The 61,478-nt window shown below is 41.0% G+C and overlaps 5 protein-coding genes and 1 long non-coding RNA gene across 11 annotated transcripts; 2 read left to right on the forward strand and 4 right to left on the reverse strand.

Annotated features, from left to right (window-relative positions):
- Positions 1 to 7,278: 7,278 nt before the first annotated feature.
- On the reverse strand, positions 7,279 to 9,162 carry LOC128734960 (RNA-binding protein 28). The gene is made up of 2 exons (XM_053829378.1): positions 8,989 to 9,162; positions 7,279 to 8,915 (listed from the first exon to the last, which is right to left on the reverse strand). The coding sequence occupies exons 1-2, from the start codon at positions 9,055 to 9,057 to the stop codon at positions 7,308 to 7,310; spliced, it is 1,677 nt and encodes a 558-aa protein (XP_053685353.1). The 5' UTR covers positions 9,058 to 9,162; the 3' UTR covers positions 7,279 to 7,307.
- A 3,555-nt stretch (positions 9,163 to 12,717) lies between these two features.
- On the reverse strand, positions 12,718 to 18,561 carry LOC128735753 (uncharacterized). The gene has a single exon (XM_053830242.1). It carries the CDS (start codon positions 18,559 to 18,561, stop codon positions 12,718 to 12,720), a length of 5,844 nt encoding a protein of 1,947 aa, XP_053686217.1.
- Positions 18,562 to 24,914: 6,353 nt separating this feature from the next.
- Positions 24,915 to 25,744, reverse strand: LOC128738077 (uncharacterized). The gene is made up of 3 exons (XR_008412070.1): positions 25,555 to 25,744; positions 25,224 to 25,491; positions 24,915 to 25,103 (listed from the first exon to the last, which is right to left on the reverse strand). It is a non-coding gene; the product is annotated as an uncharacterized LOC128738077 (long non-coding RNA).
- A 721-nt stretch (positions 25,745 to 26,465) lies between these two features.
- Positions 26,466 to 27,595, forward strand: LOC128737313 (28S ribosomal protein S2, mitochondrial). The gene is made up of 4 exons (XM_053831929.1): positions 26,466 to 26,537; positions 26,601 to 26,720; positions 26,778 to 26,840; positions 26,896 to 27,595. Exons 2-4 carry the CDS (start codon positions 26,684 to 26,686, stop codon positions 27,522 to 27,524), a joined length of 729 nt encoding a protein of 242 aa, XP_053687904.1. The 5' UTR covers positions 26,466 to 26,537; positions 26,601 to 26,683; the 3' UTR covers positions 27,525 to 27,595.
- A 538-nt stretch (positions 27,596 to 28,133) lies between these two features.
- Positions 28,134 to 29,236, reverse strand: LOC128737674 (tRNA-splicing endonuclease subunit Sen34). The gene is made up of 4 exons (XM_053832365.1): positions 29,122 to 29,236; positions 28,706 to 29,053; positions 28,534 to 28,641; positions 28,134 to 28,475 (listed from the first exon to the last, which is right to left on the reverse strand). Exons 1-4 carry the CDS (start codon positions 29,177 to 29,179, stop codon positions 28,144 to 28,146), a joined length of 846 nt encoding a protein of 281 aa, XP_053688340.1. The 5' UTR covers positions 29,180 to 29,236; the 3' UTR covers positions 28,134 to 28,143.
- Positions 29,237 to 45,997: 16,761 nt separating this feature from the next.
- On the forward strand, positions 45,998 to 53,888 carry LOC128738827 (probable peroxisomal acyl-coenzyme A oxidase 1). Of its 6 annotated transcripts, none has more exons than XM_053834237.1 (10): positions 45,998 to 46,059; positions 46,670 to 46,896; positions 51,389 to 51,548; positions 51,615 to 51,907; positions 51,972 to 52,377; positions 52,443 to 52,796; positions 52,863 to 53,018; positions 53,079 to 53,337; positions 53,398 to 53,598; positions 53,656 to 53,888. In XM_053834237.1, the coding sequence occupies exons 2-10, from the start codon at positions 46,773 to 46,775 to the stop codon at positions 53,713 to 53,715; spliced, it is 2,013 nt and encodes a 670-aa protein (XP_053690212.1). In that variant the 5' UTR covers positions 45,998 to 46,059; positions 46,670 to 46,772; the 3' UTR covers positions 53,716 to 53,888. The 6 variants fall into 6 exon arrangements, with proteins under 6 accessions (XP_053690212.1, XP_053690210.1, XP_053690211.1 ...); XM_053834235.1 differs by having other exon boundaries at positions 46,012 to 46,229; XM_053834236.1 differs by having other exon boundaries at positions 46,012 to 46,224.
- Positions 53,889 to 61,478: the final 7,590 nt, after the last annotated feature.

The following is a 61,478-nucleotide window of genomic DNA, read 5'->3' on the forward strand; positions in this document are numbered from 1 at the left end:
TTTTTGCTTAGATCCAACCTAGGTTCGCCCTAGTTCCAATCGAACGGCTGTCAATACATTTGTTTCTCAGTCAGGTTGAACTTGGTTTCGCCCTGATTTGAACTTTTTAGACGGCGGGTTCGCTCTGAGTTTTTTCACAGTTTTAACCCCGCTTTTAGTAATACATGGACAACCCGAAAACGTTAGTTTATCCTCCCGAAAATGTTTATTTTTGCAGTGGTGGGGTTGGAACTAATCCAGGTTAAAAAACAAAAACGCTATAAGTTAACGAGGAAAACCTGATAGAGAACCATCTTGAAACAATCAACTGGGTTCTGTCGCAATTGAAACGTAGAGATAAAATTGTTTTGAGTCATTTCAACTTTAGCGCGATCTCTTGGCAGCGTAATTCCCACGGTTCTCTATTCCCGATTGCCCTTCGGACTCTCGATCTTCCATCGGCCAAGCCCCGAGAAAACTACTTGATAGAGGTGGTAGGGGCAATATGGGCCACCTAAGCAAAACGCGTCATAAAACATGTAGCGCGTAATCAAAATTCTAGTAATTGCCATAAACTTACGATTTGATATGTCTTTGATAAATTAACAATGTTAGAATATTGATTAACTATGAACAGCCATCAAATTTGAATGTTTCAAAAATGATACTTTTTGCTTCGTTCAAAAATCATACGGGGCAATATGGGCACTTTAGTTGAAGTTACCATTTTAGCCAGTTTTTACTAGAAAATAACATAAAAGATTATGTCAATACAAATAAAAGAGAAATGGTGACTATTTTCATTTCATTTAGTGGTTGTTTTATGATTGTTTTTATTTACCGATTTTTTTTTTCAGTTGAACAACATAGGCAACATGGCGGTTCAAGTGGCAGATAGATGAAAGGCACCACTTTTGCTCTGTAACCGCTATTTTCGGGTTGATTGTTGCGTGCAATCACGCAGCATTATACTTGACTGTGTCATTTTAATGTTTATATTACTTTCCAGGGTTTATTGGTTATGTACAAATACATTGCCAGGTATGCTCATTATGCCCCTTACAGCTATGCTAATCAAAAATAATTATAATGCGATAAAACAAAAAAATATCTCAATTATACAAAGCGATTGTTCATATATGGTAATAGTTACCATATATGGAGTGGAGAAGTCCAGAGCACGCAACAAATAGCTATAGAGCTTATTTTGTGGGTTGCAATTCTTATAGTATTTTTACAATCCTGAGTCGGCTAGTTTTTTCTCAATATCTCAGACATGTCAACGAATTTGGATGCAGTTTGTGTTATGATGCTTATTAAGAACATTATCAACAAGTTCATTAATCAAATTAGCGAAATAGATTCTCTAATATGCCCAAACGAACGGTGGCCCATTTCCCCCCGTATGCTCATTATGCCCCTATTACCCCTACATATAGCACCGCTGGACTTAGGCAGATGAATGAAATTGAAAACGAGAATTATCAGATCTGTGCTTCGTTAGCGACGAGTTGTGCGTAGACAGTACGGTTACAGAAGCCCCGGTATCACTCGTAAGGCTCAGGCATCATTCTCCCTTACTAATGCAATTAAAGATCAGGCCACAGCAACGCTTCCGGGATACTTCCGAAAGCTTCTCATATTACTTCAGTAAGACCAATATCAAGGATAGCCTTTCGAAGAGGGGCACAGCGAGCGAGGTGGCAAGACCAGGTGGAGCGAGATCTGACGAGCACTGGGTGCCCGCGGAACTGGGGGCCAGCTGCCATGGACCGAAATATATGGAGAAATTATACTTCGCAGGCCTTGTCGTAAGACGTTAGGCCTATAAAGTAAGTAAGTAAGACCAATTTCAACGATATGAACGATTTTCTGGCCCGCGTTGATTGGGAGGAAGCTCTCCGCGATTATTTAATGATGCTAGGCTAGTTTCGATAAAAGATTATGCACCCTGTTGCAAACTTGTAAGGCTCCTTGACCATGAGCGCATTTTTGAATAGGCGCAGTCTAAGCGTACCTCCTAAACCAGCCTGAGCAAACACTAATCTCAAGCACCTTAAAACAATGAAACATGCAGCTTTCACGGTAATTACCGCACTGGTGCCGCGATAATAAGATACGTAGAAACAAATACTATAAGCAACTCAATGATCGCCTGTATCACGCTACTGGCATTTTTCCAAGCTGCTGGAAACAGTCATGTTTTTCCTGTTTTTAGAAAAGGTTGCAAACGAGTAGTCTCGAACTATCGGGGTATAGCTGCATTAAATGCCTATGTAGTCGAAGCATGTCTGTGAAAATTGGTGATCACATTTCTTCGCCGTTTCCAGTATGTTCTGGAGTTCCACAAGGAAGCCACCTAGGACCGTTTTTATTCCTGCTGTATATGAACGAGAGCAAGTTAGATGACCTCTCCGAGAGCTCCCAGGTAGCAGATCTCACAGTGAATGTAGCAAAAACTAAGTCTATGGTAGTATACACTGACAATTCCACCAATTTCACAGTAGCGGGACAAGTTGAGCAGGTAGACACCTTTCAATATCTTGGTAGCTAGACAACGCCCGATGGTGGTACCAAGACTGATATAGCCACGCGGATCTGGGGTAGCTTTGCAGGTCTGCGAAACATTTGGTGCTCAAACCAGATCACTCTACGTACGAAAACCCGAAACTTATATTCAAACGTTTAATCCGTACTGCTGTATGCCTGCGAAACGTAGTGCGTCTCAGCGGATACAACACAAAAACTGCAGGTATCCATTAACCGGTGCCTGCGATATATCATTCGTGCCTGGTGGCCTGGCAACTGGATATCCAATGAGGAACTCAATCAACGGCTGATAGCTACAGAAATTCATGAACGTAGGTGGAAGTGGACGGACACACCTTGAGGAAAGGAGCGAACGAGGTCTGCAGAGAAGCACTCGACTGGAATTCACAAGGACAGCGTAGAAGAGGCAGACCCAGAGACTCATGGCGACGCAGTTTAGCCAACGACATCCGGGTTGTAGACCAGACTCTGTCCTGGCGACAAGTAAAAGCTAAGGCGGGTAATCATCAGCAGTGATCTGATTTCATCCCTTCGTTCTGCCGGACCGGCGGACATGGACACATAAGTGCATATGAACGACGTTAATTCCATTTTGAATTGCATGTAACTCTCATACGCTGACGATTTAAAACTACACCATACAATAAAGCAACCACAGCATGACTTTTCTGCAGGAACAGCTGGAAGTCTTCGCTAAATAGCGTCTAATTAACCGATTATCGCTGAATCTGTAATCTTATTCGGACGAAAACAAATCACTATTCAACTATGACAATGCTTTGGCAGGTGTGCGTTTATTGCGTGAATCCACAGTTAAGCATTTGGGAGTTTAAATCGGTGCAAAATTAACATTCAAGGATCACATTTCATACGTGGTGGCAAAAGCTTCTTCACAGCTGGTCTTTTTATTTCGTTTTGCGAAAAACTAAGGATATCTACTGCTTGAAAACTCTATTGTTCAATTGTACGACCTGTGTTGGAATACGCGTCAGCCGTCTGGTCTCCTTATTACCAGAACAAAATTCAACGTGTCGAGGCTGTTCAGTGAAAATTCATCCGCTTCCTATTACGTCATCTCAGATCATGGACGGATCAGAACTTACCCAGCCGTTGCATACTAATCGGTCTGGAATTACTAGAGGAGAGACACAATGGGTTTCGTGTTTTATGTTAATATCTATTGTTATATCTGTACAACCGAGAAATATAAATACGTTAGTTAATTCTGCCATTGGGGTGATATATTACCTGATGACGTTAATAATACAATTAAAATTCGTCATGTCGATACGTGTTGATACTCTGGAGCATCACAAAACGCAGTGGAGGTGTCCATCCAAAGACTGTAATGTCACTTGGAATGATTCGAAGAATGAAGATGCGACTTGAGCGAAAGCCACGACGAAGTACCAACCAAATGACTGCAGAACTGAAAATATCCTATCGAAGCCTCCGACGCATATTGAAAAACGCGCTCATGGTCAAGGAGCCTTACAAGTTTGCAACAAGGTGCATAATCTTTTATCGAAGCAGCAACAAGTTAGATTTGAGAGAGTGAAGGAATTGCTTCGTTTGACCGACAGCTGCCAATTTTCGAACATCGTGTTTCTGACAAGAACAACTTCCCAATTGAGCGTGGATATGAAATGGGGAAGGCAAATGAGGAAGCGTCCAATATAGTTCCAGCCATCCCAAGCCCCTACCAAGCGCCTCCACGTGGCCTTACCCGGTAATGCTCTATTGAGTAACCAAGCTAGGAGGTGCGTTGATGGGTGGTTCCCGGCTGCCTGATCTCAAAACTGCGGGTTTGGATGACGGCTGAGCCACACGACCTTGTTAGTAGGTAAGCTTAACATAAGTTATTTCAATGATTTGTTTCATTTTAGCTCATGAAGCAAGCACCTCCTACTGTACAGAAAGTTTAAATAATGCTCATGGATACCAGAAGAAAAAATTAAATTAATAATGGAAGCACTCGTGTAAACTCAAATGATGCAACTCTATTCCATTCGAAGGACTGCTGGTGCGATTGTTCTGTTTTTGTCTATATATCTTCATATAATGTATATTCATATAACACATATTTTATTACATTGCCATAGGGGTAATAGGGGCATAATGAGCATACGGGGCAAAATGGGCCACCGTTCGTTTGGGCATATTAGACAATCTATTTCGCTAATTTGATTAATGAACTTGTTGATAATGTTCTTAATAAGCATCCTAACACAAACTGCATCCAAATTCGTTGATATGTCTGAGATATTGAGAAAAAACTAGCCGACTCAGGATTGTAAAAATACTATAAGAATTGCAACCCACAAAATAAGCTCTATAGCTATTTGTTGCGTGCTCTGGACTTCTCCACTCCATATATGGTAACTATTACCATATATGAACAATCGCTGTGTATAATTGAGATATTTTTTTGTTTTATCGCATTATTATAATTATTTTTGATTAGCATAGCTGTAAGGGGCATAATGAGCATACCTGGTTATGTACAAAACCAATAAACGCTGGAAAGTAATATAAACATTAAAATGACACATGTCGTGAACCGAAGTGACTGGCTTGCGTTCATCCACTGCTGCTGCTAAGCCGTAAGCCGAAAGGTCCGCGCTGGTGGGTATCAGCCACCTTTTGCTGCGGCACTTTCGGACCAGCTATTGCTGTTGCAGTTGAAAACTGTAATAATCGACTCGCGACGTTCGGTTTCATTCTTGTTCTGTGTGTCGCAACTACGTCGCACGTGGTGCGCTGTATAGCGCATCAACGTGCGATCACAGCGCACCACGTGCGACGTAGTTGCGACACACAGAACAAGAATAAAAGCGAATGTCGCGAGTCGATTATTACGGTTTTCAACTGCAACAGCAATATCAGTATTGCCACTGATTGTCCTGCCTGCTGCTGCTGCTCCAGTGGATGTCCGTCCTGCTGCTGCTGTTGCTTCTCCAACGTTCGTCACAAGAATGAGGGTCCGTGCGGGTGGCGTCCGTTTATATAGTATCGCTCGGCAGCTGACGCGCCGTTGCCATATTGGACTATAATACGTTGCATTGACAGTGTTGTCAGAGGAGACCGATGTGAATCGCTTTATTATTTTTTTTGTTCATGATGTTTATTCATCATTAATTATTATTATTATTCTTATCTCCCACAACACAGTCAAGTATAATGCTGCGTGATTGCACGCAACAATCAACCCGAAAATAGCGGTTACAGAGCAAAAGTGGTGTGCCCATATTGCCCCGTATAGTGGCCCATTATGCCCCGTATGATTTTTGAACGAAGCAAAAAGTATCATTTTTTAAACATTCAAATTTGATGGCTGTTCATAGTTAATCAATATTCTAACATTGTTAATTTATCAAAGACATATCAAATCGTAAGTTTATGGCAATTACTAGAACTTTGATTACGCGCTACATGTTTTATGACGCGTTTTGCTTAGATGGCCCATATTGTCCCTACCACCCATATATCATTATTATCGTAAAGGGAAGGAGCATCAGGGTATCGAATGAATCGAAGACTGGATGAGGGATGTGATAACCAGCCCAAGTCATATAAGGTCGGAGAGCATTTTTTAGATTTTAGATTTTTAGAAGATAAGTTTGCACGGCGAAGTTATGTATCTAGAAACCGGAAGTCTATGCTGGAAGGAGTGTTTTATATTCCCGTGGAATCATATAAGTGACATTGCTTATAGATCCACCCAACCCCTTTTGATCCTTCACGAACAGCATTGACATGAAAGTTACTAGGTAGATAAATTCGATTCTGCAGTAATTCTACTTGTATACAATGGGAAACCCTTGAGGTGATGGTGGCTACCCCCATACATTTACAGAACAACTACCCAATTGAGCGTAATTCGTAAAATCTCAAAATGATTGAGTTTACTAGACCGAATTATGTTACGTGAATTTAAGTCATCGGATGGTCACTAAGAAGCAGCACTCGCCACAAATAACAGTTTGGGTCGCTGTAACCGCGGATGGACGTTCTCTAATCGGATTCATTGAGCCCGACATCAGGTAAATGCGACATATTGACGTATAAGTAAGACTCGGCACCGCCTCGTAGTGAACCATGAATGGTTGAAAAACAACGTGCTAAACTGTATGTTGACAACAATGGCACAATGTGGCAAATTAACCAAATGCAAATCCAATGAAGCCGTTCGAGCTAGTCTACATCGGCCTCGAGATGCTGAAGCAAGCCATTGGCCGTAAGTGGGCCAAAATACCGGCAAGTCACATTCGGGAAGATTGCGATTCCTTTTTGGATTGCCTCAAGGCAAAATGGGGCCTTATCGAGCGAAAGTGAATTGATTCTGAATTGTTGATTATTTCTTATACCCTGTATTCTGAAATAAAAAAATCGTTTCTCAAACCGAATTTATATCCTTTTTGAATTTATAGCCCTGACAGCCCAGTTAGCTTCGAGGTACGATGCTGGTCTATCAAGCCAGTTGTCGTATGTTAACTTCGATGCACGTGCACACAATTAGGCGCCCAAATATTATGCCCGTCACGGCATAATATTCAAAAGTAAATTAAAATGCAGCGTTCAGAAAGTAAAGTCCTTAAATTTTACTATCATATTTCGATAATCCTATGATAATTATAAAAATGTACATTTTTAATATTTAAAATTAAAGAAAAGATTCCTTTAGAACTCACACACTTATGGCTATTTCACAATGTTCCAGTTTAGAGTAAACAAAATAATTTCAGTACATATATATATTTGATTATAAACAGGCAAAACTATCCATTATACCATTTGCTGCGTTCGTTTTTAGCCATTGCTTGGTGAATCATGTCCTTGTATTTTCCTACAGTTTGCTGGAAGTATTGATTTTCTCTTTTGACCTCAGCTGAAACAACCTGTTTTGGTTTGGTTCGACGCGCCGCTTTCACTTGCCTGTTGCGCTCGTGCTCCCGTTTAATTCGTTTCTTACGAGCTTCCTTTCTTTCAACCTTTATCCTCTCCATGTGCGCTTCTGCTTGCGTGTTGATTTTCCGATTGGATCGAATGCCAATTTTACCTTGACGTGAAATCTCACCAGTAAAAGATTCGGTAGTTTTAAGAAGTGATCGTTTGCGTTCTTTCTTCACAGTTTCTTTGTTGCCACTTTTGCTGGGTTTATTGGCTAGGTATACGTTTGCGTTGGGTATGATCGCTAATTGTTCAGCAGATGTTTTCTTTTGCTGTTTTTTCATTTGCAATCTTTCTTTTCTCTTAGACTGAATTTTTTTCAGTTTCTCCTGATACGTGGGATTATTAAGTCGCGACTTCAGTAAACGCTGCTGCTTGATGTTGTGAACTTTTCGGTCTTCAATACTAAATGCAACAATTGGTCTGTTGCTCTTTCCAAACACCAACGGATTGTTATTAAGTTTTCGCAAAACTTCCAATGCGGTTTCATGTTTTTTGAACGACAAGAATCCATACCCACGTGACTTTCCCGAGGGATTTCCAAAGGATGGGTTATTTTCTCGCATTACTCGACATTCCTGTGGATTTATCCCAGCATGCTGTTGAACTATTGCGCGCAGAGCGGTGCTCGTACAGTTTTCTGGTAAATTGTGCACTGTTAGACGTTCACGTGAAACAAAACGATTTAAGTTTTTTAACATCTGTGCACAACGCTGTTCCAATCTAAGCCGTTGCGCCATATCCGTTTTTGATACATTTTGCGCTGCCGGTGATCCGGCCATGATTACTCCTTCCTTTAGCAGATAAAGATTTCTCGAATCTTTTCCAGATTTTTCGCTCCCTTGCTTTTCTTTGTCTTTAATTTCTTTCTTCTTGAGAGCATCAACAATTTCGATAAACTGGCTATTAATTTGCACTTTAAAACTTTGTTTTTTGCACATATTGGCCGACTCTTTCAAATTGAAAATGACAAAAGCTGTGCCTTTAGAATGGCCAGAAATGCGTTCTTTGTTGATTAAGACTTTCTCTATGGCTCCAAAATGTTTCAATGCATCTTTAACTGCGTTTTCGTTTGCATCGTAAGGTACATTTTTTACGAAAACTGTACGACCTTCCTCAATTTCTGTATGATAATTTTTTCGTTTAAATTTCAGTAGCTTGGTTTCTTCATTTACAGAGTTTGAGTGGCAGTTATCTTCTTCTTTATATTCTAGGTTTGGCTTTTCTTCTTTATATTCAATTTCATCGCTAACATCCGCCTCTTGAACAGTTACATCACTTTCATGTTTTACTTCCTCTTGCTTGATTCCTATTTCTGTTTTCATCTTATTGTATGCTTCCTTGGGTAGAGCATAGCCAACTTCTAATTTCCTTCCCATCAAAACTATACCATTCATATTCTCCACAGCCTGGCAGGATTGATCCTTTTTAGCATACTGTAAAAATGCACATCCGACGAGTTTTCCATCTGAGCGTTTCAGTATGTTGATATCTTCAACAGTGCCATACTTGCCAAATTGCTCTGCAAGCTTCTCCTGAGTAACTTTGTAGGGAAGGTTCCTGACTATGATACGGCATTGCCGATGAGCAAAGTCCCGACTTCGTTTACGAACGGCTGTTTTGCTAAACTTTATTCGGTCTCCTTCGTTGTTCGAGATCTCTGATGTTCTTGATTTGGACTTACATTCCATTTCGTTTGATTTCCGGGAATAAATAATTATGATCGTTTTTTGTACAGCTCGTAAATAGAGCAAAAGTTCATTTCAAATATTTTAAACTTGTAAACACTTTTGGAAGTGATTATTAAATTTTATTTAAATATACGAATTGATCTCACACGCGGTATTCACGTTGACGGTATTGTTGTGAGTTGTGATTGTTGAAGGGTTTGATCAGGCGGATCAGGCACAGTATGGTATATACAGGTGTGGCAATGTTGGTAAATTGATGTTAGTTAGAAATACTCATAGTAAGAGATACGCTGAAACTAAAGCCAACGATTTGGCATCAGTGTACAAAAACTGCTAGCACTTGCTGCAATTAGAGTGACTATATACAGAGTGGCGACAAGTCATCCCAAATGTATGCAATGCGGTTTTTCAAAGGTTTTTCTTTCTCTTTCCTGCATACGCGTTGGATAGGTCGTCTGCTCCAGGGGGGATCTATCGGTAAGGAATTGTGAAACTCACATGTGAAGGGGCAGACAGGTAACCATAATTTTCAATTCCGCTCTTGCTACTTTTTTTCTTACCGATTTGCTGCTCTTACCTGTATATGTAGCTTCCGAAAAGTTTATTAGTTTGTTTTATTTACGCTAAAAAGCAGATAAATCCATTATCGGGATCAAAACAATACAAACGACAAATGCGCTGCGTGTTTGGGTTTGAGTTTCTGTCAACTGCAGCAGACAAAAATAGAGTTGCGAGTCCCTTGGCTCGAAATCAATCACACGCCGTTTGGTCCATGACAGTACAAACGTCACCATCTGCGGTAACGCACACATGTATGGAATTTGACAGCAATAGATCCCCCCTGGTCTGCTCGATTGGAATGACACTGACAGATAATTATCATTCCAATTTTGACATTGTCGCCACTCTGTATATAGTCACTCTAGCTGCAATGTGATATATACAGGTGTGGCAATGTTGGTAAAGTGGTGTTAGTGCAATGTAGAAATTTCATCATTGTGTGGGTGGAATCGTAAATAGACCATCACGATGAAGCGTGACGTCAAACTCCAAAAACACACCCCATTGTCCGACGCGGTTTGTTTTGGTAGTTTGACATCGTTTTCTGATTTTTCGCTACTAATACTATCAAATGACTTTATCTGTCACACCTTTTTAAACCTCATTGCACTTGCTGCGGTGCAAAATGCTGTAGCAGTGTGACTTGATAGTTTTCAACCAAGGGGTTTCCAACAGCAATGATTACTACGCACCTTCGAAAAAAGTTACTTTTGACTTTATTGATTACCTCTGATTACCAGTAATCAATCTCTTGTGATTACTATAAATTATTCATGATTACCAATGATTACTTAAGATTATCATTGATTACTCTACTGATTACCATTGATTACATTCCTTTAGTTTTACCGTGAACGTGCGGAAAGAAAACGTGCGATGTATCCAGCTTTTTACGCGCTTTTTGGAGCAATAATGTTCCATTATTGATTATCCAGCTTTTTACGCACTATAATAGCGGACGCTATAAATTGTGTTCGTAATATGTGATCAATCTTTTTGACAACTCTGCATCCATCAAAACTGGGTACTCTTCTCCTGTACGGCAGTGTTGCTCTTTCTTTCGTTTACGCAAAAGAAGGAAGGCAATAGTTTTGTTTACATTTCGCACAGTTTTGCTTTCCTTCTTTGACGTAAACGAAAGAAAGAGAACGGTAGTGTTGCAAGAGAAAAGTGCCAGATTTGATGTATGCAGAGTTGTCAAAAAGATTGTTCGCATTTTACGAACACAATTTATAGCGGCCACCAAGGCGGCCACCATTATAGCGCGTAAAAAGCTGGATAGCGCGTAAAAAGCTGGATTGGGGAAATGCCAAAAATGCTGTTCAAATATTACGAACACGTCCGCCATTATGGCTCGCAAAAAGCTGGATAGAGCAATAGAGTGGACCCCCGTTCGTTTGAACGATTCCTCATGCAAACTAACGGAATTTGAACAACTAGCAACCCTAAATATACTGAAACTTATATGAACTGGCCGCCCTGCTCTTTGTTATTGTTTTGGTGGTTTGATTTAATCTCGTTTAGTTGGTAGTTGTAAGCAGCGAATATGTTATTCTCCGATCGGATTTCTATCGTAATCGTTGGGAAACGAAATGTGAAACTGATTAAACTAGGATTAAACACGCTAGATCAGTACAAACAAATCGTGTTTATGTGCATTGTCTGCGAAGGCAAATGATGCCATGTTGAGAATGACATTTGAACCATTTTTAATTTGCACATCGTGCAAACCAGCGGGGCTCAAACACAGAAAACAGATTAACAGGCTCGAAAGAAGTAATCGATTTTTTGTGTGTAAAATCTGTCGGTAGCGCCCTCCAGAAATAGTTTGCCAAACGCATAAAAAAATATCCATGTACCTTTATCAATATTTCTTTGTGCTGGATTTAGATATAGCAGCGATGGCAGCGACATCAAGATTTAGTTTGCCACTTACTGCTCGAGGGTGCTCTATTGAGGGATTACTCGTAGATTACATAAAGACCTTTTACACACTTTTTGTCAATTACCTGGTAGTCTGTTCTCTGTGGCTCAAATTAAAAAGTGTTCAGATTAAAAACGGTCAAACGAACAGGGGTTCACGGTATATCTTTTAACTTAATCAATATGGAATGCATCGCAAAGCTTTATACGCACTGTGTCCGAGTATAATATTCAAGGTGCGTGACAATAGCTTAAGTAGATTTCATAACTATTTCAATACTTGTTAATCAAACATTTAGGCAAAGAGTATGCGTGTTCGATTGGCTCCCTCAAGCAGAAAAATAAATTGCAAATGCAAAAAAATCTGTATTAATTCAACAAAAAATATTGTTGACTGAAGGCTAACCCAGATATTTTTTTGATTCTAACTGTTCGGATAACTAAATATTTTGTAGCAGCACTTTTGGAGTGGCTCAAAAACTGAAATTATATTCATTATTTAGTTGGTTTACAAACGATCAAACAATTTGTATCACTCACTCAAATAGTCTCCTCCTTCCTTACGAATTTGTCCTTCCTAAACTTTTCCTACCGTTACTCCTTTCCTGCTTACTTTTCCTATTATTTAATACACTTATTAGATATTTATTTTTGTTTATTTCTTCTCTTTTCAGATACTCACGAATTAATCACCGTACTAGTCCACGTATCGTCGCAGTAGTACAATGGAGGGTTAGCAGCAGTGTTTCGATCTAGGTAAGTATTTTCATGTTAATCTTGCATTATTTACTCACTATATAATATTTTTTCTCTTCTTTACTTGCAGGTACTCACGGAGATCAATTGGGACCACCGAAATTTCCACCTTATCGCTCTTAACACTGTTTATAATTAATTTTAATAGATTTTTTGTAATTTAGATAACCACGTTTGCACAATTTTCGATTGTTTACTTTTCTTCGCTACTTCTTCCACCTGACAGTTCACTTCCGCTTTCTACATGGCCGAAATGTCACCCGTCACGGTATTCGCTGATTACGACGATTACACCGACCGCCTACAGTCAATGCCCGGTGATGTGAACATTCCCCTGCCCGTAACATCCGGTAGAGCCTCCAGCACTTCCGGATTTACCATCCTGGATCTCCATCACCGCCAGATTCGCCACAGCTCGTCGATACACCTTGCCATCTGCCGTCCTCACATCCGCTTGCCGGATTCTTCCATCTGCTCCCTTCACGATTTCCTGTACGCGTCCTCGTCTCCAGTACTTCCGGTTCTTTCCTTCCACCATGAACACCAGATCTCCGACCTCTAGGGGCTTCGTGTCCTCGAACCATTTCGGGCGATGGTTGAGAGTAGGCAAGTACTCCTGTGACCACCGTTTCCATAACTTGCTAGCCAGGCATCGCGATCGGTGATACATGTTGCGCAGGGTTTCGTGGTATTGGTCGAGGTTGTCCAACACTGCGTCTTCCTTAGTTACCGTTCCACGAATGAAGTGGTTCGGTGATATGGCTTCTTCCCCGGCGGACTCCTGTGGAATGTACGTTAATGGTCGATGATTAATCATATCCTCGGCTTCTGCCAAGGCCGTGACGAGAATCTCGTCTGTCAGCTTCCGCCCGTCGTCCAAAACCCGTAGTGCCTCTTTGACGGACCGCACCATCCGCTCCCAGACACCGCCCATGTGTGGTGTACTGGGAGGGTTGAAATGCCACGCTGTGATGGACGAAGTAGCCTGTTCCGCACACTCTCGATGGACCTTCTCGATCTCCTTCATCATCGCGGTGTTTGCTCCGTGGAAGCACGTAGCGTTGTCAGAGAATATATGATCCGGATCGCCTCGCTTGCTCACGAATCGTCTGATGGCCATCAGGCAGGACTGCGTACTAAGGCTGTAAACCACGTCCAGGTGCACGGCCCTCACAGCCATACATGTGAAGACTACCACCCATCTCTTCTCCGTTCTGCGACCTATGGTTACCTCGACTGGCCCTAGATAGTCGACTCCTACCGCACTGAACGGCCGTAGGTGAGTAGTGGTACGATGAACGGGTAGCGGTCCCATCATTGGAGCAGCGGGAACACATCGATGCACCTTGCACCACACGCAAGTCTCGGTCGCTCGTCGAATAGCTGTTCGTGCGTTCTGTATCCAGAACTTTTGACGAAGCTCGTTGAACACGGTCTCCCTGTAAGCATGTCCAAACTTTTCATGGTAATACAGGATCAGCTTCTGGGTTATCTCGTGTCTCCCCGATAATATGATCGGGAATCTCTTGTCGAACGGAATCATTTCATTGGATTCCATTCTTCCTCGTACTCGCAGTACACCTTCAGCGTCTAGTATGGGAGAACATTTGAACAGGACGCTTGACTTCTCGATTCTCTTCGGTGGTTGTCCCGCTTCTAGCTTGAGATTCGCTGTAAGCACGTTCATCTCCTCCGGAAAACTGGCGAATTGCGACTGCTTCCAGAGAACGGTCTCTGCCTGCCGGAGCTCTTCTTGTCGAAGTGGCAGCTGAACCGTTGAATACCTTGCTTTGATTAGCGGACGATGATGCTCCGTAGCTTGTGATGTCACGATTGGCTCGCCGGTCTTTTTACGGCGACAGTTGGTGATGAATCGCACCACCGTTGCAGTCACCCGTACCAGCTTCGACCAACGAGAAACAGCGCTCACATCCACCACTTCATGAAACATCACTAGACCTCTCGCCTCCTCGATGGTTTCTTCGCTTGGTTCGATCACTGGCCACTGGTCGCGCGGTTGATACAGCATCGTCGGACCCTTCACCCATTCCGATTCATTCTGCAATGGAGGTCCTCGTCCCCACTTGGTGAGAACATCCGCGACGTTCTGCTTGGTCGGTACCCATCGCCAGTCCCTCATGTTGGTTAGTTCCAGAATTTCACCAACTCTAAATGCGACGAATTGTTTATATTTATATTGATCTGACTGCAGCCACGACAGTACAGTTCGGGAATCGGTCCACAGAGTGGTGCGATCGATGTGCAGCGTAGTCGTTTCCAGAAAGGTTTGGCTCATTCGAGCACCGAGGACAGCAGCCATCAGCTCCAGTCTGGGAATTGACTGACGTTTTAACGGCGCTACCTTCGCGCGCGACATGACCAGACTACAGTTCACTTCTCCATCGACGACCGACCGAAGATATGTCACGCAGCCATAAGCGTGCTCGCTGGCGTCAGTAAAGATGTGCAGCTCGAGGGACTCTACCGCCGTAGATTTAGCGCAACCAAGAAAACATCGTGGAATTCGTAGTGTCTCGACTTCCGGAAGCAAACCAACCCACTGCTGCCACAGGTTCCAGCAGCGTTCATCAATCTCTTGATCCCACTCACAACCACTACGCCAGAGATGTTGAACGAGTATCTTGCCATGGATTGTAAATGGCGACAGTAGCCCCAAAGGGTCGAAAAATCCCATAACACAGCTTAGGACATTTCGCTTTGTTGGCCGTGTTTCCCCGCACAAGTAGGCTTGCATTTCCGGTCGGGGTGTTGCGGAGAACGCAAAGACATCCGCTTCTTGCTCCCAGCTTACCCCAAGTACACGTTCGTTGGACTTCTGGGAACTGGACTTATCTAGATTGAAGACGACTGCTCCACCAGGTTTGGCGTCCCCCAATGCTGTCAAAACTTCTGACGAATTGGATACCCAGTTTCGAATATCAAAACCGGCTTTCTTATGAATGAACCTCACCTGCTTCGCTCGTTTAACCGCTTCCTGAACCGTGTCGGCACTGTCGAAGTAATCATCGACATAGTGCCTTTTGATGATAGCCACCGCTGCTTCCGGGAACTGTCCGGCATGCTCCTCCGCATTTCGGTTCTTGACATACTGTGCGGATGCAGGCGAGCACGTTGAACCAAATGTGGCAACATCCATTACATACACTTTCGGCTTTTCTGCGCTGTTGTTCCGGAACAGGAACCACTGGGCGGATTTGTCCTTGGCAACCATTTTCATTTGGTGGTACATCTCCCGGATATCCCCACCGAAAGCAACCCGCCGCTCCCGAAAGTTGAGAAGCACCGACACCAGCGGCACCAGCAGATCCGGCCCCTTCAGCAGCATCGAGTTGAGGGAGATTCCTTGGACCATCGCCGCAGCGTCCCAGATGAGTCTTACTTTGTCCGGCTTCTTCGGATTTAGCACCACATTCAGTGGAAGATACCACACCTTCTCGGGACTTGCATAGCGCAGCTCTGCTTCAGTGGCTTCATGGGCATATCCTTTTGCTTGATACTCATTGATCTGCTTCCGAACGTTTTGGTACAGCTCCGGCGACTTTTCCAGCTTTCTCTCCAACTGCTTGAGCCGTTTCAGCGCCATAGAGTAGCTGTCCGGGAAGCTCACGTCGTCCTTCATCCAGAGGAGACCCGTCTCGAAGTGATCCCCTACACGTTTCGTAGTCTGCTCTAGGATCGACCGAGCCCTCTTGTCTTCAGCCGATTCCCGTTGCACTCGGACTACCGATTCTTCCAGTGCGTAATGATTCTTGAGGAGATCATGAAGATCTTCGTTTGAGACTTCCTGATGGTAGCCTAGGTAATGGCCTTGCGACTCAAGTGATGCTCGCCGTGGCCCATACACTGTCCAGCCCAGTTGGCACCGTACTGCGATTGGCTCGCTTGTCGTGCCAATCTTCGCCTCTAACGGAGCAAAGGCGTGGATGTTGCTTAGCCCTATTAAAATTGCTGGTCGACCGTCATACGAACTGATCGGCAATCCCCGCATGTGATCGTACTGCGCCGATAGTTCGTCAGCCTTGAGCGCCTGATGCGGTAGTCTTAACTTGTCGACCGTATACACCGAGCGCAGCAAAGTCTTCTCCGGATTCTCCTCATCGACCGCCGACATCCATAAATTCATTCGCCTGGAGTTCTTTTCCACTCGATAAACGTCCGCCGTCCAGTTCAGAACTAGTTTTTCCTTCACTCCGCCTAGCCCCAGACGATCAGCCAAATCAGTCTCTATTAAGGTGATGGAAGCTCCTTCGTCCAGGAACGCAAGTACCACCAGCGATTTTTCTCCGCAATGAACCATAACTGGAATCATACGGAACATCGTTGAACCACTGGGATTGATGTGTGCGTGCATGGCAACCGCCACCGTGGCCGGATGGATCAGCGAATTGTGAGATTCTCCGCAGCCATCCACGTCGCACCGAATTTTGAAACGACATTGCCCACTGTGCTCGTTCAGGCAGACCCTGCACAGTTTCCATTTGGTGACGATCTTCATTCTGTCTGCGAAGGACAGATTTTTGAAATCCTGGCAGAATCTAAGCCGATGGTCGTCTCGCTGGCACGCTCTACACGGCTTCTGCTTCTGCCGATCGTTCCGACCGTTGGATCCACTCGCCTCACTGTGGCTGTATAGAGCTGCTTTCTCCTTCGGCTTAGCCTTGCCGCTGGTCCCCGCTGCTGCCTTTATGTCCGGCTTATATTCGTAGTTGACGTTCGCCTCGCAAGCGTCAGACACGATCTTGGAGATGAAATCCGTGAACGTTCGTAGAGTCACTTCCTTCTTCTTCCGTTTGTAATGTAACCATTGTCGCTTTTCACCGTCGGGAAGTTTGCTGACCAAATCCTGAATCAGGATTGGATTCACAAGGTGAAGTGTGAGCTCGGCAGCTTCTAAATGCTCGCAGAGCTGTTCCACTGCATTTCCGAAAGGGATGAAACTGGCCAACCGGTCGGCTCTCGGGGAGTCCAGCTTCCGAACCCTCTCAAGATGGCTTTGCAGCAGTTGCTCAGGTCTCCCGTAAAGTTGTCGGAGTTTCGTGATGACCCTAGGAACCGATTTGGGGAGGAGGAGATGTCCGCGAACTGACTCGAGCGCCGCACCCTTTAGGCTTTCTTGAAGTCGCACCAAGTTCTCTACGTCCGAGTAGCCGCACGCCTCATTAGATGCTTGGTAGGCCCCAAAGAAAAGAGGCCACTCTTCCGGCTTTCCTGTAAAGGTGGGAAGTTTCCTGGTAAGCCCATTCCTGGCGCTTAACTGGGCTCTACTCGGCCCGATACGCTGGGGCCCCTGCCCGTTTGGGGAGCTGATATGACTTTTATTTTCATCGTCGTCGTTATCTCCGTCGACCGTTTGTTCGTTGTCGCTGGCATCGGAATCATCATCGAAGTCATCATCGGAGCTCTCGTCTTCTTCATCTTCTTCACCGCCGTTGTTCTTGTCAAAGCGATCGAGAATCTCCTTCGTCAGCTTACCCGGTCTTCGTTCCTTCGGAGACTTTTTCGAAGTACTCGGCTGGATGTCCTGGGATCCAGACTTCTTATTATTCGACGGCTTTTGCTTGACATCTACCTTCGCCATCTGCATTTTCAATTTAGACAGCTTCTCGCGATGCGCGGCCTCCATCAACTTCATTTCCTCGAAGTGCTCCTGTTTTTCTCGTAATTCCGTTTCGAACAGGATCCGCTTTTCCTCCATTTCCTTCTCGCGCAACTGCCTGGCGGATTCTAGCTGTTGTTCGCGTAGGTTACAGTCAAGGCGCATTTGCTTTTCCTTTAGCGCATTGTTAATTTCAATTTCCTTCTGCTTGATCATCCACTCGGCTTCCATTTCTTCCTCCTTACGTTTCCTTTCCGCGTCCATAGCTTTCAGCTTCTCGGCGACGGTTGGAGGGATGGGCGTAGGATTCTTCTTATCACGGTTCTTCTTCAGCTTTTCTTGGTATACAGCTTGACACGAATCATCCGGACAGAACCACTTCTTGTCCTTCTTTGGCATCGTAGTTATGCCCACACAGCGTGTGTGATACCACTGATCGCAGTTGTCACAGGCAATCATAGCCTCATTCTCCGTTGAAATCTGCTTACATTGCTCGCAGGGAGTGGTAGTCAGGTCCAGGGATTTGCTACTCATCGTGATTGAGGCCTCCGAAATCTCGTTATTTGATTTTTGAGATTGTTCGGATAACTAAATATTTTGTAGCAGCACTTTTGGAGTGGCTCAAAAACTGAAATTATATTCATTATTTAGTTGGTTTACAAACGATCAAACAATTTGTATCACTCACTCAAATAGTCTCCTCCTTCCTTACGAATTTGTCCTTCCTAAACTTTTCCTACCGTTACTCCTTTCCTGCTTACTTTTCCTATTATTTAATACACTTATTAGATATTTATTTTTGTTTATTTCTTCTCTTTTCAGATACTCACGAATTAATCACCGTACTAGTCCACGTATCGTCGCAGTAGTACAATGGAGGGTTAGCAGCAGTGTTTCGATCTAGGTAAGTATTTTCATGTTAATCTTGCATTATTTACTCACTATATAATATTTTTTCTCTTCTTTACTTGCAGGTACTCACGGAGATCAATTGGGACCACCGAAATTTCCACCTTATCGCTCTTAACACTGTTTATAATTAATTTTAATAGATTTTTTGTAATTTAGATAACCACGTTTGCACAATTTTCGATTGTTTACTTTTCTTCGCTACTTCTTCCACCTGACAGTTCACTTCCGCTTTCTACATGGCCGAAATGTCACCCGTCACGGTATTCGCTGATTACGACGATTACACCGACCGCCTACAGTCAATGCCCGGTGATGTGAACACTAACTGTTTGACCTTTTAGTTCAACAATAGGGTTTGTTACTTCGAATAATAGCTAGTTTCTATCAAAGAAAAAATTGTAAAATCAAAAATAAGTATTTTTGGGTTTATAATCGATCTAGTTGAAGCAAAAAGAGTATGAATTAAGTTTAAACAATATTTTTTTGATTCAAAAATATGATTCCAGTTGAATTCAACAACAGGTAATTGTTGTTTCAAACTATCATCATTTTTCTGCGTACTTTTGACAATTCTCGCTGCTCGATTGGCTCCCAAGATGGCTGCTTCCGCGTATCTCTCACCTCTGAGTATTTCTAGTGTTAGTACCAAGAAGAAATTTCATCATGGTGTGGGTGAAATCGTAAATCGATCAATCACGATCAAGAGTGACATCCACGGGGTAAATCACTTCCTGCATAAATATACAATAAGTGATAAATATTGATAACAATATTTACTATTTTAAATGTGTCCACCTCATCATAACAACTCTTGCCACATACTGTTATGGGACTTGACAGCTCAAGATCGTATTGGAAAGGTGGAAAATTTTGTAAAATATTCATCAATACCGGTAAATATATTTACCCCGGGCAAAACCATGGAAATATACATCTACCCCGTAACAAAGTGACAGTTATTAACAGTTTGCCATAACACCCGCCAGTGTCAAAAATGTCGCGACGATCGTTTTTACGTGCCAGTCAAAATTGACGCACCTTCGATTTCCAAAGGAAATGTTAATTTTTGTTACGTTAAATGTGAACGCAATAAGCTGTCTGGACAACGATTTGAAAAGTGCGTATTGATTATTTCAGCATTATTTCATGTTTTCGGTAAAACTGTTTGAATTCTTGGTGGGTTGTTTGATTGATTTGTTTACAAGATAAAAAGCGGTATTTATTACAAGATTGTCATTCTTGTGTACGAGTTGTCTGCTCTAAAGTATTTGAATATTGCGTGTTTCATTAAAAGTTATCCGCTGCGCAATTCAAAATGAAATGCTCTTTCATGATTGCTGGATCGATTTTGTCGTTAACAGAACAAGTTAAGCAAAATTCAAGAGTAAATCCAAGCAATAGAGATCGTTGCAGTTGTACAAAAAACACACTGTTATATGACAGAACCAAATAGAGCATGTCATTATGATAGAAGAACCAGTTATGCTGCTATTGTCATTACCACGGAAACGTTTTGGTACTTGACATAATATTGTCAGTTCGTAAAATACTCTATTGAAATAATAAACCAATTCAGATCTTATATGCACAAGGGATTTGCCAAAACAAATGATAATAAACTCTTTCTTCGATATTTACGCCGCTTTCAAACATCTGTCGTGAACCATGAACCAGCAGTTTTAGGTACGTTTGATTAGTATGGGAGCTGTCACATTGTTACCGGGTTGATATACATAAATATATTTGAAGTGATTCGCCCCGTGGGTGGAAACTTTCGTAAAATATTCATCAATACCGGTAAATATATTTACCCCGGGTAAAAGCGTGGAAATATGCATAAATATATTGCGATTATTATCTAAAATTTTTCTTTCGTAGGTTTAGTTGTGCGCCTAACAGTTGCGCGCAGCTCTGTTCTGGTTGCTCGCAGTCAAAGTATCTCTTTTACACTCACACGAAATTTCGTAAGAAACTGTCAACGCAAGGGTGATGAGAAAAGCAACAATATTTCTCTCTCGCTCATCACCTGAATGCTAGGGTAGCTTGATTTGTGTTTGCCCGTTCAAACATGCACAATTTTTTTACAAACGCAATCAGCATTTAAATTTTATCATTTTCGGTTAACGTAAAACATTGTGACTGTGTTGTTTGTAAGTCTGTATGTAATAGAACAAAACGAATGTTATCTAAGCAAAGAATAAGAGTATAAACATAGAAAACTTACTCGTGCTTACACTGTCAATAATACATGATTTGCCTTTGCGCACAACTATATAAAGCTGAAAAACGAAAGATTTTCTCGGGAAGCACAATATTTATTATTGCAAATTGCATCAAAAACGCGAAATGCAAGAAACTTGCAAACATTTTGCAAGCAAAATTCCAGCAGTGAGCCGTCAATTATTCATGTCAATTTATTGGGATTGACACTTGCAATAAGTTGACATAAATATTTGACAGCTCGCTGCTAGCATTTTGCTTGTAAACTGTTTGCAAGATTTTTGCATTTCGCGTTTTTGATGTAATTTGCAATATATTTATCCCGCATTTTGCACCTTACTGGACACCGCAGTCTAAAAGTGCGACTGGCACAAAAAGTGCGACAATGCGAATGCTGTGAGTGAGAAAGAGAAAGAGTGACAACTGCAATGTTGCTGTTTTGTTTTGTCTAATACATTGGCATCAGAGAAAATAATCTGGATTAATCCAGGTACAGCTGCAAAGCACAATAATAAATTTGAAGTGATTCGCCCCGTGGTGACGTCAAACTTTGAAAACAAACCCCAATGTTCGGCGCGGTTTGTTTTTGTAATTTGACGTCGTTTCCTGATTTTTCGTTACTAATAGCGAATTCATAAATTAACCTGGCTCAGGTCGATTAGCACTCAGTTTTAATCGAAGTGCTGTCAAAGCGTTCATAAATTAACCGAGATTGCATTTCGGTTAAACTGACAGCATCAAGGGGTCGGACACTCGGCACAGCCGTTTTTATGTTAGGCGACTTGAAACGAACCGAACTGTGCCGGTGCTGTACCGAAAGTGCCGAACTGCAAGATTTGTTTATTTATTTATTTATTTATTTATTATATATAATTCATCTGACCTTAAAATTGTCTACATGAAGAAAATCTTATTCTAAATAAGCTCTACGCAATCTCTGTGCAAACAAGTGTGACGGTAAACCAAAGTCAAAAAGTTCCTCTACATTAGAAAAGGTCCTGATACATTCAGTTATCGGTTCGCTATATCCGAACGCCGTCCGATGAAACTGCGTTTGAACTAGTCCAGTTGATCGCAACGGTCGTTGTGATGCGCGAAAATTAATCATGGAAAGCAAGTTTGGAGAGTCGATTTCGCCATTGATAGTTTTTGCTACGAATATTGCTTGTTGCATCTTGCGTCGGTGTTCAAGGGTGTCCAAGTCGAGTAAACGGCACCTATCTACGTAAGCAGGTAAGATATCCGGATGTTCCCAGGGCAAGTGTCGCAATGCTAGTCGGATAAATCTCCGTTGCCGTTGATTTGTTAAATTTGTTAAAATCTGATAGACCTGGCAACCGTGCGAGATGATTTTGACAACTGGCAGTGCTCCCATTTCATATGTAAAATTGAACCGGAGGTGTGTAAAGCCCTATAAATGTTATTTTTATAAGGCTTTAGAGGTGTGCCGTTTGATATTTCTGCAGTGCCGGGGCACTATGTGCTGAGTGTCCGACCCCTTGGACAGCATTTTATTTGAAGCGCAGGTTAAAACTGTCTAGCATTATGGTTTACTGGTCGATCTGTCAAACTGCCCGTATCGTTCATAAAATTCGGGTTCCAGTTAGCATGAACCCAGGTTAATTTATGAATTCGCTATCATATACTAGAGTGACTATCCAGCTTTTTACGCGCTATAATGGCGATAAATTGTTGTCAATAGTGCAGAGTTGTCAAAAAGATTGTTCGCATATTACGAACACAATTTATAGCGTCCGCCATTATAGCGCGTAAAAAGCTGGATACCAGCTTCTCTTTCCTGCATATCCGTTGGATAGGTCGTCTGCTCGATTGGAATGACACTGACAGATAATTATCATTCCAATTTAGACATTGTCGCCACTCTGTATCCAGCTTTTTACGCGCTATAATGGTGGCCGCTATAAATTGTGTTCGTAATATGCAATCAATCTTTTTGACAACTCTGCATACATCAAATCTAGCACTCTTCTCTTGCAACACTACCGTGCTCTTTCTTTCGTTTACGTCAAAGAAGGAAAGCAAAACTATGCGAAATGTAAACAAAACTATTGCCCTTCTACTTCTGCGTAAACGAAAGAAAGAGCAACACTGCCGTACAGGAGAAGAGTGCCCAGTTTTGATGTATGCAGAGTTGTCAAAAAGATTGATCACATATTACGAGCACAATTCTAGATAGAATTAACAAAAGGGCGAATGTCTCAAGCGTAAACAAACCGAGTGAGGGTTGATTTTCATATGCTGGTCCAGCAAAAAGTAACTGTCACCCGTTTTGTTTATATTTGCGACATTCGCCTTTTGTTAATTCTATCTAGATTGGATCAGGCAGGGGCAAGGGGTTTCTAACAGCAATGATTACTACGCACCTTTGAAAAAACTTACTTTTGATTACTTTACTGATTACCTCTGATTACCACTAATCAATATCTTGTGATTACTATCCAGCTTTTTACGCGCTATAATGGCGGACGCTATAAATTGTGTTCGTAATCCAGCTTTTTACGTGCTATAATGGTGGCCGCTATAAATTGTGTTCGTAATATGCGAACAATCTTTTTGACAACTCTGCATACATCAAATCTGGCACTCTTCTCTTGCAACACTACCGTGCTCTTTCTTTCGTTTACGCCAAAGAAGGAAAGCAAAACTGTGCGAAATGTAAACACAAGTATTGCTCTCCTTCTTTTGCGTAAACGAAAGAAAGAGCAATACTGCCGTACAGGAGAAGAGTGCCCAGTTTCGATGGATGCAGAGTTGTCAAAAAGATTGTTCGCATATTACGAATACAATTTATAGCGCGTAAAAAGCTGGATATGTGAACAATCTTTTTGACAACTCTGCATACATCAAAACTGGGCATTTTTCTCCTGTACGGCAGTGCACCTCTTGCTCTTTCTTTCGTTTACGCAAAAGAAGGAAAGCAAAAGTTTTGTTTACATTTCGCACAGTTTTGCTTTCCTACTTTGACGTAAACGAAAGAAAGAGCACGGTAGTGTTGCAAGAGAAGTGTGCCAGATTTGATGTATGCAGAGTTGTCAAAAAGATTGTTTGCATATTACGAACACAATTTATAGCGGCCACCAGTATCCAGCTTTTTACGCGCTATAATGGTGGCCGCTATAAATTGTGTTCGTAAGATGCGAACAATCTTTTTGACAACTCTGCATACATCAAATCTGGCACTCTTCTCTTGCAACACTACCCGATAAAAAATCCCCCCTACTTTTCCCCCGATTTAGTAGGTTCGCGTCGGCTGAATCGCCCGATTTTGGACCCGACGAATCGGCCGATTGTTGCAACGACGCTTATGGGAGTTTAACAGGGCGATCTACCGATTCGTCGGTATGTTTAATCGATCGACAAAAACCGACTAAATTGGTTGTTTAGTCGGGTGATGAAATAAAGGTGTCTGATGGAACCAAACGAAATAGGTTGATTAATCGGGCGATAAAATTTGTCAATATACCGACGAAATAGGTGGATTAATTGGTGTATGTAGTTAACTTGCCTACCAAAGCCGATCAAATCGGTGGAGGAATCAGATGACGAAATACGTAAATCATACGAAATAGGTGGATTAATCGATGGAGAAAATTTTGTAACCTACGGAACCATACAAAATAGGTCGATTATTCGGGACATAAAATTTATCAATACAGACAAAATAGGTGGATCAATTCGAGCATTATATTGAAGTCTATAGAACCAAACCTAATTCTAATAAAAATGCTCCTAATAATGCCCTGAAAGTGGCCCTCTTCAACAACTCCTCCTGCCTCAGGAACAGAGATGCCCACCGTGCGGTATCGCTCGACCAGTTTAAAAGTGACTTTAGACTTCTGAGAATTGGCGACCAGCGGCCCAAGACCGAGTTGAACGAAGAAGACTGCTTGAAATAGCACGAGCGACGTCGGCGCGATGACAACCTGTTACGATCAGAAGGTAATTAATTGGAATCGAAAAAAGCTGTTCATTGAAGAAATTTCTCTCTTCTGCGGAACATACACGAACACTTATATTGACTCCTATAGTTTAATTTCACTAACCTGCTCATCCTTCATGAAGCCAATCGATCAATTTCCTCCGCAGAACCAATCCGTTCCCATCGTGACAAAGGAGATGAACTTGTCGCAGGACCTTTTCGATTCCATGCCTCATTGACGGCGACGCAGATCCGGACGGAGTTCCTTTAAGGAAGATATAAACCGAGTCAAGAGCAGCTTGTTACTGGACCTAACCTCTATCTCCGTTGTGTGGCTCCACAATCCGATAGGAAAAAATAGTCGCACGATAATTTTCAGTGCGAAATTCCAACTAACATAGCGATAATAAGTTACAAATTCAATGCAGCTGTCTTTTTATGTAAAGGATACTTACCTAGCTATTCAAATAAAGAACAAGTAAATTAGAAGTAAACTGGCCTTGTTCAAAAATCACTCAGACTTAGCTGTCAAAACATCATTCTGTACAGAGTAAACCGATCATCATCTGATTTAATCGTTACCCGACGGTAACAGATTAAATATACCAATGCGTCGGGTGACGGAGACAACCACCCAACGCGATCCGACGAAGTCGGTTGATTAATAGGTTGATTTCTTCGGCATCCTATTTCGTCGATAGATGCGTAAAACAGCATCTGTCAAAATTTTCTATTGGGTACCGTTCTCTTTCTTTCGTTTACGTCAAAGAAGGAAAGCAAAACTGTGCGAAATGTAAACAAAACTATTGCCTTCCTTCTTTTGCGTAAACGAAAGAAAGAGCAACACTGCCGTACAGGAGAAGAGTGCCCAGTTTTGATGGATGCAGAGTTGTCAAAAAGATTGATCACATATTACGAACACAATTTATAGCGTCCGCCATTATAGCGCGTAAAAAGCTGGATACCGTCTGCCATTATAGCGCGTAAAAAGCTGGATATAGTCACTCTAGATTTTCCTATGCTGGACCAGCAAAAAATAACTCTCACTCGTTTTGTTTACATTTGTTAATTCTATCTAAATTTTTGCTTTCCTTCTTTGGCGTAAACGAAAGAAAGAGCACGGTAGTGTTGCAAGAGAAGAGTGCCAGATTTGATGTATGCAGAGTTGTCAAAAAGATTGTTCGCATATTACGAACACAATTTATAGCGTCCGCCGTTATAGCGCGTAAAAAGCTGCATACGCGTTGGATAGGTCGTCTGCTCGATTGGAATGACACTGACAGATAATTAAATATCATTCCAATTGTGACATTGTCGCCACTCTGTATATAGTCACTCTAGGTCTCAGCTCTCAGCCCCGTCTGTCAAAAGAGGTCAAAGACAAAACATCAAAAAAAAAATTACATTTGGGCTTTAAGCAAAGCAAAAGCACAAGGAAGTAAGAATATAAGTAAACATTTAAATATTATAGAAAATTCGCTTATACATTCTCTGTTCTTAGTGACATGTGAATAAAGTGTAATTGCCATCAAGGGAATACTCTTTTGTGCCGTCTTGAAGCTGGAAAGCAGGTTTTTAGCCAAAATGTTGCTTAGATCATTACAATATCTAAATAGTTTCGGTAAATATTTAAATGAGGAGAAATATGACATCATAACCTTGATTAATGCAATTTCAGCTGGCAAACGCTGCCTTTCAACACAGGCGACGTCGGTACAATCCGTTGCAGTTCCGGATAAAGGTTTCATGGTACTGATATTTAATTAGTATATTAATCAAAAAGCCTATATTTTCAGATAGTGAAATTATTCAGCATCCTGATTACTTTGGCATTCACCATCTGTTTACTATAGAGGATCTTTTTAGAGCAAAGGTTCATTTGGGACATAAAGAAGGCACTCTCCATAATAGTATGAAAGGTTACTTGTACGGTAGTAGACTAGGCCACTGCATCATTGATCTTGATAAGACAGCTGAATACTTGAGACTAGCACTTAATGTCACAGCCCATATAGCTTACCGCGGTGGAATCATACTGTTTCTCAACCGCAGTGCTCAAAATGGCCATATAGTGGAAAAAATGGCAATGGAATGCGGGGAGTATTCACATACCAGGTTCTGGCGTGGAGGTATATTAACCAATTCAAAAGTGCAATTTGGTGCTGTAACTAGACTTCCAGATTTATGCGTGTTTTTGAATACACAAAACAATATTCTTGAAATGCACAGTGCAGTTAAGGATGCGGCTAAAATGGCTATCCCAACAATAGGTATCGTGGATACAAACTGTAACGCTAATCTGATAACATACCCTGTCCCTGCGAATGACGACAGTCCTTCGGCAATCGAACTGTATTGCAAGCTGTTCAAAAATGCAGTTTTGCTGGGTAAAGAAAAACAAAAAGAATCACAACAGGCGAATTGACTTTTGTTTTTTTTTAACTTTGTAGTGATTAAATAGAATATTAGTAAAACCTAATGTAGTTTGTGTTTGCTTTCAAGGTGGCCGAAATAATAGTAGTAATTGTAAAATTTGTCAAAAAATGAATATTCATTCCTTTTGAGCACAAATTTTTTATACCATCTACCAATAGAAATTAAAATTTTATAGATTTATAAATAATGTTATGCTCTCAACATCATCGTGAAAAAAACTAATGGGAAATATTCGCTACTTAGTACAACATTGAATGTTAAACGTGGAAACCATACCACTTAGTAGATGAGATCAAAGTAACAATAGTAAGAAAAAATGTTTCAACAAACAGAAATCGCTTATGTTAGAAAAAAGCTAAGCATAAATATTCAAAAAGCTAAAGTGCTCGCCATCGTTCAAGTTGCTCGTTGGTTTTATGTATATGCTCGACTTACATCCAACATAATTCAGATTTCATGGGTTTTTTCTATTCTATATTAGATAGGTATTCAATATTTTCTTTACGTCATATAAATTTATTATTTTATCTATTTAAAGACGCAGAAACTTTATACATATAAAATTAAGTTATCTACTTTAGTAAGTACTATCAAAAAAATAAAAATATTTACATAATGGAAATGGCATTGCCCTCCCATTCCATCGTCTGATAACATATTGTGCCTAAAGAATTTTCGTACGCTACGATACAAATTTTATTAACTACTACTGATAAACGGCAACATCGGGTAAGATATTTAAAATCCAATCTAAGCTTGGAATCTTTGAGGACATGTACCACATGTGATGCATGGTAATAGAGCGGGTCTCCTGGATAAAGCAGAAAATCACATCCAAAAGTATCACCACCAGAAACGTACATTTTTTGCTTTTCCCAAATATCTTTAAACACCTTGTACTTGATTCGGTCTTCAGCGGTCAAATGGACAATAGAGAATTCTAGATAAAGGGAACGAGAAAGATAAACGAATGTTATGCCGGTGATAGTTAATCTTACCAGTTGGAATTGGATGCTCCATGGGTATTTGAACTAATGGTGTAAATGCTCCTGTTTCTAATTTTTGCCTTTCCTCGGATATTACGGTTATAGGATCCACTCTAATATCTGTATGTATTTATTGATTTCTATATATAAGTGATAGAAAAGAATAATAACAACGTATATGTACCTTTTTCTTTGGCTCCATTTTTCATAAGCTTTTTTCGTTTTCCTTCAATGATTTGAGGTAATATTTTCTCAAATTCCAACAATCTTTTCTCAATGTAGGGTGCCCGTTGTTCAGAGGTTTGCTTTTTGGTAAGGTTACGAAAACTAGTCTCATCTTCCGATTTGGGGCTGAGTAGAAGCGACGTAGCTTTGTTGAGCAAAACGATCAAGTTTTTTTCAAGACCCAAATTTAATTCATACTGAGAAAGTACAGCAGGGAGAGCAGACAAATTTACATTTCTTGATTTTGAGACGGGAACTCCAATCAAACTACCAGTAATACGATGTGTGGAACGAAGTTCACTGTAATCTAAAATTTGATAGTTATGTATTTATAAAATTATTTCTGTTTAGCTCACCGTCTAATGTTTTACTCACCGTCTACATCATAAACAAAGCCTCGACCATGTTGTAACACTACTGGAATTTTCCGCATTTGAAACTATCGGGTTAATCGGTTGAAAATAATTGTTTTTGTTTACAACACTTATCATCTAACTTATAACTTTTGGTACTGATGGTGAATGAAGTATTGCACCACGCACACATATAAAGATTTTTTGACATTAGCTGAGACCCTCGCTGAGCAATGAGGTTTAAAAAGGTGTGGCAGATGAGGACATTTGATGGTATTAGTAGCGAAAAATCAGAAAACGACGTCAAACTACAAAAACAAACCGCGTCGGACAATGGGGTTTGTTTTTGGAGATTGACGTCACGCTTCATCATGATTGGTCGATTTACGATTCCATCCACACCATGATGAAATTTCTTCATTGCACTAACACTACTTAACCGACATCTGTATATATCACATTGCTCGCTGAGGCTGTTTGCAGTAGGAGTAATATCAACAACATCAAATTCCAAACTCCCGGATCCTCTCCTCCACTTTTTGCTCCCCTCTCACTCCTACATAAGCGATCCTCAGCAAATGTCATTCTCGTTGGTGACGAAATCGCAAATTACTTCATATTCGCGTTGACGGCATTAAACGATCTCTTGCACACTCATAGAAATGCCCGTATGTACGTGTGGGTGAAAATCTGCCAAAATGTTTCGGTCTCTTGCGCTCTTTAAGAAATTCCTATTCCGCTTCACTCCTACAGTAAACTTTTGGAGGTGGCAGCAGCTTACGTTCGTCAACGCGAATTGTGAACCCGGTGATTAAACCAGTAAACCCAGAAAACGCAGAAAACCAAATCCATAAATATTTAAATATAATAATCGACCCCCCGGCACGACGCCATTTTTCTATGACTGCAATCTAAAACGTCAAAACACTGGGCGGGAAATCATTTCATAGAAAATATTGCGGTTATTTATTGTGCTTTGCAGCTGTACCTGGATTAATCCAGATTATTTTCTGTAATGCCAATGTTTATGACAAAACAAAACAGCAACATTGCAGTTGTCACTCTTTCTCTTTCTCACTCACAACATTCGCATTGTCGCACTTTTTGTGCCAGTCGCACTTTTAGACTGCGGTGTCCAGTAAGGTGCAAAATGCGGGATACATAAATTTTCATCCTGTTGCGGCGGTAACCCGCATCGTCAATCACCGCAAAGAGAACAAGGGAAGGTGGCCAAATATTTTTTGGTTTATATGTGCAATTGTTACTGATGCTTTAGCAACTAAAAATACATAAAAAAAACGTCTTTTAACCTTTTACATTCAAAAATATGTATTATATAAATCCATTGAATATCATAAGTATAAAAATATGTGTAAATAGTAACACAATTTAAGAAGTACGGAAAGGGGTTGCAAATATCTAAACATTAGAAATTAATCTATTTGTATGGCAGCTCTGGACAAAAGCACATCCTTCAATATTTGGCGAGGTCAGCATTGGGCGATAATGTATCGATATAACTGGTATCGATATTCGTGGACGAAATCTCGATATAGTTTTTTTTCGAAATAGTTAATTTCGGCATGCATATAACAGCTTTGTAAATGTTAACACGTTATACGGAGTGTTAAAAATAAATGTAAAATGCAGATCGTCACGTGATGCGAGCAATTTTGCTGATTATGCTCTCAGCTGAGTATACGTATCGATATGTGAAAAATATCGATATTCAATTAACGAAAATTCGTCAGCTTCGCTCAATACAGAATTATTTTGACAGCTTGCTATGAACTTTCCGAGAATGAAAAGATTTCTTGCAATGCACAATATATGGAGCGGTCATTGTTGTTTGGGGCCCAGCAACGAGGGGCCCATCAGTATGGGGGTACTGTCAAATCATATGTGAGAGTGTATTGGTGACACCGGGCTGATAATAATGGTATACACGCAGAAAAATGATGATAGTTTGAAACAACAATTCCCTGTTGTTGAGTTCAACTTGTGTCATATTTTTGAATCAAAAAAATATTCTTTAAACTGAATTCATACTCCTTTTGCTTCTACTAGATCGTTTATAAACCCAAAAGTACTTATTTTTGATTCTACAGTTATTTCTTTGATAGAAACTAGCAATTATTCGAAATAACAAACCTTATTGTTGAACTAAAAAGTCAAGCAGTTAGAATAAAAAAAATATCTGGGTTAGCCTTCAGTCTACAATATTTTTTGTTGAATTTAAACAGAATTTTTTTGCATTTACAATTTTTTTTCTGCGTGTAGGACTACGTATACACTCTACCACAAAAATACCCAACACTACGTAAAAAATCACCCCATCGGCAGGCAACCATGTTTTCGCTGCCAACATCTCGTGTGTGCGAAACTGAGAGAGCATGTCAGCTCTGCGTTTCACTCAACTGCCAGCAGTCTGATTTGGGCCCGCTGACAAATTTTGAGCCCAGGACATGTCGCTGACGTTTACTGCAGCTCGTTATAGGGATGTCGATGGGGTGTAAAAACTAATACAGCAAAGTTTCGTTAATTGGTGGTTCGTTAATTGGGCGGTTCGTTAATTGGGTGTTCGCTAATTGGGCTATGTGACAACTTGAATGTCAAAATTGTATGGAATTTTCGAGTTTAGAAATTTCTAACAACTGTCAGTCGGCCCAATTAGCGAATCAACTGGAGTGCAATCGTGGCCCAATTAACGAATTCAGGCTGTAAACAAATTCTAGATAGAATTAACAAAAGGGCGAAGGTCGCAAATGTAAACAAAACGGGTGAGTTATTTTTTGCTGGACCAGCATAGGAAAATCAACCCTCACTCGGTTTGTTTACGCTTGCGACATTCGCCCTTTTGTTAATTCTATCTTCAATTGAGCTTGCTGACGTTTATCGTACGCACACATCGACGCGCGATTTGTTGTTGCTGTTGTTAGATTTTACACGTTTGTTTTTGTTTTCCCCCAGTGATTCCCCCGGTAAAAAAACATACGTTTGAGTGATAAACGATAAGTTTTTGTAGCCTTTTGCATAGAGCTTGCTAAGCCCATTGCAAAAAGCTACAAAAACTTATCGTTTTTCATTCAAACGTATGTTTTTTACCGGGGTATAACTGGGGGAAAACAAAAACAAACGTGTTAAATCAATGTAAAAACTAACAACAGCAACAACAAATCGCGCATTGATGTGTGCGTACGATAAACGTCAGCAAGATTTTACATTGATTTTACACGTTTGTTTTTATTTTCCCCCAGTTATACCCCGGTAAAAACATACGTTTGAGTGATAAACGATAAGTTTTTGTAGCCTTTTGCACTGGGCTTAGCAAGCTCTATAGTCACTCAAGAGCAGACGACCGAAATTTATTGTTGTTGCAGTTGAAAACCGTAATAATCGACGTGCGACATTTGGCTTTATTCTTGATCTGCGTGTCGCAACTACGTCGCACGTGGTGCGCTGTGTTCGCACATTGATGCACTATAGAGCTTGCTAAGCCCAGTGCAAAAGGCTACAAAAACTTATCGTTTATCACTCAAACGTATGTTTTTTTACTGGGGTATAACTGGGGGAAAACAAAAACAAACGTGTAAAATCAATGTAAAATCTAACAACAGCAACAACAAATCGCGCGTCGATGTGTGCGAACGATAAACGTCAGCAAGCTCAATACAGCGCACCACCTGCGACGTAGTTGGGACACACAGAACAAGAATAAAACCGAATGTCGCACGTCGATTATTACGGTTTTCAACTGCAAGGGCAATAATTTTCGTAAGGCTACTCGCTGCCCAATAGAAAATTTTGACAGATGCTGTTTTACGCATCTATCGACGAAATAGGATGCCGAAGAAATCAACCGACTTCGTCGGATCGCGTTGGGTCCGTCACCGGACGCATTGGTATATTTAATCTGTTACCGTCGGGGAACGATTAAATCAGATGATGATCGGTTTACTCTGTACAGAATGATGTTTTGACAGCTAAGTTTGATTGATTTTTGAACAAGGCCAGTTTACTTCTAATTTACTTGTTCTTTATTTGAATAGCTAGGTAAGTATCCTTTACATAAAAAGACAGCTGCATTGAATTTGTAACTTATTATCGCTATTTTAGTTGGAATTTCGCACTGAAAATTATCGTGTGACTATTTTTTCCTATCGGATGGTGGAGCCACACAACGGAGATAGAGGTTAGGTCCAGTAACAAGCTGCTCTTGACTCGGTTTATATCTTCCTTAAAGGAACTCCGTCCGGATCTGCGGCGCCGTCAATGAGGCATGGAATCGAAAAGGTCCTGCGACAAGTTCATCTCCTTTGTCACGATGGGAACGGATTGGTTCTGCGGAGGAAATTGATCGATTGGCTTCATGAAGGATGGGCAGGTTAGTGAAATTAAACTATAGGAGTCAATATAAGTGTTCGTGTATGTTCCGCAGAAGAGAGAAATTTCTTCAATGAACAGCTTTTTTCGATTCCAATTAATTACCTTCTGATTGTTACAGGTTGTTGTCATCGCGCCGACGTCGCTTGTGCTATTTCAAGCAGTCTTCTTCGTTCAACTCGGCCTTGGGCCGCTGGTCGCCAATTCTCAGAAGTCGAAAGTCGCTTTTAAACTGGTCGAGCGATCCCGCACGGTGGGTGTTGCCACCGGCAAATAGGAAATCACCGTTCTGTCAGCTAAATGGTTTATTCCATAACGAGCTTTAAAGCTGTAAATTTATATATTAGTTTTAATGCGGAACACGTGTTATCCAAAAGGGCTTACAATTTTAGTGACTTTCTTTGTCCTATGGTGCTCCTAACCTCACTTGCTAGGTCTGCCTACGCCGTGCAGCCGCGTATTAATAATGTTGGAACCTGGTCCGAATAACAAAATCAGTAATAATAGATTCAAATACCCTAAGCTACTCACGAAATTCGTTACACTATTTTAATAATGTTGAAAATTATAAGAAAATTAATTAGCACTTATCCAGAGATGACAATCTATTAACGGACTGAATGCAAATGATCTTGTCATTATGCCTGTGTGCTGATCCCGGTCCCAGTTCTCATTTTACCAGCGTGCCCTTCGGTAACATACGACGCTAGCGTATTGGTCGTAACGCCTGCCGTAACAGTGGGCATCTCTGTTCCTGAGGCAGGAGGAGTTGTTGAAGAGGGCCACTTTCAGGGCATTATTAGGAGCATTTTTATTAGAATTAGGTTTGGTTCTATCCAGCTTTCCACGAGCAAAAATGGCGGATATTGAGCACAAGTGGGCACAATCTTTTGACATTCATTGGAGGAGCGTCGAGTTCGCCCTGGCGGAGTTACTACACACAGAAAAATTTCATGGTAAATTCTACCATTTTAGGGGTAAGCTTGACCAGAAAAGTATGGTGGTTTTCAACCGACTGGGAAAACTGGTCTAGACAACATTTTCATGGTTATTTCGACTATAAGCTTGAACAATGGACGCATGGTACGGTTGACCACGCATAGTAGGCATAACTATAATCTGTATACCATAAAATTGTCATCATTACAATGCTTTAGTTATCTTAACCACTTTTTGTATAGTTTTACTGACAAGAAAATAGTCATCTTGGACAAAAAAATAAACGGAACTAGCTGGTTGCAGTGACAATTTTATGGTAAAAATGACCATGTATGGTTGGGACAACTATAATTTAAAACTATACAATTGTCATCATGACAATGGTTTTGTTATCATGACCAGGTTTTGTATGATATTGCTGACAAGAAAATAGTCATCTTAAACACGCAATGAACGGGACGAGTTGGTTGTCGTGACAATTTCGTGGTAAAAATGACGTTATTAACTATTGTTGAAATAACCATGAACGTAGTCATCTCAACTATAAATTTTATAGTTTTTATGATCATTCACGTTATACTTACTCCGAATGAATCAAACGAATCTTTTGCAATAAATGAATGTGGTGCACCTGCAGGTATACTTGCAGAGAAACTTTCAAGTATACTTGCAGATGCACCACATTCAATTATTGCAAAAGATTCATATGATTCTTTCGAAGTAAGCATAATGTGAACGGTAATATATAAATAAATTAGACGGATTTCTCATTATTTCACAATCCAAATAACAAACAATCGGTTATGTCTATACATATATATCGTAGATTACTATAATTTTAACAGGAATTTTACGTACGTTTTTGGTGTGGCTCTGCAGTGTAGGTTTGCTGACTGTGGTTACCTGCATTCCGAGTATAGATTCATCCGCGGCTAAAACCACAATTTGCGATGTTCAGCCTGCAGCAGAGCCGGTCAGATCTGGCATATTTAGCTGGAATATACTGAAGTGAAACCACTGGCTACCTATTAGTTTGAACTGCCTGAACATTAATCGAATGTGGCATAGACTTCACGTTATCCTATTTGGGATGAGAAGCGGTTTTAGACGTGTGCTAAACTAACACATACCAATATTTACCTCAAAGTTGTCGAGCCCGTGTAGCTACTACTCTAAAAATCCTTATCATGATGGCACATCCAATGACGATCATCGGTTATTGGGACTTCGAATAAATTGGAAACATCTCCCGGGGGCATTATGCAGCAGAATCCTGTACGGATGGGAAAATCGATAATCCTGGAAATAGTTTTCTGGACATATGCCGTATTCTTGACTGCAGACAACACGTCTAACTTAAGCCTATCCATGATGCCAATTAACTACAGGATAAGATTCTCCACCGTGCACCATGCATTGAAAATATTGTTATTTCAACTGTTATAAACGGCAAGCAAAGCTATCTCCGTCAAGTAATTTAACAATTGGTTTCTGATCAATTTCATCAGAACAGGTTGGTACAACCGACATAATTAGCATTTTATATATGTTCGGTTCTAAGGGAAAGTCTGTCATACGGCAATCTAATCATGCCGGCTGTCTTTCGTTGTCTAATGCAGATAAAGAGTGCAATAGGTCTGAAGCAGGCAACAGTAATTCAACTAGCGGAGCATCCATAAAATCAAACTGCAGGAAATCGTTAATTCCCAGCTGAAATATCATTGTGGTCAAATCGGTACGCTAAATTTTTGGAACCAGCATCGGAAGCGTTTTACGTTCCATTCTAGTTTTTGAGATGAAGACTTTTTGCTCAACAAATCCTGGATTAACCACATAATAAATACCATCGACTGTGAGCGATGTTTTGGTTATGTCCGTTCGTAGTGTGTCAGCAACTTGAATAACAGACGACTGAAATGAACAAAATTGAATAAACATTGAAATACGACAAAAATTAAATACTCACTTCGTTCGTTCGTTGGATATGCCGTAGTTTCGGGGTAGTTTAAAGACCGGCCGAAATCTTCCGATCAAGTAGGACGTCATAACTGCTGGTAGAAGTAGATTTTACGATTGAAATATTTCAAAGTCTCGGAGTTGCTAATTGTGACTCTGATCGGTTTTAGAAGTCTATTGTGCTCCAGTGTCTGCTGACGGAAATAGTTTGACGATGGTCTAGCTCAGTGGTGGCCACGGTACAAGCATATTGCGGGCTAAATCAGATCTCCCCAATAGATCCGCGGCCCTAAATGACTTCTGACATTAATAAATTCAACCTATAGTGTCCGTCCGCCATCTATCAAACCAGTTCGCGGGCCGCAAAGGCCAAATTCAAGAGCCGCAGTTTGGCCATCACTGGTCTAGCTGGTGTTACATAGGATGTCATTTTGAATTATTCGACTGAAGGTACCGAAAGTGTAATCCTCAATTCCCGACACGAATCAGCCATCGTTGGCAGTTCCAGAACCTGCTTTTTGTTTGTACGTGTGGCAGGATGTTCGAACTGGTTTGTCTGATCATCTGGATGCTACGCTTGTTCCGCACCTGCCACTCTACCGGTCAGGAAAAATATGTACTAACTTTTGATTCCTGTCGGTCTACTATATTGCCGCTTTCCTCTGTCGAAACGTATTTACTTCTGTTTTTTTTGCTGAAATATCCAGTAAAACACTGTACCTGGAAAACAACATATTAGCCTCAACCATTTGAAACAGTCCTAATCGAGTTCATTGCTGGTCCTAAAAAGAGTTATTATGGTGTATTTGAAGATAATAAAAGATGATTTTTCTATTTCTTTACCTAAAGCACAAATGGTGCTTCCTGTAGTTCGTACGGTATGGAGTTATGATGACGGCGATTAAAACTTTGGATTGATTCTTTTTTTTTTCACTGGCCTAATAAAATAAAAAGTTTCACTGGCCTGTGGATTCCGATATAAAACATCTGTTGGTGAGCAAACCGTGATCATTGTATTGTATTTACGACGAATCAAGAAGATCTATGACGTGGATCTTGGACCCGGCAACAATACCGTTCGCACAATAGAGGCTAAATGTTGTGATTGCTGGATGGTGTTGGCTCATTCCTAGTTTTTGTAAAGAGCTGCAATCCGGTTATGTTCGATATTTCGGAAGCAAGTAACAGATGCAAATTTTCTTAAAAATATGTTGCGGAAAATATAAAGAAAAAGAAAATATTGTACCCAACAAATATTTTTGTTATATAACAACTTATCAGGCGTTTGCTACTCGGTATTAGCTATACAATGGTTTTAATAAGGTATACTATTAAACAAAAATGTTTGTTGGGTATACAGAAAAATGAATTTTGTCTGTTCTGCATGTGCCTTATAGACTAGGAAACTACTAAACCGATTGGAGTGAAAATTTGTATGCGGTTTTTAGGGCCAGGGAAGGTTCTTATTGTACTAGCTAGTGCTGCTAATGAAAATACGTCTGTGCCGCCCAGTTGTAAAGTTTGTACTTCCCAGTATGTATATTAAATAGCATATCCAAGAATCTATGTTTACTAGATCAACGGATAATAGAGTTTATAAATATTTTACTATACTACACAGAGCCACCATACAAATAAAACCCAAATTTTACATATCTCGAGAACCAATCAAGCAAATTGAACCAAATTTTGGATGAGGTGGGGTTTTCCCTTCTCTGGAAGGGGTTGTACTCACACAAATAAAGCGGATATTTTTGCAAAACTCAAAAACTAATTGAACTCGAGAAAAATTCTTCCATAAACATTAGTCAATATCAAGATCACTAAAAACTGCTTATATACACTAGATGATTCAGGGCGAGATGGCCGCAGGTCGCGAGTACTGCCGGCGGAAGCGCTGACCACTACGAGGGGGGGCAGTCCCCAGAGAAAACACCTCTGTCTAGGTTTATTTGTTTTCCTAGGTCTACTGCCCTCTATTACTTTCCTTCAGTTGGGTCCGAACGAGCGACGGCGGGTAAGTGAGGATCGCACCCGCGAAATAGTACTTTTCGCTGAAAGGGTTTTCGCGAAATGGTATTCCGCTAACACTATATTACGCATTATGGTCAACTGAGAATTGGTTTTCCGCGAAAATTCGGCGAAATGTTATATAATCACGGTGAATATTTAAATACTATTAGCTTTATTTTATCTGCCGTAATAATAATGGTGGGAGCAGCCACGTAGCCAGGGGGGCCTGGCGGCCTTGGCCCATCCCCCGAAATATTTTGGCTCACATTTTTATCGCGGCACTGCAAGAGATCTGTCGCAAAGGCGAGAAGGTGTGGAGGATCCGTGGCGGTAAAGCCAAATTTTTCCAGAGCGGTGGAGCGATCGACGAGCTGGGAACGGGCTTCGTAGTATTGGGAAAAATGCAGGATCACGTAATGGACTGGAAAGCGATCAACGAGAGGATGTGTGTGCTGAGGATAAAAGGCCGTTTCTTCAACTACACCATCATAAACGAGCATTGTTCATACGAAGGTAGACCCGACGACGAGAAGGAAGCGTTCTATGTGCAGCTGCAGGCAACGTACGACAGCTGCACACGACAGGACATCAAGATCGTCATCGGCGATATGAACGCCCAGGTCGGCAGGGAAGCAATGTATAGACCGGTGATCGGGTCCCATAGCCTGCACACCGATACGAACGACAACGGCCAGCGATGCATGATCACCAGCGATGGTGATCAGAAGCACTTTCTTTTCCCACAAAGATATCCAAAAAGCCACCTGGAGATCACCTGACCAATGAACTTCGAACCAAATCGACCATATTCACATCGAGGGCCGGTTTTTCTCGAATATCACCAACGTACACTCCCTACGGGGTACGGATACCGACTCGGACAATTACCTAATAGCAGTACACGTGCGCTTAAAGCTAGATGCTTCGACCCTCGAAAACGGGTGGAGTATGATACGCTCGGCCGTCAACGGGGTCGCAACCTCGGCGCTAGGAGTGGAAACCTCGAGCGGAACCAAAAAAGTGGTCTCTAGGAAACTCCGGTAATATACGTGGGAAAGGCGAGACCACACGAAGCCAGCTCCCCCTCGATCCAAAGTGTGTTCGGCTACTGGTAGTAAGAAAACTACGGCCTCCATGAGGCCAAACCTCCGGTAATTCCGTCTCTCCTAAATACCAGTGAGCGGAAAAATCACAAAAATACAGTGCAGATAAACCTTCCACTTGCGAAAGCTGTTTCGGGCGTAATTTTCAGGAGGTTTATCGAACACGGTGTGGACCTGGCCCTGGGGTGACATTGCGATTCTCGTTTCGAGTGATTTTGGTTCGTTTCGACCACGTTAAATGAATGGGCGAAACGAACTAAAATCATTCGAAACGAAAATGGCAATACCACCCCTGATTCAAGAGCCCTGGGTCTACAAAGGAAGAATACAAGGTATTCAAACAAGAACATGTAAGTTCTTCTATGATGACAAATATGATCCTCCGAGAGCTGCTGTCTTGGCCAACGCAAACATGTTTGCCCATTACAGAGTTCATCAAACGAGACATAGTGGCGATCAGAGTTGAGGTATCAATCGCCAAGGGAAATCCGATATTATCGTAGCATCGCCCCATTTTCCTGGAGACGTTCCTAAGGTTGCAACTCAAGAGGTTGCGGCGTTCGTCAAATTCTGCATAGAAGTCAACAAAGACTGTATTATCGGCTGCGATGCCAACGCTGATAGCGTAAACCGACAAGAGCTATGGAAAATTTTGGACGAAAACGGCTTTCCGGGTAAGCTTACTAGACTTATCATGGCTACGATGGATGGGATCCAGTGCTGTGTGAGAATCTCGGGTGGATTGTCGGACCCATTCGAATCTCGCAGGGGACTTCGACAAGGAGATGGTCTTTCCTGCCTGCTATTCAACATTGCGCTTGAAGGTGTTATAAGGCGAGCGGCGATCGAAATGCGGGGCACGATTTTCAATAAATCCAGTCAATTTATCTGCTTTGCTGACGACGTGGATGCTGTCGGCAGAACATTTGAGGCGGTGGAAGATCAGTACACCAGACTGAAACGCGAAGCAGAGAAGATTGGATTGCAGATAAATACGTCTAAAACGAAGTATATGCTGGCGGGCGGGACCGAGCGCGACAGGGCTCGCTTGGGCAGCACCGTGGTAATCGACGGGGATGAGTTCGAGGTAGTCGACGAGTTCGTATACCTTGGCTCGCTGGCAACAGAGGACAACAATACCAGCCGTGAGATTAAAAGACGTATTATCAGCGGAAGTCGGGCCTACTACGGACTCCACAAACACTTGCGGTCGAACAATCTGAGCCCCCGTACAAAGTGCACACTGTACAAAACGCTAATTAGACCGGTTGTCCTCTACGGGCACGAAACGTGGACATTGCTAGAAACGAGCACTCGGAGTTTTCGAACGGCGGGTGCTAAGAACCATCTTTGGCGGAGTGCAAGAGAACGGTGTATGGAGGCGAAGAATGAACCACGAGCTCGCGCGTCTCTACGGCGAACCAAGTATTCAGAAAGTGGTTAAAGCTGGACGGATACGTTGGGCAGGACATGTTGCTAGAATGCCGGACAACTATCCTGCAAAAATGGTTTTCGCATCAAATCCGGTAGGAACAAGACGAAGAGGGGCACAGCGAGCGAGGTGGCAAGACCAGGTGGAGCGAGATCTGGCGAGCACCGGGTGCCCGCGGAACTGGAGATCAGTTGCCATGGACCGAAACAGATGGAGAAATTATACTGCGCAGGCCTTGTCATAAGACGTTAGGCCAATTAAGTAAGCCAACGCTATCGCATTTTGTGGGGAAGCACCGACCAGGGGTGTGAAATTGTCAAAATTTTGCGGACTAAACATCCATGAATGGCGACAATTTGGAACCAGCCAGCGTATCGAAAATAACAGCTAATAATAGTTAAATTATAACTAAAAGGCTACGTTTAACTGCTTTCTAATTAATTTCAGTTGTTTTAAAACGAATCAACCTTTAAGTAGGTCCCAGCACCAAAGGTATTAAAACCAATGAGTGGGACATGGACAATGTATGTGATTTGACAGCCACACCACCTCGCTGGCACCGACATCAACAATCGAGATGAGTGCCTTTTAGAATTTCTCTCGTTAAACAATATCGACATTGCTAATAAAAACAATGAACCTACATTCATGAATGCTATGAGGCAGGAAGTCTTGGACCTGATCTTGTGAGAAGCTAAGAGGCAAAAGGTTTCGAATTTGTGGGTTTTGCTGATGATTTGGTCATCATGGTTATTTGAAAATTCGACGACGTGATATCGGATAGAATGCAGAGGGCCTTGGTGTAGTAAAGAAGGCCTGGGCATCAATCCCTCTATAACAACAATTGTTTGTGTTGTTTCACTAGGAAGAAGAAACTGAAATTACAATCTCTACACCTTAAGGAAGAAATTAAATGTAGAGTCTCGTCTCAGGAGTAATCCTATACGCTAAACTATCTTGGCACGCACACTTAGATTTAATAATTAGCAAGGCAGACTGCCTTATGGGTATGTTCTAGACTGGTAGGAAAAAAATGGGTCCTCAAACCAAAAATGGTGATGTGGGTCCATACCGCCGTTGTGAGACCTAAGATAGCTTATGCCTCGTAGGTATGGTGGCCAAAAACTAATAAAAGCCACAGCTATTGAAAATTTGAACAAACTTCAACGATTATCATGCATGGCCGTAACTGGAGCAATGAAAAGCACACTTTCATAGGTTCTAGAAGCTATCCTCCACTTACTACCCCTGAACCAACATGTTCAGTTAGAGGCTAAGAAAAGTGTCCTAACACTTAAACGATTGAAGACAATACTCGACGGAGATAAAACCGGTCACTTGAGTATCCTGAATCTTCTACCTGTTTGTCGGTCCAGCTGCGGAAATGAATAGTGATTGGATGGAAGCTAGAACCAACTATGACATCCCATACACATTAAACGAACCCTCACGTTCGGTATGAGTTGGGGAGGGACCTAGCCTCCACAGTGGTTCAATCAAGTTCTATACCGACAGGTCAAAAATGGAAGTCAAAATGGGTGCTGGAGTGTACGGTCCCAGAACAAGAATATCTGTAGCTATGGGAGACTGGCCCACAGTCGTCCAGGCAGCGATAACAGCTATAATAGAATATAGGGTCAGGTGGAGCAAGACGGGTCACCTAAGGAAAGTACCCGATGCGTTTTTCTACGAATTCAATTTTAAGCAGCTTATCATTTATTTAGATAAATCACTAATAATATAAATCCAAAAATAACCAAAATAAATAAAACGAAACAAAATAAAAGTTATATCAGACAAAAAGTGAAATGTCGGAAAACTACCCTTTTGCCGCATTAACTGTTTTGTGGATAAAATATATGCCGGGCCAGCTAAAAACTTATTTAATAACAACAATAAATAAACTCAAAAATATAGATATATGGACAAACATAGAGTGCCACACAAGTCTTTTTCAGTCTAACCCATCTTGCCCCTATTGAGCTGGTAGAACAAAATACATGTTTATTTAAAACTTTGTAGTATATAACAAACTAGCTGACCCGACAAACTTCCCCCATTGCTTAGCCTGATAAAATAAAGCGGATAGCATTTAGATATTCGCCATCATTGCAAACCATTTAGCCGAATACCATTTTGCGGAACACCAATTCTCGGTTGACTATAACGCGGAATATATAGAGTTTCGCAAAATACTATTTCGCGAAAAACCTTACGCGGGATGTACCATTTCACGGAAAATCTTTTCGTAGAAAGTACTATTTCGCAGGGGTGACCCAACTGAAGGAAAGTAATAGAGGTCAGTAGATCTAGGAAAATAAATAAACCTAGATAGAGGTAATCTCTACGGGGGGCTGCCCCTCACAGTGGCCGGCGCTTCCGACTGCAGGTCGCCGGCAACACTCGCGGCGTGTGGCCGTCGCACGCTGAATTATCTAATGTTACTATTGATAGTTTTTGGTGGTTAATCAATAACAAGATTAATGTTTTATGACAGAATCTAAAATTGCTCGAATTCGATTAGTTTTTGAGTTACGCAAAAATTTCTGTTTTATTTGTATGAGAGTCCTTATCCCCCTACCACAGGGGTGAGGGGTCTCAAACCATCATTAAAAGAATGCTGGCTCCAAAACCCCCCCACATGCCAAATTTGGTTCCATTTGCTTGATTACTTCTCGAGTTATAAGGAAATTTGTATTTCATTTGTATAGGAGCCCCCTCTCCTGAAGCGGGGAAAGGTTTCAATTCATCATAGAAAACATTCTTGTCTCCAAAAACACCCATATGTCATATTTTGTTCCACTTGCTTGATTAGTTCACGAGTTACGAGGAAATTTGTGTTTCATTGGTATGGGAGCGGCACTAAAAGCCTTTAAAGTTTTTAAGTGCTCCTCAAAAATTGTCTGGGATTGCAATTGCTTCTTACGGCAACTAAGCCAAGTGAACTCGGTAAAATTGTACTAGGTTCCTGGTCATTGCGCTATAGAGTGGAATGAACTTGCAGACGAACCAACCAGATGTGGATCTAACCCTCCATTCACGGTTCCAAATCCATTTCGCTGCATCCCTGACTGTGTGCTGAAAAGTGAGCTGACACAACGGGAGAGCCGAACAGGCATGGCCAATTGGATGGCCGTACAATCCCTCAAACAATCAAAAAAATTATAACGCCGTGTATTAGGGTTACTCAAAAGTTGACATCAAGAAATCTCAGCACGCTTACCGGTCTTGTGACAGGACATTGTGCGAGTAAATACCATCTTCGGAATCTCGGTTTCGTACAAGATAACATTTGTCGCTTGTGTAATGCCGAGCGTGATACCTCGGAACACTTGCTCTGCAATTGTGGAGCACTAATAGGACGTAGAGTGCAGTATCCCAAAAATGGTCTACCAGAACCAAGGGAGATCTGCTTTGCGTCGCCGATCAAGGTAACAACGTTCAAAAACCAAGTCATCCCTGATTGGTACCTGTCTCGCTCCAGCTACGAGCCTATTACTTACTTAACAAGTGATAGGTAAGCTTGAAGCGTACAGTAAAAGAAATAAACGGGGCATAGCACAATAGTTCAAAATAATGGACGCAGTGGTAAGAGTACTCAACAGAAGAGGGAGTTTCATAACGCAATTCTTGACAGTTATTCAAGATCAGTGTTATCGCTCAGAAGTACGAAAAATCGAGCAGATATAGTATAATGGGGACATGGCAATCGTTCGCATTATTCCAATTTTTCTCGGTGACGGTAATTGCGGCTTTTAAAAGTAGAGAGTGTTGGTTATTGGGTTATTAGGTTAGGTTACATGCTATACATGAAACTAAAACTGGCGGTTGCTGAAGGACTCAACAAACCACCTACTCATGGAAGAGAAATTAATGTATCTAAAGTAATTGCTCAGATTGAGTAATTTTTATAAAAGAGAATTTGAAATCAAAGCATATTAATAGCTAATACAATAAAAACATTAAATGCATACCTGTCTGCAAGATTCTTGTGTTTCGCAACTTTTGATGCAATTTGCAATCTATGTTCAGTAATGATTCTCTGCTCAATCGCTTGCGATAGTGCTTTTCCACTCGCGCCTCCACATATTGCGATCTCTCTAAGGCCTAACTCAAGAGCATGTTTGTCGCTTAAGGATTACTCGATCTGTATAGGTTACAAAATTTTCTCCATCGATTAATCCACTTATTTCGTATGATTTACGTATTTCGTCATCTGATTCCTCCACCGATTTGATCGGCTTTGGTAGGCAAGTTAACTACATACACCAATTAATCCACCTATTTCGTCGGTATATTGACAAATTTTATCTCCCGATTAATCAACCTATTTCGTTTGGTTCCATCAGACACCTTTATTTCATCACCCGACTAAACAGCCAATTTAGTCGGTTTTAGTCGATCGATTGAACATACCAGAGATGCCATATTTTCTAAAAAAATGTCTGCAACTGCTCGAAAACCGAAAAAATCGAGCAGTTTTCCGGCTACTCGAATTTTCTGGTTTAAAAATAATCTGCGAAAATCTGCACACTTTTTTAGGAAGTCTGTGAAAGTTTAAAGAGCTTCGAACAAAAATCTGCACCAAAACAATAAAAGTCAGAAAAACTGCAAATATCTGCAAATTTATAATGATCTGCAAGACCGTTCCAAAAATCTGGAATTTGCAGACAAATCTGCAAGTCTGGTATCCCTGGAACATACCGACGAATCGGTAGATCGCCCTGTTAAACTCCCATAAGCGTCGTTGCAACAATCGGCAGATACGTCGGGTCCAAAATCGGGCGATTCAGCCGACGCGAACCTATCTAAATCGGTGGAAAAGTAGGGGGGACTTTTTATCGGGTGTCGCTGGAAATCTCATGCCGAAAGCCGAACTGTCAACGCGTTGACAAAAGCAAAAATACTTCCCTTTCTTTTTTTCTCACGCAAAACTCTGAACAATATCAGCAACGCTGGCAAGGTGAATTGCCACACCTGTATATCTACATTGAACATTGCCATCCCGTTTTGGATTTTTTGCTTCAAGCTTCAACTTCAACTTCAACACTTCAACTTCAAATCGTTCGAATTGCGTGATTCTACTGTTTTGATTTTTTTAATGTTTTCGTTTTATTCAAATTTATTGTAGAAGGTAGAATAATAATAATTGGTAATTGGTAGATCGAAGATCAGCACAACGAATTTTTGGTCTTTAGCTTTGCCATAAAATTTATTAATGGGGTACTGAAGCAACATTTATTATATTTTGTTTGTCAAGATTTGCAGTCTGCGTTCGTGGATCGTGCTGCGTGGTCGTGTAAAGTAAATATAAATAAACTTATTTATCTATTTAGTATGTATTTATTTAATTTCTCTCTCAAGGTTAGTCAAGAGTTAACTTACCTTGTTCTCTCTTAGATGTCGGTGAGATTTTTCTTTTTTAATATAAACTTTTACTGGAGCTGATTATTAGATGTAGCATCCAACAATTATTAGTATTTTCAATAATTATAACTTGGTATATATCCATGTCCGTGTTAGTGTATAAAAATAATTACAACATTAATAAGACATTTGACACGTAGCCCATGCTGAGAGTTTATTACAATCCAAAGTTCAAATGCTGGCTCTGATTATCTTGAAAATAATCTACAGCAGTTTAAGCGGCTGAAGAAGCTTTCGCGCATTCAGTCGTATGACGAGTTCCAGGAATACAGTAATAACGCAAGTTTTAAAGCGTGATTTTTTTTACTTGCTTTCAGTACCGTCAAGATAGAGGTATAGTCGCAATCGAGGTCAGTAACAGGACGTGAAGCACTCGCAGTACATTGAGTTTTGCGTAATTGGTGAAAGTGAAAAACAACTATGCCCAGTAAAGAAGTTAACAAAGACTTGCAAAGTGAACGAAATAAGTGTTCTTTTAATAATGAAGAATTCACTCTCTGGTGGATAGGTGGAGAGACAAAACTTAAGGAAAAGCATTTTCGTGGTGAGTACAAAATATTGCTTTTAGAAGTAGGTAAATGTAAACCTTATAAGCGTAGCGACTCTTTCTACTTTCATATTTGAAAATTTGGTGAACTACATACTCCAAAGTCTCAGCTCCAAAGGCATGTTTTTCATTTTATAATATTGGATGCAAATTTTCGAGTACGAGCATATCAATGACACATTTATGACACTTTTTGGTGTATGCACTTGGAAGATTGGTTGGTAGAAAGAATTGACGGTAATTTTACTATTATAGTTAACTATAAAATGTATTGTTTAAAATTGCCGTTTTACAAATCAATTAGCAAAACAGAAAAATCTGCCAGTTCTGCCGCTTTCTATTTCCATGAACCTTTATAATAAAGTATAGAACTAGTCTTGCTATCAGAGTGCTAATCACAAAATTTTTATTTAGGCCACGAAAAAATGAAAGGTTTTGAGTGTCCATAGCCCAATCAATTCTAAACGATTTTTGATGTTTTTTACATCAATTGAATGATAAAAGAAAAGTCAATTGCGTGATAATTTAGCAATTAAATGAAAAAAGTCCTATAGAATTGTAAAAATTGCTCCGACGCTGTTCAAATTTTTTGTACCCATTTGATGGATGTTTTTATGCAAACATGTCGACGAACAACGGAAAAATGACGATTTACCTTTGGCTATGTTTCTTGGTGATAAAACGTCGAGTATCTTAGAGCAGATTTGGGATGAAATTCTCCAATGTATTTACTGATGAATCTTTTCGCAGCTTACGACAAATTAAACCATCGAATTGCCATCGTCAAACTGGATAAGCTTGGCATAAAGGGTGGCCCACATCAAATTGCATCACGGAAAAAACGCTGTCGAAAATTACCTAGTTGATCTTTTCCTTTTCAAACTTTTAGACAATAAAATATAACTCACTAGTAAGCTTTTGGCATATTCATTTCATTTAACTTCAATACCATAACCGTATGCATACACCTTACGCCTAACTCCACTCATGAGGTTCTGTACAACATATGTCTGCAGCTTCTTTTGTACGGAAAGCCACGTTTGCTTCATGTCTTCCTCAGATTTGACTTCCTTGGGTTGCTTCCGTAGTGCCTGCTTCATAATACCCCAGTATGTTTGGCCTTAGTTTCGGTGCTTTGGGGGGTTCCACTCCAGAACATCCTTTGAATAGTGGCACGAAGCTAAGGTCGCCGTGTTGAGAAAGCAGACGCTTCTTTACACTCCTTGAGGTAGATCTGCCAGTTAACAGTCCCGGTAATCACGAACGGTGCACTCCGTTTGCCACATGAGCAGATCGCTTACCAAATCATGTATTTTTTGGCAAACTTTGAAAGTTCGAAAACAGACATTGATGAAGCCTGCAAGTCGTAGGCGAAATACGTATCTGTGGCGAATAAATATTAATAGTAGAATTTGGAAAAAGTTTTCTTCTTTTCTTTAATTTCCAACTTGTGCTGGTGAAGAACAGTAGTCCCGGAAGCTGCCGGAAATCCGCCTTGGCCTAAGTATCATTATCCATGATAAGACAATGAGTCTTCGTCTGCATCTGGGGGTACAGTTTCCGGGCCCGTGACTTTCTCGGCATATTTTGTCGTTTGTCACGATATGGAACTTTCTGCACTTTGTACGTATGGAGTCTCTCCCGGTTCTTGACTGAACGAAAGATTTGGACAAATTCAATTTTTTGACCCCATCCCTGACCGAAGCATTGGGATTCCGCTTAAACGCTTCCACGACACGTTTGTGATCCTAATCACTAATAGAACATCCATTCTGAATGCATTTCTCCTTCCGTACAATGCTCAGAGTTTCGTAGTAACGTTCAATCACACGACTCGCCGCTGACTGCGACGAATTGGCGACGAGTAGTCCAGGAACGGAGAGGAATTCTTGATTCTTGAGCCACCCCGGCTCTCGTCTGGTAAAACAGAAGAATTAACAGTCAGGGTAAAACTGAAACTTTAGGGAAAGTCACTGAAAATCGGCAGTTTGGAATTTAAAGGAATTTGGAATTTAAATTTGAGAATTTAAAGTGAATGGAGTCAAGGCATAATAGTTAATAGGGTATTGTCGTTATCGTCGGGCCACTGTTATGGTCGGGCCATCACAATTTTACAGTTTTAGTAACTCTTGATATCTATGATACAACCATTGTAAAACTTCTTACTGTGATAGCTAACTTTTCACAATATTGTGAGTTTCAATCGTGTATTCAAAACACCTGTACTGAATTCAGTTACTAAATCTTACAAAAAAAGTTTTCCAGGCGCAATGAACTTTTCTTCAAGAAATGATTCATTTGTAAAGGTCGGGCCACTTGATTAGTCATGGTTGGGCCACCATAATTTTAAGCGCAGAAGCGCAATAATCGCTAGAGAATGTCACTCACGTGAAATGTGATGGAATAAAGCAAAATTAATACGATAAAAACCTAGATCTATGTTGTTTTTTTTTTCATTGTAGTTGTACACTTCGGAAAAGGCGATTGTAGCAATATTGATTTTACAAGATCGCCAAAATTTCGCAAAAATGCAATTAAAAATAGGGTATTTGTACCTATATGAGCCGTGGTTCACGGAATTCATTCTTTTCATGTGTCTATATAGAATTTCAATACGTATGTCTTAGATTTTCTGCGATGGCCTAACCTGTACAACATGGCCCGACTATGACAACAATTTTTGTCTTCGCGTAAATGCCTATAACTTTTTTATTTTTCAAGCAATCAGTTCAAAACTTTCCGGAAATATACCTTATTCTTAGACCTTCGCAACTATGTATTTAGATTTCCAAAATTCCTTTTGAAAGGGCGAATTATGGGCGAATTCCAAAACGTGGCCCAACCACGACGTCACTCCCCTATACAGAACTTGTCCTAATACCTAATATGTGCTTCGCTGTTGCGTTTTATAAAGTAGTTGTTAGATGACCCTTGATTTCCACGCGTGACAATTCATATACAAAAAAATGTTTTCCTCCTTCTGTAGCAGCATTGAGCCGGTGGGCCTACCCTGTATCAATAAGGCGACATCCATTTAGTACGTCACGCAAATTTTGAACAAAATCTACCCCCCACCCCCCTCCCCCCCTTGTCACATTTCGTCACACATTCGTGACCCCCCTCTGAGAAAGTACGTCGCGTCACGACAATCCCCCCCCCCCCTTCACAACAAAAAAATTAAATATTCATTCCACCCTTTTTATTTAAAGCTATCAAATGAATTTCAGCAAATAATAAATGGAAAATTGTCGAGCTTATAAGTCATCGATTCGCGGATTTTGAAGATGATCTTCAATTGCTGCAATCGGATACGCTTCAGAAGTCGCTGATGTGTCGTCGATTAATGTTTCGCGCATATCCACGCCCTTTACATTCATCCACTCAAATTCGTCTGATCTAGTTGAAAGAATCAGGGCTTCCTGTTGACGTCTTGCAGCAACACGCCTTAGAAGAACTTTCCTGACGGATTTTTTTGTATTTCTTCAATCGTGTAGTCATTCAACACTACCTTAGATCTAAAATTTAAAAAGAAGAAACCCTAGACATAGTAGAATTAAATTGGATAAGTTTTCTTCTTTTTTAATTTTAGGTTTCGTATTCTACTAAGACGCTCCAAAAACTTCAGACTACCTTAGATGCGAAATTTAATCCGCAAGTGGCTTAAACTCTATCCTTCAGAGAGCTTTTGAGTGAGGGGCAGTATAAATTATACCGAAAAACTTTAAAAGCAGCCGTGGAACTTCCGTATGAGTTTTTGTTCATCGATTGAGTTCAGCACGAATATCAAGGGAAAACATTGTCATGGGTCTCTGGTAGCATCCCGTAACCCTTCAGGAGTTTGTGCGACTGCTATTTGCGGTTGCAAAAATCTTTTAGGCAGGACGGTACTCAAGCAACTCTTCAGCGGTGTACTGCATATTCTGTAAAGCCTTAATGGAGAGTTCATACTACATCCTGTCCTGTTCACATATATATGTTAAAAAAAGTGTTCATTCAAAAAATTTAACTATTTGTTTTAAAATCCATCAGTACGTTAATTTTATAGAAGCCTTCAATAGTTGTATTTTAAAATGAAGGCTAAATTATAATTTCCCGGATAAATTTTCCATTTGATTTTTTTTCATGTGACGTCACATAACTTCATACACCCCCTCCCCCCTACGTCACAAATCGTCACGATTAGATCAACCCCCCCTCCCCCCTATAAGCGTGACGTACTTTATGGATGCCCCCTAAATTATTGTTTCCTTGTATTACTTGCCAGTAAAGCTGAACTGAGAAATAAAAACCAAACGAACCTCCTTGTTATTTAAGATAGATCAATTTTTCTTTTTTCAAATGTTTGAATTTCACTGTTTCACTCTGAGTTAGAATTATTTCCGAACTTTTCGAACATGATAGATGATTCTATTAACTTAGACTAAGTCTTCGTCTTTAGCAAAGGTATCTAGTACCTACATATATTTGAAATATTCTCTTGCATTTACAGAAAAATTCTTTCTTAGTGAACCGGAGTTTTTCGATAAAACCCCCTTACATTTTGCATCGCACAAGGAAATATATGAGGAATCAATTCGAAAATCAACCCTTATTTTTAGAAAAGTGAAGAAACTCCAAGAACAAGGCAAGGATGGTGTCGATAATTATATGTGAGTAACAAAATAACTACGTACATGTTTTAGAAAGTTTGAGTGTATTCTCATTTTCCACTATAGGGCCCTACTGGGAGGACTGCTTGGCTCAGGGATCATCAGAGAAGGAAATCCGTTAGCGGTACACTTCGTTATGTTTCTGCCAGCGATCATGGGTCATGGAACACCCGAACAGCAAGCTGAATGGATTGGAAGGGCATGGAATTGTAACATTATTGGCACCTACGCTCAGACCGAGTTAGGTCATGGAACATTTATTCGCGGGTTAGAAACAACAGCGACTTATGATGAAAAGACGAAAGAGATTGTAATCAACAGTCCAACGCTATCGTCGTACAAGTGGTGGCCCGGAGGATGTGAGTATACAATTACTCTTGGCATGTTGTTAGTTGATTGATGCATCAAACTGCTTCCTTTCAGTGGGACATACTGCAAATTACTGTATAGTTATTGCTCAACTATATTCCAGAGGAAATTGTCACGGTATTCACCCATTTATTGTGCAGCTTCGCGACGAAGAAACGCATATGCCTTTACCTGGAATTACCATAGGAGAAATTGGAAATAAACTGGGCATGAATGGAGTAAACAATGGCTTTTTGGGATTCAAAAATGTTCGTATTCCACGAACCAACATGTTGATGAAAAATGCTCAGTTGCATGAAGATGGAACGTTTGTCAAGCCACCATCATCGGTTTTAACCTATGGAACAATGATGTTTGTTCGGGTTGTCATCGTGAGAGATATGGCTAATTACCTTTCTAAAGCAGTAACAATAGCTACAAGATATTCTTGTGTTCGCCGACAGAGTGTTATCAATCCCGAGTGAGTAAAATTGGTTTGTTTGTCCAAAATGTTCTTTTAATGGTTTATCTTATCTGATTAAACAGCCAACCAGAAGTGCAAATCATCGATCACGTTACGCAACAGTATAAGCTATTTCCAGCTATCGCCAAGAGTATTATATTTAAGCTCACGTCGGATAACCTGTGGGAAATGTACAATCAGGTAACCTCTGAACTGGATAAAGGTGATCTGGAACGACTGCCCGAGCTGCATGCCATTGCTTGTTGTCTTAAAGCTGTCTGTACGGCTGATGCCGCTCAAGCTGTGGAGACTTGCAGGTTGGCTTGTGGTGGCCACGGTTATATGACTTGTGCCAATCTTTTCGGAACGTATGGTATGGTTACAGCTGCTTGTACATACGAGGGTGAAAATACTGTTCTTCTCTTGCAAACTGCAAGGTATTATAATAATTTGTTTAAATTAGCTATAGCATTTAATATCTTGCATTTCGGGTTCTATTTTAGATACCTACTTAAGGTGTGGCTTCAAGCACAAAAGGGACAGGAACTAGTTCCGACAGTTGATTATCTTAAGAGTTTCATTTCCAATAGGAATAAGCGTCAAACATGGAATGACTCAGTGCCGGGAATAATTAAATGTTTGCAAACAATTGCTGCGGGGTGAGTGCACGTTTCACATCTCGATGGATGGAAATAATTTTAATTTCGGAAATTTCATAGTAAATTACGCTTGGCTTATGAACACATTGAACAGCGAAAGCAATCCGGCTATAGTCAGGAAGAGGCGGTCAATCTTACGTCACTAGAGTTAGCTCGTACGGCTGATGCTCACTGCCGTGCTTTCCTCGTGCAGTCTGGATATGACATGATTGAAAAGGCTTGCGAAACTGCCACGCCAGAATTAGCGCGAGTTTTGCGAGATATTTATGAATTGTACGCCTATGACGAGGCCATTAAGTCGGTTGGAGATCTTTTAAGAGTACTTATGATTTCTAATAGTCATCAATAAAAATAATTATATTATTTTCGAACTCTCTAGTTTACAACAATATCGGACAGCGATATAAACAGGTTGCAGCAGAAGTTAGAAGACTCACTGGCTGCCATACGTCCGAATGCTATCGGAATCGTTGATTCGTTTGACATTCCGGATGTTGTCTTGGGTTCGGCGCTCGGAGCATACGATGGTAATGTATATGAGCGTTTGTTTGAGGAAGCAAAGAAAAGTCCTTTGAATCAGGTAAACGTCTTTATTTTTTGTAATGAGTAAAATTTTTTTAATTTTTTGTCTTTGCAGGAACCTGTTAATAAATCATTCCATATGTACCTCAAACCTTTCATGAAATCGAGTTTGTAAACGAATAATTGTTTAGATTTATAAACAGATAAATCTGTTTTAGGGGATAGGATATTGAAAAGCAATATAACAACATATTTTTAAAGGAATTTTACAGATAAGTCGGTTTACACGCACTGGTTATTGTTTATATGCTTTATAAACGTGAGATAATAAAAAGGTGATATCATTTGTAATGGAAAGAGCTCAATTATTCACTGTCCTTGAGAGGTATGTTGAAATTGCTGGCACTTAATGTTTGATCATTACCATATCCCTGCTTGTTCACGACTTCTGCAAAGCTCAACAATCAGCTTCTATTACCAAAACACTAGAGGGCTGCGAACCAAGGTGGAAGATTTTCATGTTGCTGCATCTGATGCTGAGTACGATGTTATCGTTCTAACGGAAACTTGCCTGAATAATGAGATTCAATCACCTCAGCTTTTCGGTCAGAAGTAGGTACATCGTTTTTCGTAAAGATTATGACCCCATACGCTCTGGAAAATTGAGAGGTTGCGGGGTTTTGATTGCGTTCCATTATCGGCTAATCTTTTCTCGCTCTACAGTTCGATTTGATGAACATATCGAGCAGTTGTAAATGGAGATGGGAATGGAAGAACAATACATGTTAGTGTAGTATACGTATACGTCCCTCCTGATCTCGCGGTTGAAGTAGACGTAATTAGAATGCTCATTTACTCGGATGCTTGCTCGGATGCCACCAGCTTTGTGTTCCCGGATTCGCTTAAAGTCCGCCCTCCTAGACGGACTTTCTCTACTGAATTTCAAGCAACTGAATGCGGTTAAGACTGAATGGTAGAAAACTGGATTATCATTTCGTTGATGAAGAGCAACGTGTTGTAAACTATCGAAATCAGTTGAGGGGGACATGAACTACTAAAAATTTTAAAAAAATCATAATTTTTTATTTCAAATTTTGATTCTGCAATCTTTTCCGCTTATTTTGATACTAAATTTGTAATGATCCGACCACGGGAAGTGACCGAAAAACGATCATACACATAAGCATTCCAGTGCGGCGTGGAATAACTTCGGCGGAATAAAACGCCGCTCCTGATAAACCATGATTTTTAAACTTTATGTACCTTTTTCTCAGAAACTACACAACGTATTGAAAGAAACTTTTTTTGTTTTGTTGGTGGCAGCTTAGCAAAGACTTGTATAACTTTTCAGTTTCGTAAACAAAACACAGCTTGAGAAAAACGAAAAAGAAGAAAAATAGATGCCTGAAAAAATAAAATTTTGTCTTCTTTTCCTTTTTTCTCAAGCTGTGTTTGACCAACCCGCAGCACCTGTGCTGCTCTCTCGTGTGCTGCTTCGGCTCATTTCGAAGATATGTTAGTTAAGTGTACTGGTCATAGTTCATAGTCATAGTTAAGTGTACTGGTCAGAGGTACGAATGAGTCTTCGCCAGGGACGGCTATAATATGGGATAGTACTGGTAGCGAGGAATAAGTGGGTAAAGTAGATCAAGCTTTGAAGGAATGGTATACCCCAATACACAAGCACGCATAAAAAATTTAATAAGGATATGGTTCAATAGCGATTATAGCAAAAAGAAATGCAGTGCAGGTCATACAGCAAACACCCGGGCGATATCACAATAGATCAACTATACTGGTCGCAGTGATGAGACCACACATGGAAAAAAGAAAAAAAAAGTAGCATTTACCGATAAAAAAGAAGAAAAACAAAAGTTATTTATATTAATTTATATTTATATTTCTAGTATAAATATAAATATAAATTAATATAAATAACTTTTGTTCGACTGATCCGACAAACTTCGTATTGCCACAAATTAAACTATGTTGTTCATAAGTCGTGAATCTCGGATGACCTTTGTGACAATCTCGAATTTTGCAAGTCTCTGAGGACTTCATGGATGTTTTAATATACAAATTTTCCTCACAGTAAAGTAGAAAACAGCTTTCTAGATTGCTTAGCCTGATAAAATAAAGCAGATAGCATTTAAATATTCGCCATCATTACAAGCCATTTCGCCGAATACCATTTTGCGGAACACCAATTCTCGGTTGACCATAATGCGGAATATAGAGTTTCGCAGAATACCATTTCGCAAAAAACCTTACGCGGGATGTACTATCACACGGAAAGTCTTTTCGTGGAAAGTACCATTTCGCAGGAGTGACCCAACTGAGGGAAAGTAATAGAGGTCAGTAGATCTAGGGAAATAAATAAACCTAGATAGAGGTGACGTCTACGGGGGGCTGCCCCTATCGCAGTAGCCAGTGCTTCCGACGGCAGATCGCCGGCATCACTCCCTGGCTTGTGTCAGGCTCGCCCTGAATCATCTAGTGTTACTATTGATAGTTTCTGGTGGTCTTGTTATTGACTAATGTTTTATGACAGTCTAAAATTTCTCGAGTTCGATTATTTTTTGAGTTACGCAAAAATTTCTGTTTTATTTGTATGAAAGTCCTTATCCCCCAACTGTGGGGGTTGAATGCCCCTGGTACAGAATATCGCATATCTCAGCATTAGAACATGCCTCGCGCTATATAGGGGAGTGTCGTCGTGGTTGGGCCACGTTTAGGAATTTGCCCATAACTTTCGTTTCAAAAGGAATTTTGGAAATCTAAATACATCGTTGCAAAGGTCTAAGAATAAGGTATATTTCCGGAAAGTTTTAAACTGGTTGCTTAAAACATAAAAAAGTTATAGGCATTTACGTGAAGACAAAAAATGTTGTCATAGTCGGGCCATGTTGTACAGGTTGGGCCACCGCAGAAAATCTAAGACATACGTATTGAAATTCTATATAAAGACATGAAAAGAATGAATTCAGTGAACAACTGCTCATATAAGTATAAATACCGTATTTTTAATTGCATTTTTGCGAAATTTGGGCGATCGTGTAAAATCAATATTGCTACTGCAATCGTCTTTTCCGAAGTGTACAACTACAGTGAAAAAAACAACAAAAATCTAGGTTTTTATCGTATTAATTTTGCTTCATTTCATCACAGTTTACGTGACCGACATTCTCTAGCGATTATTGCGCTATTATACTTAAAATTATGGTGGCCCAACCATGACTACTCAAGTGGCCCGACCTTTACAAATAGCGCTTTTCAGGTATTTCACCTTAGCCTTCCCAAACACCTTGCTGAAGGGGAATTTTCTATAGTCTTCGCGTGCAGCGCAACTCACTTCATACATTTTCAAAATTTATCTCGATAATTGCATGTCATGAATCATTTATTGAAGAAAAGCTCATTGCACCTAGAAAACTTTTTTGGTAAGATTTAGTCACTGAACTCAGTACGGGTGTTATGAATACACGATTGAAACTCACAATATTGTGAAAAGTTAGCTATCACAGTAAGAAGTTTCACGATGGTTGTGTCATAGATATCATGAGTGACTAAAACTGTAAAATCGTGATGGCCCGACCATAACAGTGGCCCGACGATAACGACAATACCCTACCATCTCGGCGGCGGTACACTGGGCTGCCGATGCGACGAACTGTCCAAACAGTTCGGTGCATCGTCGTGTCGGCAATCATCGGTGTCGTTTAGATTCCGACCGCGTTCGAAGACCTGACTGCTAAGCACAATCAGTCGTATTCAGCTGGCCAAACAATCAAGACTTGGGCGATTCTTTGTGGCTGTAATTTAGACTCTGCACACCTACCACAGGGGTGAAGGGTCTCAAACCATCATAAAAAAATTCCTGCCTCCAAAACCCCCCATATGCCAAGTTTGGTTCCATTTGCTTGATTAGTTCTCTAGTTATGAGGATATTTGTATTTCATTTGTATAGGACCCCCCACCTTGCTGTAACCCTCTTCGAGATCCGAAGGGACTCGAGACTGCCCCTGATACTCGAACAACACACATTACTCGATCCATCGTCGCCTTGACCAATCGCGTTAGTTTATCCGGAAATCCGTAGCAGTGCATAATCTGCCACAGCTGATCTCGATCGATCGTGTCGTACGCCGATTTGAAGTCGATGAATAAATGATGCGTGGGCACGTTGTATTCGCGACATTTCTGCAACACTTGCCGAAGCGCGAAAATCTGGTCCGTGGTGGCACGGGCACCCATGAATCCCGCTTGACATTGCCCCACGAACTCCTTTGCAAATGGTGATAATCGACGACATAAAAGTTGGGAGAGCACCTTGTAGGCGGCGTTTAACAGTGTGATTGCGCGGTAATTGCAACAATCCAACTCGTCGCCCTTTTTGTAGATCGGACACACGATGCCTTTCGTCCACTCCTCCGGTAGTAGCTCATCCTCCCAAATCTTGACAATGACCCAGTGCAGCGCTCTAGCCAGTGCGTCACCACCGTATTTCAGCAGCTCGCCGGATAGCTGATCAGCCCCAGCCGCTTTATTGTTCTTCAGCCGACCGATCTCTTCTGCTACCTCCTGGAGGTCGGAGGCTGGTATTCTGTCGTCTTCTGCATGTTCTCCAAGATCTATTGCCATATCGTCACCCCCATATTCAGCTACATCGCTGTTAAGGTGCTCGTCATAATACTGCTTCCACCTCTCGATCACCTCACGCTCGTTCGTAAGAAGATTACCGTCTGAGTCTCGACACATATCGGCCTGCGGCACATAGCCTTTGCGCGAACGGTTTAACTTCTCGTAGAACTTCCGTTTATCGTTAGCACGGTACAGTTCTTCGATCGCCTCGCGATCTCGATCTTCCTGTTGGCGCTTTTTCCTCCGGAAGACCGAGTTTTGCCTGTTCCGTGCTTGTTTATATCGATCCACATTCGCCCTCGTACGGTGTTGCAGCATTCTCGCACGTGTTGCATTCTTCTCCTGCACTAATTGCTCGCATTCGCCGTCGAACCAATCGTTTTTTCGGTTCGGATTCATTGTACCTAGTGCCGCTAGCGCAGTACTACCGATGGCGGTCTTAATGCCTTTCCAACCATCTTCAAGAGTTGCTGCGCCAAGTTGCTCTTCCGTTGGTAGCGCTGCTTCCAGCTGCCGCGCGTATTCCTGGGTAACTCCGGTATCTCGTAGCTGCTCGATGTTGGGTTGCGGCGTACGACTTCGACGCGTGTTATGCACTGTCGAGAGTTTTGAGCGAATGCAGACTGCAACTAGGAAATCATCCGAATCTATATTCGCACTGCGGTAGGTGCGAACGTTTATAACACCAGAGAAAAATTTACCGTCGATTAGAATATGGTCAATTTGGTTTTCTATTCGTTGGTCTGGTGATCTCCAGGTGGCCTTGTGGATATTTTTGCGGGGAAAGAAGGTACTTCGGACTACCATACCGCGGAAAGCTGCAAAATTTACGCATGGTTGGCCGTTGTCGTTCGTTAAGGCATGCAGGCTGTTTGGCCCGATTACCGGTCTATATATAGCTTCCCGTCCTACCTGCGCGTTCATGTCACCGTCGACGATTTTCACGTCCCGTCGCGGACAGCCTGCTCCAGCTGCGCGTAGAACGCCTCCTTCTCGTCATTGGGTCTCCCTTCGTGTGGGAAATGCACATTGATGATGCTGTAATTGAAGAAACGGCCCTTAATCCTCAACTTGCACATCCTTGCGTTGATCGGTTGCCAACCAATCACACGCTGGCGCATCTTTCCCAGTACTATAAAGCCGGTTCCCCGCTCGTTGGTGGTGCCACAGCTCTGGTAGAAAGCAGCCGCTCGATGCCCGCTTTTCCATACCTTCTGTCCTGTCCAGCAAAGTTCCTGCAGTGCTACGACTTCGAAGTTTCGGGGATGTAGTTCATCATATATTATCCAATCGCAACCCGGGAAGCCAAGCGATTTGCAATTCCATGTCCCGAGTTTCCAATCGTAGTCCTTATTTTGTCGCGTAGGTCGACGCCGATTGTTCCGATCTCTATTTTCTTCTTCGTTGTTGGCAACTTTTTGTTTTCCAGGGCGGCTTGTTGGGCCTGCCCCTAACCCCCTGTCTCGCCGGAGGACCATCGTGCACAGCACTGTTTAGAGTCCCTGCTGGCATAAGGACGAGTATAATAATCAGCCGCCCCTAACATGGAGAACAGAAGCTGTTTGAGCCGCACCTCCGTGGTGAATAGACGCTCGTGTTTGACGAAGCATTTCCTCTACCGCCATGCTATGGTTACCGCGCCAGTACCCAGTAAACCATTTGGTTTGTATATCTCGATTGCAACTGAGATATACGAAATCATATCTGAACGAAAAAGTTATATTCCACGCCATATAAGAACATATATGTACCAAAGTGGAGGTGATATACGTGCGAAAACTTTGACAATTACTTGTAATTCTATTTTGCGTAGTTTTTATAACACGCAACTAAATACTCCTGAATATATGATTAAGATATAATCAAATATTGCAGTCGTCTATACTGCTTTATAATTCAGTCATAAATTGTATATGAAGACACGCACGACTGCAAAACAACTTATGGTTCACTTCGATTTGACATACTCTAATCATTATACAATTCCAATGTGAAATTGACATGAAAACGATTTAATGTGAACTTTCTATTACGATTTTGTGTTATCTGGGTATTCGCGTCGCACCTCCTCACTTCGCTATTGTCAGATTGACAACATTGCCCAGGCTATGCCGCATTTGGTTATGAGGAAATTTGTATTTTATTCGTATGAAAGCCCCTCTCCTAAAAAGGTGAGAGGTTCTAATTCATCCACAGAAAAAACTCTTGCCTCCAAAAACTCCCACATGCCACATATGGTTCCATTTGATTGATTATTTCTCGAGTTATGAGGAAATTTGTATTTCATTTGTATAGGAGCCCACCCTCCTAAAGTGTGGAGAGTTCCTAATTCACCATAGAAAAAATTCTTGCCTCCAAAAACTTTCACATGCCAAATTTGGTTCCATTTGCTTGATAAGTTCTCGAGTTATAAGGAAATTTGTATTTCATTTGTATGGAAGCCACCCCTCTTAAAGGGGAAAGGAGTCATAATTCCCCTTCTAAAGAGGGGAGGGGTCTCAATTCAACATAGAAAAAATTCTTGTCTCCAAAAACAGTCACATGCAAAATTTTGTTCCATTTGCTTGATTAGTTCTCGAGTTATAAGGAAATTTGTATTTCATTTGTATGGAAGCCACCCCTCTTAAAAGGGAAAGGAGTCATAATTCCCCTTCTAAAGAGGGGAGGGGTCTCAATTCAACATAGAAAAAATTCTTGTCTCCAAAAACAGTCACATGCAAATTTTGTTCCATTTGCTTGATTAGTTCTCGAGTTATGCAAAAATTTGTGTTTTATTTGTATTGGAGCCCCCCTCTTAGTGGCTGGTGGGGTCTCTACCACCATAAGAACCTTCCCTGGCCCCAAAAACCTCTATGTGCAAATTTTCACGCCAATTGGTTCAGTAGTTTTCAATTCTATAAGGAACATCCCGACAGACAGACAGAAATCCATTTTTATAGGTACAGATTTAGGTTAAGACTAGATCAACGCCAGATTCCTAAGTAGAATTTAAGGTAAATGGCATTAGTAATGCTTATTGGTTATGTGGGAAGGGGTCATTTTACCCCTGTGGTAAAAATAAAAATAGCTATATCCCAAGTAAAAATGGAGGATTTATTGCACGCTCATGATGGTTTTTATGACCAAATTTAGTCATAAATACCATTATAAGAGCGTATTAAAACTTAAAATATTACTTGGGATATGTACTATTGGTAGGTTTACTGTTAAACCAGTACGATCAGGAAAGGCGGTGATAGTCCTACGAAAGCGAATTGAAATAATAACTTTCAGCAATAATTTATGATATTTTAATGC

This window comes from Sabethes cyaneus, chromosome 2, assembly GCF_943734655.1.
Source record: "Sabethes cyaneus chromosome 2, idSabCyanKW18_F2, whole genome shotgun sequence".
NCBI classification, from domain to species: Eukaryota; Metazoa; Arthropoda; class Insecta; order Diptera; family Culicidae; genus Sabethes; species Sabethes cyaneus.

What these genes read in the sequence shown, in the direction of transcription:
- LOC128734960 (XM_053829378.1), bottom strand. Translation starts at nt 9,057, where the DNA reads ATGCCGTATCATAGTCAGGAACCTTCCCTACAAAGTTACTCAGGAGAA. An exon ending in CTTGCAGAGCAATTTGGCAA is followed by an intron (nt 8,916 to 8,988) that starts GTATGGCACTGT and finishes GCATTTTTACAG; the next exon opens with TATGCTAAAAAGGATCAATC.
- LOC128735753 (XM_053830242.1), bottom strand. Translation starts at nt 18,561, where the DNA reads ATGAGTAGCAAATCCCTGGACCTGACTACCACTCCCTGCGAGCAATGT.
- LOC128737313 (XM_053831929.1), top strand. Translation starts at nt 26,684, where the DNA reads ATGTTGCTTAGATCATTACAATATCTAAATAGTTTCG. An exon ending in ACAATATCTAAATAGTTTCG is followed by an intron (nt 26,721 to 26,777) that starts GTAAATATTTAA and finishes ATGCAATTTCAG; the next exon opens with CTGGCAAACGCTGCCTTTCA. An exon ending in CGTTGCAGTTCCGGATAAAG is followed by an intron (nt 26,841 to 26,895) that starts GTTTCATGGTAC and finishes CTATATTTTCAG; the next exon opens with ATAGTGAAATTATTCAGCAT.
- LOC128737674 (XM_053832365.1), bottom strand. Translation starts at nt 29,179, where the DNA reads ATGCGGAAAATTCCAGTAGTGTTACAACATGGTCGAGGCTTTGTTTAT. An exon ending in CTTTGTTTATGATGTAGACG is followed by an intron (nt 29,054 to 29,121) that starts GTGAGTAAAACA and finishes ATCAAATTTTAG; the next exon opens with ATTACAGTGAACTTCGTTCC. An exon ending in GGAGCATCCAATTCCAACTG is followed by an intron (nt 28,476 to 28,533) that starts GTAAGATTAACT and finishes CCCTTTATCTAG; the next exon opens with AATTCTCTATTGTCCATTTG.
- LOC128738827 (XM_053834237.1), top strand. Translation starts at nt 46,773, where the DNA reads ATGCCCAGTAAAGAAGTTAACAAAGACTTGCAAAGTGAACGAAATAAG. An exon ending in CAGAGTGTTATCAATCCCGA is followed by an intron (nt 52,378 to 52,442) that starts GTGAGTAAAATT and finishes CTGATTAAACAG; the next exon opens with CCAACCAGAAGTGCAAATCA. An exon ending in TTGCAAACAATTGCTGCGGG is followed by an intron (nt 53,019 to 53,078) that starts GTGAGTGCACGT and finishes GAAATTTCATAG; the next exon opens with TAAATTACGCTTGGCTTATG.